Below are 70,831 nucleotides of genomic sequence, written 5' to 3'. Positions count from 1 at the left end.
TTAACTAATACTCTAATGAGAGTTAGTTGACATGTAGGTGTAACGTTTCTTATAGTCAACAGAATGTCTCAAAATAAAGTGTAACCATGTAAAAAAAATATATATATATAAAAAAAATTAAAAAAAATTATAATCAATCATATCCATCTGAATTAATTTAACTGGACATTTTGCTTATATTTGTAAAGTTAAAAAAAGAAACATTTGTTATGCAAACTGTCTTTCCTCAGATGTGTCTACTGATTGCTGATGTGTTTCCTATGATGGCTCATTCACTTCCTCATGTGCTTGTGTGTGTGGGTGAGTGTGTGTGTGGGGGGGGAGCTCTACCCTACGCAGAAAAATAAAAATAACCTTTAGATACATGTGAGTAGATTTAGCCCACATCCTCACGTTTTTCTATTCCTCTCCCAAATCTAGTGTGGAGAGGAGAAACAGAACCAATATGGGAAAGAGGAGCAAAGCCATTCAATTTGATGTTTTATTAACAAAGTTCGGGAGGAACACATTTAAATGATCTTCCCAATCTGTATGAGAGGAGGCCTATATATATATAACTAACTCAACTATGTTCCTCCACAGTTTTTTGTGCATCCCTCCACCACCACGACTTGTCACTCTCGGCTGGTTCCTATCCTATCCCAGCCATGTAAACGGAGTGAGTACTCTGAGTTCGGGCCACATTCCGAGCACGCCAAATACGCATACTCTTATATGATTATTTGTAAGTGTGAACTTGTGAAAAGAAGAAAGGGGATGGGCAAAATATGGACAAAGGTTCTGTTTTGGGGTTTTTTTTATAAAGGAAAGGGGATTTGGAAGGTGGCTGGCCCGTGCACATAAATCCATTCAGCCCACTGTCCATCAAAATGGCAGTGGCTGTAACACAGGGGCTGGCCTGCATGTTATCTCCCGACTCACCTGTGTCTGCATTGTGCTTCTTGTATCAATCTCTAGCCTTGGGCTATTCATGGCAGCGTCTGTACACAGGGAGAATCACAGTTCTCAGAATTGCACTGTTAATACAGTGGCTTCATGTGATAGGTGAAACCAGAGATGTATGAGGTTTCTGTTAGAGAGAGAGAGAGAGAGAGAGAGAGAGAGAGAGAGAGAGAGAGAGAGAGAGAGGAGAAAGTCCCTAAAACACCTGACATTAACATGCAGCACATCCTGATTTTGCAGAGTTAGACATGTTCCTGAGTCAACATATTTTGTTGATCGTTGAACAACATTCCTGTTCGAAAATGTATCCCTACCCCTAAACCTAACCCTACCCATAAGTTACCCCTAAAATCAGAGGGAAATGATAGGTGAATAACAGATCTGATTGGTTGATTTGAATGTTGTTCCAGGAGCAACATAGATGTTGATCCAGGAACATGTTGCACTTGATGAAATCAGGTTATGCTTAACATGCATTTCGTATCTGGATAGTATATAGTTATTCTTTAGCACGGTTGCATTCCAAGATACAATCTTACTTGCTCGGTTTCTCCCAAGGTTTTTTTTCTTCTTCTCCATTCTGTCACCTGATGGAGTTTTGGTTCCTTGCCATTTTCGCCTTTGTCGCCTTTGGCTTTTGGCTTGCTTAGGGACACTTAATATTCAACAATATTACTGATCTTCCTGCATTGGAACCATTATATGAGAACTGAACTGAGCTGGACGATGACATCACTGTTTTCTCCAGAGCAGCTAAATATATAAATGAACTAAATTAATAACTTTTTTACTACAAAAATAAACCATCACTGAATTTACTTAAGCTGGACTATATGACGTTATTTTCTTCTAGATCTGTAATCTTCAGAAATCTGTATTGTAAAAAGCACTATATAAATAAAGGTGACTTGACTTGCTCAACAAAATGTAAAACAATATCTAGGGGCTGTGTTGTATCACTAATAACTAATAAGAATATTAAAACATTGAAATAATATTCTAAATCATATTTAGAAAATGTTTTATTGAATATTAAAACCAATGACAGATAATAAAAAATATATATAATATGGAATATTAAAAACATTGACATATCATTCGAAATAATAATTTAATGAATTAAAAAAAATATTGAAGGATATTTCAAAATAACAATTTAATGAATTTTAAAAACACTGACAAATAATTCAAAATAATAATTTAGCTTTTTTTTTTTAAAGATGGATCATTAAAAAATAAATTAAAAAAAAAAAAATATATAAATATCTGGTATCCTAATATAAATAATAGGTTTCCCTATTCATTCCCATAAAGATACTACTATGTATTAGTGGGAAAAGGCCCCAGCAAAAATAGAGGGGGAAATTGAGAACTTGCAGATTCCAGTGGGATAATTAATTGGATATGTTTATTAAATCACGTGATCAGACTGCAAGACCTACATTTATGTTGTCCTTTTCACAATGGAAGATAAGAACAAAAAGGATAAAAACCTGCAAGAACCAACTTAGTAAGTCTAAAAAACCATGACAACACAGTCTGACAGATAATGATTATTAGTAGCACAACCTCATCTTACTGGTCGTGACATGCACAACAAAATGTATTTTCTTTAACTTATTTTGTGTAATAAGGTCAAAATCCATCCCTGACCACCTCTGAATGTACTTTCAGTGATTCGATCACGATGTGTTGTGATTTAGCTTTTAATGTTAAATCCGATTATGATCCAACCACCAAAAACCAGGTGTGAAGGGGGCCAAAGAGCAGCAGCATGCGAAAGACATGCATCTGTTCACAATACACAGACAGCTTGAGCAGTGTCGTAATTCAATTCACAGTATCTCTCCTCCATGCGGTAAACAAACCATTTTTCTTATTTGGAGATTGCAGTAAGACAGATGCTCCAGTGTCTCCATGCAAAAGGACATGAGGACCATTCTGTGACTTGTTAGTGGTCAGGAGAATGTGTGATAGGTGGTAGATAATAACATTTAAATAACAAATCCACCTTTTTTTTGCGATTTAAACTGCTGAGGAGGGGTCGGCCCTCGCGGAATGAGCGCGCAAATACGAATTAAACACTATTAGATGGTAAACAGTCGCCTCTAATGTAATATAGGACCTTCCGCTCAATGAATAGCTAGGTACTTACTGAGGCAGAAATGCCCGTGTAAATTTGATCTCACTCTGTTTAATGGCTAATTGGCATATTTGCTGGAATTTGCCCTCTGGAATTTCCCAGATACTGCTGATGCAGCCGTTGTGGGGAGGTTACACAAAAAGGGAAAGTAAAAGCAGAAGGGGTGATGTGATAAAGCGAAAGTGAAAGCCACGATCTGAGAGTAATGTTGAAATAATGAACTCATTCGAGGGATTCCCAGTGAATGTCATGGCACAAAAAAAGACCTTTTGGTTTTTACCACGTGCTAGTTAGTTTGCAAACACAGGTGGCGTATCATCACGACTATATGTGTGGGGACAGCAGGTGCTTTCCAGGGTCAATAATGCAGAACTAACAGTGGCCAAATGCTGGTACACTGAAAAACAACCTATGTTCCTCTGAAGGGAAGTAAAGGGAATGTTTGATGGATTAAAGTCCCATGTTTAGGGACTTTACTGTTGGTGTTGGGGAAAAATCCTGGCTTAAAGGGATAGTTTTCTATTTCAAGGGAAATTGTCTTTCTTATGTTGAATACAAAAGGAGATATGAAAGAAAGAATGATCATGCTGATCTTTACCACTCACAAAAGCATATAGTGACAACAGGCTGTTAAGCTCCAAAAAACAAAAGTTAAATAAAGATAGTTTAGAAAGCATGAATATCAAATTATGTAGTCATACTATAGTTTTGAGTAAGGACCACAACAAAATGTAAAAGAAAAAGCCATCATCATTTATTCACTCTCATGTCGTTTCAAACCTGTATGAGTTTCTTCTGTAGAACAAAACAATATTGAAGAATGTTTTTGTGCATACAATGTAAGTCAATGGGGTCCAAAACAACATTGGACCTAACTGGCTTTCATTGTATGAAAAAAAAAAAAAAAATTGGAATGAAATATAGGTCTTCTTTATATTCAAACTGATTGACTATGAAAATCAATAGTCAATCAGACTCTTTAACTAAAAGGATGTTTTAACTGCATCAAGACGTGGAGAGTGAGAAGCTGCACATAGGGCAGCATGCATTGCGGTTCTCTAAACTTTGTTTGCAGACCAGATAGTTTATTATTGTGACATGCCAGTCAGGCCTTATGCAAAACATCTAAGAAAACGTCCCCGAGCTGAGTGACCTTTTGGCCTATTGACCCTCCAGCACATTAAGACTCAAAGCTAAAGTCAAGATTATTTTCTTGCCTTCATCTTTGCCCGAGTTGAACATCTGTCTCTTAAAAAGCAATGCCATATGCTGCCATTGTCTCGGGAGATTCTTATCTCGTCTTACTGATCGATGACGACGGCCAGATTAAAGCAGCAGACATGTTTTGGATAATAGCAGTGTGCGTTTAATGAGCTAAAAGTCACCTCTAGTGTGGAAACTCACGAAAAATGAAAAAAATACTATATGGCAGCGGGTCTTTTGTAACACAGAAATTTTCACAGCCGGCAATACTGTTTAGTCAAAGCTTTCGGTTAATAGGAAGTGGAAAAAGGAATGTTTGTGTAAAGTTGCCGATGTGTGAAACTGTATTGAGTGAGTAATTTGTGATAAATCGATTTATTAAGCAATACAATATAACATCTCTCTTCTTCTGGCTCTCTCACTTTCACTCTCTCTCTCTCTCTCTCTCTCTCTCTCTCTCTCTCTCTCTCTCTCTCTCCCTACCCTCCCCTCATCCCAGCTTGTGATGCTCATCAGTTGCCTTCTGAATGGAGAACAATAGGGCCTTTTGAGGATATAAATCTCACTCTGTGTTCAGGCATGAAATCTGGGCAACCAAACAAAAAGGGCCATTGAGTGTTGCGAAGAAAAAAACAAGAAAGAGATAAGATGCCCCACGTTGAGTATAGCAGAAACCAGTCAACTGCCCCTAGGCCGTATCTTAGAGAGAGAGAGAGAGATATGCTATTAAGAATCAGAAATAGATAGAGTTTGGAGTGGGTCACGCACCTCCCCTTGATGTCCTCCCGCGTGCTCTCACTTCCATCAGGGGCGAAGTTTGCTCAGAAGACACCGGAGCAATAACATGTGCTGACTTCTCTTCCAGACAGCTGAGTTTAAAGTTTAAAAGTGCACTCCGTCTCAAAGTTCTCGCCTCTCACACCCTGAGGAGGCCGGTGTCTTCTGCTGAGTCATGGAGTCCTGCCGGTGGTCCTACACAAAATAACATAACCTATATAATTATCATGGCTGGAATCGATCACACGCTAGAGCTCACATGATCCTGAGAGCATGCTGTTGTTTAGCCGATGTCAATGCATGGCACACACAGACATGTTTATCTGACCATCTAGTGGCATCTCTTTTACAAATCCCAGATGCAGAGAAAAATTTTAAGCTCAATTATAAGCTCAGCTATGTGGACAGAATGGCATTATATTCATTATTTATTTGTGGTGATTCAGCTTCTTATCTAACAAAATTGTAAATATTTGGATGTTTTTATTTAGCTATTAACTTTCCTAAATAGTTTCAAGGTCCATCCTTCCTTGTGACTCCCAAGAGTGAGAGAGTGTTCAGATGTTTCTGTAGCATCTTGGAATGAAACTTTAGAAGCAAAAACTGTGTTAAAGTCTGATTCATTTCTAGGAATTAATTGATTCAAAACTCTGATAGAATGACAAATTGTCATCACTCAAGAATTGAACATCATCCTGTGCCACTGTTCATATATAGTATATTCTTTTAAATAAATCAAATGTTATGTACATTAAAAAGTGTGTGGTCAGTGAGTTTTTTATTTCAATCAAATTGATTAAAGGTGAGAGTTAAGGCATTGATAATGTTACAAAAGTTTTCTCTTCCAAATAAACTATGCTGTTCTTTTGAACTTTACTTTCTGTTCATCAAAGATAAAACTTTTTTTTTTGTTTTACTTCCCATAAAAATATTAAGCAGCACAACTTTTTGACATCAAATCAGCACCAAATCAGCAATGATTTCTGAAAGATCATGTAATGCTGAAGACTGGAGCAATGATGCTGACAATTCAGCTTTGCCAACAGGAATAAATTGTATTCTAAAAATAAAACAGAAAACAGTTATTTTAATTTATAATAATATTTCACAATATTACATGTTTTTACTGGATTTTTGACCCAATAAATGCAGCCTTAGTGAACATAAATCTTACACCCCAAACTTTTGTAAATTAACAGAGATTAAATTCAATTTTTATTTAAGAGATTAAAATTAATAAAGATTAATTGCTGTTCATTACTATGTATTGCTCTATAAATTAAAATAATTAAATAAAATGTTTCCCTGTGGGTTTCCTTTACTGAAAGACAATAAACATGCCTTAATTGTGATTTAGTTCTTACATGAAACATGAAACGAAAGATTGAGATATTGCCACTGAGATGGGCAGCAAATCAGCTCAGAAGCCTTTTAAAGGCACCAAGGGGGATCTGGAAAACTCAGAGGAATGTGAACTCTGCTCACTTGACCTAAAGGTCACAGTGGTAACCACTGAGCCTACCAGAAAACTCTGCTTTAGTTGGGAACAATTCTATGAGGCTTGAATGTGTCATTTATTCTTTCCTTGGCAGATTTCCCCCAGCTTTCACTGCACTGGACTCTGTAAAGTCAGCATCTAGTTTCAGTTAAGTCCATAATGCTGTAGGGCGATCAACCCCCACATTCACACCATCACCATCCTCCTCTCTCGCCCCCTGCTGTGGCCAAAACAGTCACAGAACTGAACAGTGACTGAGACTAGTTCTCACCTGCCCTGCCCGGTCTGATGTCCCTATCATTGGCATATCAGCACACCTATTGACATTCATGTGCGAGATGTTGCTCCTGCAGGAGCTATTTGTTGTCTGGCCATACAGCTCCACAGGGATTAAAACACCAAGCCAAAGAAGACTCTCTGCTGGATGGAAGGTGTGAACTGTAGGCCTCACTGTGGAGGACGCTGGCCATTTACTCTTCCCTCTAACTTTCGAAATGATCTGGCGACAATAAAGGCCTTTCAGCCATTGGAAAAGGGGAAAGCGAGAGTCTGACGCATGGATGATGAGGTGATGTGTCCTGACCCGTCATCAAGAAAATGAACCACATCACAAAAGCTCCGGGCACAAGAAAACTCCCCCTCCTCTCCATCACACCCATCCCCCAACTCTCTCCCTGGAGAAAAAGAGGAGACTGTTTCAATATATGAGCTTATTCATTACATTCTCTCGTCTGACACACACAAAACGTATTCTGCCCCGTTCCCCCTCCCTGAGGTTCTGAGAAAGTGGCGAGATGCATATGCGGTGAAACATTCTTCATGAGCGATTGCATGCCTTACATTCCTCCACAAACAGTTTAGACTTTATGTCATTTGACAAGGCCGAGGCGAAAAAAAATGAGGGCTACGTGAAGAAGGAAAAGGAGAAAAAAAAAAAGAAAAAAAAGGATAAAGATTTATGTTGTATATATTATATCTCAGGGAATCCTTGGTAGCACTTTGAAAAGATCTGATTATCAATATAAAACTGTGAGAACCAATAAAACAGTGTTTCTCAACTGACGGATTGCTGCCCAAATGGGTCACAGGTCTGTTCTCATGCTCAATGCACATAATAAAATGCAACTAACCATAAAATCGTATATAGATATCATAAAATAAATCGGCATATCAACTTTTCAAAGGGAGGAGATATTTCTTGCCATATCTGTTCGTAATGCCAAAGGTTAAGTCCAATCAAACTTTATGGTAGTTTGGTGCAGATTCATCTGTCACTTATTAATGTGGCTAATACTAAAACATAGTTTGGCCTTTGTTCCATGTTTACCAGGCTGGTAAATCACACTGTTGCTGTTGTTTATGCACACTTATGCCTATGTCATATTAATATATTTGTTTATTGTTATGCAAATAAATAAATATATAAATAAATGTCAATGTTTCAAGCAAAAATCATTTTTTTCATGCATTGATTTCTGATTCAACACTGAAATGTGTACAGTTTTTAATACTACCACATATAAATGTTGTGTTCATATTGACATTATACACATATTAGATTGTAAAATATGCAATATAGTAATCTAACTGTTGATTCATTTCTAGAGTACACACACATTTGCTATTTACCATGAACAGTTTAATGAAGCGTATAGGTTGTTTATCAGAGAAGTGGGTAAAAGTATGTATTTATATTAATCATTGAATGGTACTGTTGTTTTGAGAACAGTGAGTCGAATATATTGGACTACAGAGTACATTCACCACGGACATGTCATTAATGTTTTAGTTCTAGTGTGAGGGTGAATGGGTTCAATTAAACTGAAACCCCATTGCTCTCAGTAAGCAGAGAATTCAACAAGTCACCCTGTTGGTTCCCTCTTCTTTCCAGTTTGATGCCATTTTCTATTTCCATGGACATAAAGTGGAATCAAAGAGGTGGGACATGGAGGGTTCAATAAGTGGGCGGGGCCGTGTCTCAGATTGGTTCGAGTTCCCGAGGCACGCCCATGGGCGGGGCTTTTGGTTATCTTGAAGCGCTGTGGAACTAGAACTGGTAGTAGTAGGTCGCCTTCGACGCTCACGGGTGGAAGACAGTGGATCATCTCAAGTTTTCCTTATAAAGGAAAAAAAAAAAAAAACTTTCCTCGCGCCTTTGGATGCACGTTACGCCATTTGGTCTGGATTATTCTTCCACCTACCTGAAATTGAGTTCTTTTTAATTTACTTTAAAACAACATTAAGCATAATGGGATCCCAGGCATCAAAGGGAGGAGTGGCTGTGGAGGGGAAAGCCGCCGCTGCTGACCCGGCTGCCGTCAAGACTAACGGACAGGTAATTCATCTCCCCATCTGCGACACACCCACATCTGACCAACAAGTGCTTCGGCGAGAGTTGCAAAACCACCGTCAGCCATTTAAGTATCACTCTGAGTGTGACAAAAAAGACGGTGATTTGAATGGAAAAACAACGAAATAGAAGAAGTATAGCATTTATTCATTGTCTTATTTATCATTTCATGTCTCGTGGCAGTGGCAGGCGAGAGAACCGAACGGTTTCTTTCGAGAGAATCACATTAGGCTATTTAAACACGGTTTCCTTTCTTGAGCTGAAAGCGGATTTTTTTGTTTTTGTTTTGTTTTTACGTGTTCACGATTTATTTCTCCCGTTAAAGTCCGTTTCTAGCGCTTGGAGACGGTCGGTGTTGTTGCCATGCGATCTCCATTAATGCCAGTGTAGGAGGATGCTGCACGTATTCACTATGCATGGGTTAACAGCAGGGGGTTGCGAATGCGATCAATCTGGAAAATGTGCTTGTAATTGGTATTTGAGAATATAGTTTTGTTTTCCCAATTCTTTTTATTTAAGTATTTTATACATTATATTCGATACATTATTGTGTTAGTCTATCATTTGTCCTTTTTTTTTATTTCATTATAAAAAAATAAAAATAAATCATCTCGTGAGGTTATGTAGGGTTCTGCTTGGGTTTTTTTTTTTTTTTTCTATGAAGCGCGTGGAGTCTTAATTTGCAGACGCACGAGCTTTAAAGTCTAGACATTGAGACGAGAGTCCACACTTGGTCAAGCTTTTGAGGTTTTCTGTGACAAAACGTCTTTCTTATCAATGAGTGTACTTATATTTTACGGTACTTTTTTAAATCGATGTTTGTAGTTATTCTATCGTCGATGGATAAATGGTGAATGAAACTCAATGAAATTCTCCATCGTGCTTCGCTCGAGCTCAGTCTTTTGTTCCAAAGCTGCCGTCTCGTTTCGCATTGTGTGTGTTCGGTATGGCTCTATCGCCCTCGCTTGGTGGTGTGCGGTACTGCAAGGCGTCACCTCGAAGACATGCATTATTTACGTGACGGGTCACTGATGTGTCGTCGACGATTGAGGGAATGCCCTGCTACATATGTGTACATTGTAGACCCATAGTGAATATTCAAACATATTGGTTTCTGTTGCATAAATTTTTAATGTCAATTTTGTTTTTCCTTTTCTCAGGAGAACGGCCACGTTAAGACCAATGGCGATGTGTCTGCCAAGGCAGAGGGAGACGCCGCCGCCACCACTAATGGTTCTGCGGAGGCAGCCAAGGAATCTGAGCCTGGAGCCGGCGATGCCATCGAGCCCGCACCCGCCGCCGAGGGAGAGCCTGCCAAACCAGAGGGCGAGGCCACCAAGGAGACCCCCAAGAAGAAGAAGAAGAAGTTCTCCCTGAAGAACTCCTTCAAATTCAAGGGCATCTCGCTGAAGAAGACCAAGAAGAGCGCCGAGGTGAAGGAAGAGGCCGCTCCTGCTGCTGCTCCAGCCGCCGAAGAGAAGACAGAGGAGAACGGGGCGGCCGCTGAGGAGAAGAAGGAGGAGGAGGCCAAGGCCGAGGAGACACCCGCCCCCGCCGAGACCCCCAAGGCCGAGGAAACCGCAGCCAAGGCTGAGGAGCCTGCTGCCCCCAAGGAAGAGGCTGCTGCACCTGCTGCAGAGCCCACAAAACCAACAGAGGAGACCAGCTCAACACCTGCACCATCCGAACAGAAGGAGTGATTGTACTTCACAAAGGACTTTGTGAACTGTTTTTCCAAGAAAAAATATATATTTATATATATGTGTATATGTATACATATGTATATATACATGGATATATGTATATGTATATATACACATGTATGTGAAAAAAAGACTCCTTGTGCCACTTTCTTCAAGATTAATAACAAATGACAGACTAGATTCACTAGTTCACTTCCCTGATTATGGCTCAAAGATCTGGAATTCCGAGCGAAAGCCGAAACCTTTTGGAAGCAGGATGTCTGTGCAAGAGTGAGTTGAGGATGGAATCAAGGAAGAGCATCTTTCAAGCCCACCATCGAATAGATGCGACTATACTGATGAATTGTGCAAGATAAACATCACCACATATAATGACTGTTAAAAAAAAAGGAAATCGAAAAAGACTTGCCAACTTTCTACATTCCTATATTTTAACCCAAATTTAAGTATTTTGTGGTGTATAGAGAACCATTTTAAATATCCAGAAGGCTTTGTCTCGTTTGTTTGAAATCGCATTTTAATTTTCATCTTGGCTTTAAAAAAAAACAAAAAAACAAAATAAAAACACATTTGAGCTTGCTATGTTCACATTTGAAGTTTTAAAAGAAGCAGAGTTGTTATGTGTTAAATGTGAGCCTTGATCTGCTTTTTGGTCTCTGTAAATACATTTGACCAATTTTGTTCTTTATTTTGCTAATGTTTAAAGATGTTACTGGTTTTATTGTAAAGTTGATAATGGTAAATAAATGTTGGTTACCTACAGATGTTCACTTTGTGTTTGTCCTTCTTCACAGTGGCTATGTTTTTACAGAAATCACTCATGAGCCACTTAATACATTCAGACATGTAAAATTAATCCACTTTGGGAAAATAGAAAACCTCATACTTACCGTTCCACATAGATCCTCTACGACTAGCCAAAAACCTAATAAGTAATGTGGCCATGTTTAAATACAGTATATGTAAAATCAATTTACTTTACTTCAAATTAAAGTATCTTGATATAAGACTTGAGGTACCATTGTAAAAGCCTAATATCCCTAAAAAATTAGCAAATCTCACAGTTAAGTAAAATGATATAATTAAATAATCAAGTCATTTGTATTTCATTACATGCTTATGCTTCGCATTACATTCATGGTTCATTCAACCTCAAACGAATTAGCTTGACAAAAAATTCACAGTTTTCAATAATTAATGGTTAAACTTTTTTTCTAATTAGCCTGTGGAAGATTTGTGTGAGGATGATGATTGGCCGATTCATTTATAAAATAGACGTAAATTCATGGGATGGGATACTAAAACTGAAAAACATTGCTTGCTGTTCTATTTTTCTCTTTTACCGTCTTTGGATGAGTAACCATCACATTGTAATTAATATACATATTTATACATACATATCCGCATTATTTATTTATTTCCCCCGTCTGTCTCGTAATGGCAACAGATTTATCGCTGGGGATTAGGGAATCAAATTTAATCTTATGGCGCCATCGTGTGTCGAATTGCAGTATTGCAGTCACATTTGCAACAATCAACTAGTTTTAGTGACTTGTGGACTAATTGCAAATGTTTAGAAATATGTATTACACTTAGTGTTGGGTTTCTGAAAAAGTTCACACAAATGTTATATGTGTGTGTGTTAAAGCACCATCTCTTTGAATTGCGTTTTAATGCAAACGGAACAAATTTAAGCATTGGATTAAAACATTTAACACTCTCTCTTATTCCTTTTTGGCACTTTTTCTCTTTATCACCCTCTTCTATGTTAATAAGTAAATATGTTTATGGGCATATGCATCATCTGGCAGAATAGATGTGCTGCCTATGCTGCATGAATTATGACGAAAGAAGGGATTATGTGGTCTGATTGCAGAATCACACAGTATCACTTCCTAAGTAACCTTGGTGGAATGAGAGGATGGCAGTTTCAGATATACTGGTAGACAGTACGGGGTAGTAACTGATTATATAATCAGATTCCAAAATTTGATTATATTAGCCTTCATTTGAAAGGGACAGTTCACCCAAAAATGAAGATTCTGTCATCATTTACTCACCCTCAAGTTGTTCCAAACCTGTTTGAATTTCTTTCTTCAGCTGAACACAGAAGAAGATATTTAGAAGAATATGGTATAGCCAAACAGTTGATGTACCCCATTGACTTATGGGTGGAAAATACTATGGAAGTCAATGGGGCCCATCAAAAAATTTGGTTACCAAAATTCTCAGAATTTTCATTTTTGGATGAACTATCCCTTTAAATGCTCATAAGATTACAGTTACTTTGTTATTGATTACATGGTTGCATATTATTCACACAAATGTATTGGTTTTATTATATTAATTATCAGTGAGTCATTTAATCATCTTTTACTATGTCTTTGGAAGGCTTTTGTCTTTCAAACACATATGCACAAAATGATACAAAAACATAATTTAGGCATACTGTGTAATCATGCATGCCAACCCAACTGCATTAGTGTTGCAAAGGTAGATTGAGTTACACAAATTCATTTCTGGGATATCTTTTTAAACTGTTTACAGAAATATAACTGGTCTGATATGTTACCACAGATGGATGACATTTGTAATGTCAAAAATGGCCTGTTCATAATTCTAGAAACTACCCCATAAATGTAAAAATGTAGATCTTCATCTGCATCACTAGAGAAAATGCCCTTCATATTTTTGTATACCATGTAAATACATTTTCAATCCATGCTTTTGAATTTGGGGACAAAAGCACAATTCAATCAATTGTACCATGTAATGCAAGTTATAAACACTGCCGATGAATAGCTGTTAAACATTATGTCTTCATCATATCCACTAATTATTGATTCTGGAAGTCTTTGGGAAAATATTTCAAACCTGGAAGACTTTGGCTGTGTAATGTCACTGTTTTCCCCCCCTTGTGTTTATAATTATTTATTCATGTGATGCAAAATTCCCAAACTTTTTTGTAGGCCAAATATTTGTTTAGTAAGTAAAGTACTTACTACAATAAAGTACTGTTTAGTGCGCTTCATGTTGTTGATAACTAAGAATGTACCTTAAATGTATTCGTTTATGAGTTAATAACTATAGAAGAAAAAGCTGTGAATAAACCAATTAGAACTGATAGTCATAAATAAACTATTAAAATTATTCCGTGATTGTTATATTTTCAGTCTATAACTTGCAGATGTTTAAACAGCTGTAGAGTAAATGGAACTAGATAAAAAAGTTTGTTGACAAACTTTAAGTTGGCATGAAAAAGCCTTGCCAGAAAGTTTGAAGAAGTTTTAAAAGCTTGAAGTTTGAAGGTTTTTAGTTTTAATTAGTTTAAGTTTTAGTTTAGTAGTTTTAAAAGTTTGAAGTTTCAGTTTAGAAATATTAGATAGAATGGAAAATTTGTCTCGATGGATTATAAATAGCACATAGCTAATGGAGTCTAATGGACCTCTCCATCAAAATTTGAATTTAGTTTGGAGTTAGAATGAAAGAAAGAAAGCTTGAAGTTTAAAGTAGTTTAATATAGATAGATAGATAGATAGATAGATAGACAGACAGACAGACAGACAGACAGGTAGATAGATAGATAAGTTAGAAGAAAAAATTAGACAGTTGAAGTTTGTGTCTCAATCTGAACATTTCGCAATGAAAGTCTATGGGACTTTTCCAAGCCAACTTAACTAGTCTAGTCCTAAATACTTGATTAAGACAGCAAGTGAAATGATTGGCGGAGAAATTCAAGACTCACGCCCTCCGTGATGGAATTTGAACTGTGATTGGCTGAAAGCTACCCGAGACAAGTTGCTATTGAAGTTCCTCAGTGCGCAGAAAGCCCGGCAGGCGCAGGCTGTAATTGGAGGGTAAAATGGCGCTGAGTTCTCAAGGAACAAAGAAGAAAGTTTGCTATTATTATGACGGTAAGAATTGCATTTTTACGGGTGAAATATCGAGCTTTTATTCTCAGAGAAATGAAACCCGGTGCCTGCTCTGGATAAATTCTGCACAATGCTTAAGTTCCTTTGAGTGCTGCTTGCTTAATTGTTAGCCGGGTTTAGCCGCACGGTGCTCATGCTAGTGTTAGCCTAGCGTGCTATCTGCTCTTCATCCTGTTGTTCTTATTCACTGCAGCAAGTCTACAGAATGGAGCTTACACCAGCAAAATTCACACTTTCTTTGCAAGTGCGATATATTGCATACACTTTACCACGTGTATTCTTTATCTCCCGCAAATAGCGTCGATAAAATTAGCTTCACACTACGGGCCGTAAGAGTTCATATGAAATGAGCTCGTTGCTTTCATTGATGTCTTCACTGCTAGTAGTAGCATCACTCCAAGCGTGTGGGAATGATGCTCTCGTTTGTAACGGGAGCTGTTTTGTCTTTGTTTTTCCATGCTGTTTGCCGTTTTCTTCCCTTGTAGTCACGTATTGTGTTGTGGATTGTGATAATATTTATGATCAGGGTGAATCTTGCAGTTGGCTTTGTGTCTAGTTCAAGGCCTGTTTGAAACATTAAATTATTGCTGACTTTATAGAACAATCCGATATTTTTCAAAGAACATTTAAGTCTTCTATGAAACTAAGAGTATCAAGCAATATTCTGTTTATGATTTATATATATTTTTTTCTACAGGAGATGTTGGGAATTACTACTATGGCCAGGGTCATCCGATGAAACCCCACAGAATCCGGATGACCCATAACCTCCTGCTCAACTATGGGCTGTATAGGAAAATGGAAATTTATGTAAGGAAAATGCATCACTTTGTATATTTTAGGATTTTTTTCCCCCGGGTTTTTTGCTGAGCTAATTTCTTAATTTGTTTGCACATTTAGCGGCCTCATAAGGCCAATGCTGAAGAAATGACCAAGTACCACAGTGACGACTACATCAAGTTCCTTCGTTCCATCCGCCCAGACAACATGTCTGAGTACAGCAAACAGATGCAGAGATGTGAGTTGATGTTTTTTCTTTGCTCAAGCTGATCAGTTGTAAAGTCTTAAATGAAAAGACTGCTTTACTTTGGACTTTTCATGTATTGGATGAACAGTGAAGGTGTTTTATTCTCTTTGCAGTTAACGTAGGGGAGGATTGTCCAGTCTTTGACGGCTTATTTGAGTTCTGTCAGCTCTCAACAGGTGGATCTGTTGGTAAGTGTTTTTATTTTCTCTCTCACAGGGTCTGCTTAAGGTTTGCTTATGTTTGGCACAGTTAAATGTTGTTGTTTTTTCTTCTAATAATTCTCAGCTGGGGCTGTGAAACTCAACAAACAGCAGACAGACATTGCCATTAATTGGGCAGGAGGCCTTCATCATGCCAAGAAATCTGAGGCGTCTGGATTTTGCTATGTCAACGACATCGTATTGGCCATTCTGGAACTGCTCAAGTATGCTCTTTACTTAATTATTATTTATTTTTTTAAGTCTCTTATGATCACCACGGCTGTCTTTATGATCAAAAGTTCAGTAAAATCAGTAATGTTGGTATAATCTAATTCCTGTGATGGCAAAGTTCGATTACTTTAGTTGTCAGTGAGCACGTTTACATGCACACCAGTACTAGTATAAACTCCCAAAAATCAGCTTATTTGAATAACCTGTTGTCCGGGTTTACATGTAAACCAATAAGCCGACAATGCAAGTAAACCAAGTTTACAGCATTTTATTAATAAATTCGGTTATTATCCGGCAGTGACGTCATAACGTAATAATCTGCGTATCTTACTCTGAGTATTTCGTTTATTCGGTTGTGATTTTTAAAATTACATATTTCATAGAATTTAAGTTTGAGCTCTTGTACAAAGAATCGTTTTGTTTAATTACTTCAAACACATTTTGATATTAAGCAAAGCCTTCTGTAACCTTTCCAGGTACCATCAAAGAGTGCTTTACATTGACATTGACATTCATCATGGTGATGGAGTTGAGGAAGCCTTCTACACAACTGACCGTGTCATGACTGTGTCCTTCCACAAATATGGAGAGTATTTCCCTGGTACTGGAGACCTCAGAGTAAGTCCCTGCAAGTTGAATGACTTTTGATAAAGTGTGCATGTAACTAAATATCCTTATTTTCTTTTTGTAGGATATTGGTGCAGGGAAGGGAAAATACTACGCTGTAAATTACCCGCTCAGGGATGGTATCGATGATGAATCCTACGAAGCCATATTCAAACCTGTACGTTTGTAAACCTTTACATTCTATAAAAAGTCTCATTGCCAAAATGTGCTTGTCATCTTAAATTGCAGTGAAATGAATGAGTGTTTCTGAATGTCCTGCAGATCATGGCCAAAGTGATGGAGATGTACCAGCCCAGTGCTGTGGTGCTCCAGTGCGGCGCTGACTCTCTGTCTGGAGATAGGTTGGGCTGCTTTAACCTCACCATCAAAGGTATCAAACTCAATCAAACCCCCAGATAAATGTCTATGGGCAAGTTCACACTACAGGACTGTAAGACTAGCTGAATTAACTATACTTAACGAGTATCTGCGACCGCTACAAGCATTGATTTGGCTTGTGATCCTTGTGAGCTTGCCTTAAAGCTACTGATATTTGTGTCTAACCAAACCCCTTGTGGGTTTTTTCAGGTCATGCTAAGTGTGTGGAGTACATGAAGAGCTTTAACCTGCCATTGCTCATGCTGGGAGGTGGAGGCTACACCATCAGGAACGTGGCCCGCTGCTGGACCTATGAGACGGCTGTAGCGCTGGACAGCACTATTCCCAACGGTGACTTTCTCTGATTGTTGTTTTGTTAGATTGTCATGTTTTGTTCTTTCGATGGTGAACACCCTTTCACTTTTTTCGTTACATCAGAGCTCCCGTACAATGACTACTTTGAGTATTTCGGACCTGATTTCAAGCTTCACATCAGCCCCTCCAACATGACCAATCAGAATACAAATGACTATCTGGAAAAGATCAAGTGAGTGGAATGATTAGCTACACATGCTCCTTTCAATTCTCACTTATTTGTGTTGGACTTCTCAATGCATATTGTTTTAAAGCAGCTTTATAAAAAATGCTTGTTTCTACGTTACATTTTATTTGATCAAAGGTACAGTTCTAAGATGATACAAATCATGCAGTTTGCTGACGTCATGTATTAGTTGAGGCAGAAACAATTACTCTTTAAAGCAATTGGGTTTGTGCTTTTGTTTTGCTCATGTTGCAAAAAACAAACTGATTTGAGTCTGATATGCTAATTTAAACTTCTATAATTAAACATCCATTACATATCTGCAGGTTGTACATTGAGATGGTTTGATATTTTGTCTTTTTTTCTCTCTCTACAGACAGCGGTTGTTTGAGAATCTGCGGATGTTGCCTCACGCCCCAGGGGTTCAGATGCAGGCGATCCCGGAGGATGCTGTTCAGGAAGACAGTGGAGATGAGGAGGACGACCCTGACAAACGCATCTCCAGTGAGTGCCAGCTTTATTCCCCTGTTGCCGGTTCTTATATCACTGTTGAAAATTGTATAAGTTTAATAATTGTGTAAGCTTCATGATTTCAATTAGTTAGACATGCTTTTTGATTACTAACAATTTTACACCACGTATCTGTAACACGCCCGCTCCGCGACACTAGTAGTTTCGGGGGAGTCTTCCACCCCCCCCTGAAAAAAATCCTAGGGGAAACACTGTGGAAAGATGTGGAATTTACCATCTTGACTTGAGTGTTTCCATAAAGGCTGAGCACGAATGAATGCTTATTTTTCTTGTCTCCAGTCCGTGCCCATGACAAGCGGATAGCCTGCGATGAGGAGTTCTCAGATTCTGAGGACGAAGGACAGGGCGGCCGGAGAAATGCAGCCAATTACAAGAAGCCTAAACGAGTGAAGACCGAAGAAGAGAAGGATGGAGAAGAGAAGAAAGGTGAGCCAACAGGTACAGCTGGTTTCTTTTATTTCATATTAGCATGAACAAGTTAAACTTCTGAGATATTGCAATAATTAGCCCAAACTTACTTCAATGCATTTGCGTACTTTATATAAAAAAAAGCACTGCATTGTAGTTAAGAGAAATGAAATCAGTGTGAAATTGACACGCTGTCCTTCCCATTTGATACCAGATGTTAAAGAAGAGGAGAAAGCTTCAGAAGAAAAAATGGACACAAAGGGGTAAGTTCTCTCACAGTGTGGGTTTTGAAATATGGCCCCAGGTTTTCTAGTTTTAACAAAAAGGCTTTATTGTTTTTTTTCTTTTTGAATTATTATTACTTTTTTCAGCAAGGAGACATTAAATTGATAAAACATGATAGTAAAGACTTATGTTACAGAAGATGTATTTAAAACAAATGCTGTTCTATTGAAGGAATCTTACAAAAATATATTAAAATAGAAAAGCTTTTAAATTGTAATAATATTTTACAATATTACTGTTTTGCTTTTGACTATTGTTGGTCAAATAAATGTATCGCTGGTATACTATTGTATATATTGCAATTTATATTTGCTCTATAATATTTGCAAAGATAATTGCTTGCATTGTTTTTCTTAATTTCTTTTTGTTTGTTTTTTACAGGCCAAAAGAAGAATTAAAAACCGTCTGAGAAATGGACATTTGGTCCTCATGGATGCATGAACATAAATTGTCATACACCCTCATCTTCTCAAACGACAAACCCACATACACACACATTAGATGTTAGCTCTAGTCCTGAGCTAAGGACTGTAAATTATTTTGTAAGACTTGTTTTACTATTTGTAATCTAATGAAGCGGTATAAAAGTTTTTACATTTACAAGTGTGAAATGACAGATGTTTCTTTTTTTTTTTTTGTGCTTTGGAACCATGTTTGTTTGCCTCCCACCTTTAATCCTTATGTTACTGTTTACCAACAATAGCACCTCAAACAGGACCAGAGATAGCACATCTTTCTCTCCCATCATGGGAAGCTCTCCCCTTGAATTTCTTTTAAATCATGGATTGACACACTTATTGGCCGCTCTTATTTAGATTTCCCTGCAGATGCTGTTTGAGTACAGTGTCCTTTACCTCGTTTTTAAGCGCTAAATGTTTGTTTTTATTAAGGTGTCTGTCTTGGATGGCTCTGTATTGAACTTTCCCCCCTGTCTGGTGGGGCTTGGCAAAGACTTGCTGTATTGCTGTTAGATTCCAGATTCTTTTCTGTTGTGGTTACGCTAGCAGGTCAGTCACGGCTGACCAGAAATAGCCGTTTGGAGTTCCAGAGTTCAGTGGTTGTGAAATGTCCTTATTATAACAATGACTTTGATAAATAAAGAGAAATTCTCTGACATTTGTGGATTTCATTTATCTTCATAAACACAATATTCTGTGTTCACAGCTTGTTGAAAATCTGGTGGAGTTTTATACTGACTGCATCCAAACATTATCACTTTACACTGGTTGTTCATTGACATTGTTCATGAACCACTGCACTAATCAATGTTTTAACATTTCATCTGTAAATATATAAGGATTGATGGATATAAAATCAGAATTCAGAACACACTCTTTTTGCACAATTTCTTTATAGGTAAAAATGTCTTACATTTAATCAACATTTTGTGAAATTTTAAGCGTAGGTTGGAGAAACCATTCAGTCCTGTCAATCATTATTATTAGGGTTGCCAAATTATGGAAAGGAAAATTGGGGACAATCGTGGTTCAAAAATAAGGGACACTCAAAATATTTGTACTGTACCACTGTTTCATTTCAGTATCTGCAGTTAATGTGTATAAAAGGTTCTCAGACATGAACATATTTGGGTAATTCCATTTGAAATCAACCAAATTTCAGAAACTTACAGGGCTCATTTTTTATTTTGAAAAAAAAAATCCTGAAGAAACATAAATGAAGAAAGCCAAAATTTGAAATGTAATGAATGTATATTAACTGATTTGGAGTCAGACTACAGGGGGTAAACAATTACATTAGAACAGCGTTATTTTATTTTTACACCGAGATTGGTAGGTCTATGTGTAAAATCTTTTGACTTTAGATGCCAATGGTGACAGACAGTTAAAAAATGTGAAAAAGCACTAGTTTTTTTCCCCCCAAAATTTGCATGCCTGTAACTCATGTTAACGATATCATAATATTGGGACCCATATTGGGTCAAATTTTTAAGACCCAATATGGTTAATTTCCAAAGATATATGGATCTCATTGTAGCTCCATGAGTAAATTAGTACACTTTTTTTTCAATGGTTGCACATTTTCTGAAGAACAAATAATGTTGAAACTAGAAATGTATCTCGTTTTTTTTTTCTATTAACACAATTGAATATTCCTGTCTGAGTACAATACATATTGAGACGTTGAACCGAGGTCCTGATTGTGGTCCTTAATCATTCCTATACACACACACACACACACACACACACACACACACACACACACACACACACACACACACACACACACACACACACACACACACACACACACACACACACACTGATTGGCTTCAACACTCTGTCACCACTCCACCAATAAGCTGGTGTGTGGTGAGAGTACTGGTGAAATAAAGCTTCTGTCGCTGCACACTGGAGGTGGTTGAGGAGATTTATAATCAAAGAAAATGTAATCATTTATAAGAAACTTACAATAATTTTTTTTATAAAATATAAAGTTATATTAATATTAAATGTATATTCATATTGCATTTTGTTTCATAGAACATTCTCCTGACATAACCATCCTAGAGGCTCCTGCAAATCATTCATCACTCTGTCATCACTCAATCATTCTGCCACTTCTGAAACCGCTATGGCCTTAGAGCTTCCTGTCATGAACTCAGGCCACACATCTACTATCTGCTAACACACTGAACCAAAATCATTTACAGTTTTTCTGAATTGCTAAAACACCAAATTCTCAATAGCCTAAACCAATTTGTCGAATAAATCACTCTTTCTGTAGAACATTAAACAAGTTCAGGTAGTTAAAACACTGTTTGCACATTCTCACTCGCTAAAACACATTTCACACTGTGATGCACTTGTTTTTCAAAACTCTAAACACAGACAGGCAAAAGTTAAACAACTACAACTCTCATGTCGTCGTTTACAGCGACTCAAAATTGTTCACACATTTGTTATTTCTAATGATGTGACCAAACCAACTGTACATAATACAAGTCAGTTTAAAGTGCCAAAATTGATTCAAAATGTTACACTGAATGTTGATACCAACAATGGATGGGAACAATATAAGAGGGAGAGTGTGTGTATAAGAGGAGGTGAACAAGGAGGAAGAGGATGAGGACGAGAAAGAGCAAGCTGTGGAGAATGTTGTCAAGGCTGGATCTGCTTTAAGGTTTTTCCCTTTGCCTGCAGAGACGACATTGTCTGAGATGTGGAGAAACTCCTCCGGCCGGACCAACATGAAGACATTATACTGAAGCAGAATCAATCTCTCTCACTGACCTTGATTTTCCTATAAAACAACATCCTTACAGAGAAAATCCAAGAAAACATGAGATCATGCAGACAGAGATTGAGTATATGTTGCGCTATGGGCTGGCCGTGCCCAGTCAGAGTCCCTGGAGCTCCCCCTGTTTACTTTTTCCAAAACCTGACAACACCTTTCGCTTTTGCACTGATTATCGGAAGGTCAACAACGTAACAAAACCTGACTCTTTCCCCCTTCCAAGGATTGAAGATTGTGTAGATAGAGTTGGATTAGCAAAGTTTGTCACAAAACTAGATCTGCTAAAAGGATATTGGCAAGTGCCACTCAGCCAACGAGCTTCAGAGATTTCAGCGTTTATCACACCTGACAGCTTCCTACAATATCAGGTTCTAGCTTTTGGGATGCGAAACGCACCCCGCCACGTTCCAGCGTATGATGCATCAAGTACTGTCAGATGTAACTAACTGTGCGGTATATCTGGATGATATTGTGGTATATTCGGATAATTGGACAGATGATGTGAAAACACTCGAGAAAGTGTTCAAACGCCTAACTGCTGCTTCCTTGACTAAATCTTGCCAAATGTGAATTTGCAAAAGGAGTTGTTACATACTTGGGTAAACAAGTAGGTCAGGGAATGGTTAAACCTGTTGATGCTAAAATTGCAGCCATTCTTGAGTTCCCTGTAATAAACGAGAGTTGAGACACTTCCTAGGAATGAGTGGATACTATCGAGGTTTCTGTCCCAATTTCTCTGCCCTAGTCTCTCCTCTTACAGACCTCCTTAGTACAAACCGAAGATTCTTCTGGAGCAATGACTGTCAACTTGCCTTTGATGCTGCCAAAGATCTCCTTTGTCATGCTCCTGTTCTGTCAGCTCCAAACTTCAAAATGCCTTTCAGTCTGCAAGTGGATGCAAGTGCTAAAGGAGCGGGTGCAGTTTTGCTACAAGAGGACGAGTGTCATATTGAACATCGTGTCTCCTACTTTTCTAAGAAGTTCTCCAAGACCCAGCAAAACTATAGTGTAATCGAAAAGGAAGCTTTGTCACTGTTGCTGGCTCTTCAGCATTTTGATGTATACTTGGGAAGTAGCTCTAATCCTATTATTGTGTACACTGATCATAACCCTTTGGTATTCCTTTCCCGTATGTCAGGTTCCAACAAGCGATTGTTACGGTGGTCTCTCACTGTCCAAGAGTGTGATCTGGACATTCAACATAAGAAGGGTACTGAAAATGTTATTGCCGATGCTCTCTCTAGAGTTTAAAGGGATGCCGTCTTCTTTGAACACTGTGCCATTTATAAATAGGGAAAATGGTAAGGGTGTACATATTTGATTACAAACCCTAGTTTGTATTCTTGGTGGTGGAGGTGTTACGTCCTGGGGACGTATTATTGTAAGAAGTGTTTTTGATATGCGTTAATATGCAAAACTGGTGTGTTGCAATTCATCTTTTGTGTGTGTCAAAACAGCATTACAGCTTGGTTATCAGATAGTGACTTTTTATTTATTTTTTCTTTCTAACTTTGTTTCGGTATTAAAAGGTATTGGATTTATATTATATATTTATTTTACCGCTTGTGGAAACCAGTAGGGAGATTGAGTCACCTTTTTCTTTTGTAATAGGTTAATCCCTGTTTTTGGTTAGTCAGGGAGTGGAGGGAAGCATTTGTTGTTTATTTATTTTCTTTTACCTCTGTAGGTCATTTAGTTCTCCTTCCAAATAGTAAGTTTCCTCTTTTGTTTGTTGTTTTGGTGACCTTCTCCTGAAGACTGAAACTTCTTCACAATAAACCTTTTTATGCTTGCATCAAGTTTTGGCTCACATTTCTGGGGCAGGGGACCGACGAGATCCCTCCACATTTATGTTTCGATTTAATTTATTCCTGTTACGCTCTCCCAATCCTAGACGGGGAGAACTTGTAACAAGAGTTTTTACTGTAACCTTTTTGGCTTTTGCAGTTGGGTCACTGTATTTTCACAGTATGCAAGTGCTGAATATACAGACATTCAATACTATACAATATTCAGTACAATACTACACTTGCAGTGCATTCAATATACAATTTATTCACCTTACTACTGTAAATTGTCATTACTTTTTTACATAATTGCAAAATTTGTTTACTTTGTTACAATATACTTTTTTTCTGTAACTCAATTTTTTGATGTAGTGTATAACGAATGATCTGTAGTGTTTATAATTTTGACTCGCCGTGTGTATAATCTGAAAGCATTGTTTGATTTTGAGCACAGATAAAATGGTTTTGAGGCAATTGTTTGATTTAGCCAGAAGAGTCAGAAGTTCTCTGCATGTGGTTTAACGTTTTGAGAAAGTGAGTCATAGTTTCAAGAAATGTGTTTCAGCAATTCAGAAAAACTGTAAAACTATTAAATACTGGTGATGTTTTTCTCTTGAGATCAACACCCCTTAGTTGCGAAAGGTTTCAAAACATTAAGTCTCAATTTCTTAAATCAAATGATTTGGCCAGTTTAACATACACCCCTAACCCTGTTAATGTGTGTAATAAACAATAGTACAATTAACCCAAATTAATGCAGGCGAAAACAATTTTGTTGTTAGTTCATGATACCCAACATATTTTACTGCTAACGTTGTATTAGTTAAACCAAACATGCCAATATCAGCATGTTTCTACAGTGATGCAGTAACAAAACAGGCCACTTTATATCTCAAACCCAGTTTATTCAGAATGCTAAATTCTTTAAATACACATTGCATCATATGCTTTAAATGCAATATTTGTATGAAGGTGGCCGTATAAAACTCCATGTTTGGCCTGGAGTAGTCGATCAGGTGTTACCGGTGTGTCCAAATGGTGGTCTGTCTTGGATGTTGGGAATGCTGGTGGTCACTGGTTATTACGCCTCAAGCTCAAAATCAAAATAGTGTGGATCGAAGTAATGAATTCTGACGTAACCATCCTCTCCTCCACTGCTATAACTGTGGGTGGAAGAAGGCAGTGAAATATTTAACATGTAGAATAAAAGAATTAAGGATAACATGGCAAAACACTATGACAGCAGCTCAGAAAAACGGTTCTTTGGTCAACTTTACAATAAAGTTTCATTTGTTAACATTAGTTGACATGAGGTATCATTAACTAGGAGCAATATTTTTTTACAACATTTAGTTAATTTTAGTGCTGGGCAGCGATTAATCGCATCCAAAATAAAAGTATGTGTTTACATAATATATGTGTGTACTGTGTATAATTATTTTGTATATATAAATACACACATATGCATGTATATATTTAAGATTTTATTTTTTATTTTATGTATAAAATATTTATATATAATATAAATTATATGTTATAAATTATATATTATATAAATTAAATCTTATTTTGGATGCGATTAATTGTTGCCCTTACCATTAAAGTTTTTTTAATCAAAAGTTGTTTGTTAATGCACTGTGAATCAACAGGAACAAATTCTATTTTTATTAACTAACATTAACAAAGATTAATAAATGCTGTAAAAATACATTGCTCCTAGTTAATGTTAACCTCATCCTCAACTAACGTTAACAAACGGAACTTTATTGTAAAGTGTTCTCAAAACTTTGAAGTGCCCCTATTATGCCATTTTAAAGATTTCTAATTTTGTTTACTTGCACCCAAGGTAAAAAAAAAACTAAAAAACACACGCTTTTCTCATAATATACTTTTCAGCATAAAAACAAAAAAAACAGTTTGATAAAGGATTCGGTATCTTTTAACCCCTCCTTTCTGAGAGCCTACTCTACTCTGATTGGTCAGACGGCCCAGTGTGTAGTGATTGGTCTACCAATAACAGCGTGTTGAAATAAAACACCCATTAGCATATCTGAATTTCAGCCCCAGAGGCTTCCTAAACTCAGGCTTTACCGTGTCAATTCCAACCCGGGTCCTCATCCTTTGGAAGTGCATGCAAAGTGGATTTTTTCTCGCAGCGCAGAAAACAGCGTCTTCACGACATGTCTACAGTCTCTGCCGGGCCTCAGCTACAACTACAGTGTTTGAGGGTGGGTCAAATTAAACGTTGTTCACGGACAGCCAACGAAGACCACATACATTATGCAAATCTTTAACAAACCTACGCAGGTTTGTGCAGGAAGTGAGTCTGGAATTACTGACGACTTGTTTCAGGCAGTTCAGAATTGGTTCTTTCTTTTGGGAGACAATAACTCCATTTGTTTGATGTTGAAACTTTGCAGACCCTTTACATTCACAAACAGCTATATAAATCACTACATGAAAGGTAATATCTCAAAACGCATGATGGGGGCACTTTAAATGCACACATGGAAAAGTTGAGTACGAACCTTTTCCCATCTGGGTGGAATGCCACACAGTTGATGGGGCCGAAGTGTCCCTTCACACGCCCAAACTCCTCTTCATAAGCCGCATGGAAAAACCTAGAAGAGGGTGGCAGTACTGGATAAGGATTTTTTTTAAACCATTACACTTTCATGATTGTACTTTTTTTTTTTTTTTTACCAACCCTGGAAATCACATTCAAATTAAAACACTAACCTGGCCTCGAATTTGCCGATCCTAGTGGAGGTGGTTGTGACTTCCATGGCCTCCTGACCACCTCCCATCACCACCTGAGCAACACACAACATCACTGCTATTAACAACGTCAAAAACATTTACACGAATAACACGCAGGTTCAGTGCGAGGGAAAATACAGTACGTTTCAGAGACTTACGTGATCCATGATGGGCGAGATGGCTGAGGAGTTAACAGGTCGCTCTGTTTTGAAGGTTTTGATGTGATCGAGGGTTGCGGAGTCAAACAACTGAACAATGAAGGAAGCGGCATGTGAGTCAAACTAACCAGGATTCATTTCAGCCAGAGTTTATGATTCAGTTTCCAACACAAACCTTAGCAGTACAGTCTTTGGAGGCAGTGATGACCATCGTGAGATCCACAGATGACTGGATGTCATTGATTTGTTTGGTGTGTTCCTTTGCCTTCTTCAGAACCTCTCCTGACTAAAGAATCACATACATTAGAGTCGACAACTATCATCTCTTCATGGGCATTATGATGAATGTGACGGAATATACACGTTCACAGAGTATACATATGTTCAAAAGTCTGAGGTTGGTCATTTTTTAACAATAGACACAAACCTTAGCACTGAACTGGTTAATTTCTCCATTTTCATGGCCAGCAATCACAAACTCTCCCAGCGGACCCCATACAGCACTGGTGATCTTTGATTCACTGCAGGGCACAGACATATATGGCTGGTTGTCCTCTGTGGGAGAGAAACAAAATATCAAGACCTGTGACAGGAAGCATCACCAGCACTGCTTTAATCACCAGCGGTCGAAATGCTAACCGATTTGCTGAGGGTCTCGGAGGTCGAAATAGTTGAGAAAGCATTGGTAGCCCATCTGCTTGTCTGTGGAAAACATTATGATGTTCCCACTGAAGTCGAAGCCACACGTCCTCACCGCCGAGCTGGTCTCCAGCAGAGCCAGCTGCTTTCCTGAAGGAGCCAACACGCAAACATCATTCAAGACACTGCTTGTTAACATAGCATGAAAAGCAAAAATCGTAATTTTGCGTCATCTGAGGCTTTTTTGGCCAGAGGCTAGAGACTACAGCCAGTAGTAGGAGCTAGTTCTGCATGTTTTCAACCCGCCCATAGGGGGTGGGATCTCACGATAAAACGGCGTCTTTTCAGTTTCGAGTCAACTAGTAGCCTAGTTGTATAATTTCTTCCGATACTGCCCTCTGTAACCGGTAGGCGTGGCCTGTGAGTGACCTCGTAGGGCAGCGAAGCAAGTGCATACTGGGAGTTGTTGTCTTTCATCCACATGAGCCAAAAATACACTTTCTGGCTTTTCTCAGTCTAGAAGGCACCAACTTCTAAAATAATTTCACATTTCTACAACATAAATTACCCAATTTAAATACACATTAATCTTTCCAGTGGTGAAATATCCCTTTAGTTTTCTTGGCATGGTTTGTGAAAAGAAGCTCAACTTACAACACTGGACAAATACAGTAAAGACATGATGTTAAATTTCATACGAAAAAATTTAATAAAAAACACCTTTGATGAACATTTCAATTTCTGAATTAAAATATTTTTTAATATTCTCTGTGGGGGCTTAAAATTGAATGTGTAGTTGGTGACTTTAAAAAAGGCAGAAATTATGAACATTTTTAATTGGTTAATAATAATCATTTGTAAGTGTGATTGGATTTTAACATATAAAACAATATGCAGGTAGTCTGACGAGATTGTAAAATAAATGTGAAAAAAACGAACATTAAAATGCTGAATTTTAAAATATTAATAATATATTAATTATATAGTGTCCAGGATAAAAATAAATTAAAAAAATGTGGGTGGAAAAAACATCAAAACCCTGAAATTATTCACATATTTAAAAATAAAATGAATAATAATAAACTGACATTTTGTTTTAAAATATTAATATTTCAAAAAAAAATAAAAGTATAGGTGGTTTGACTGTCTGATGATCGAAAAAAAAATGGAGTATTTTATATTGTAATAAACTGCCAACCTGTTTCGCAGTCCCAGAGCCTGCAGCTGTTATCAGCAGATCCAGTCAAGACGTTCTTCGTGTCCCCTTTGAAACACGTTAAGAAACATTTTTCCAAAAACAAATGACAAGTAGTAAAGAATGTTGCAGGTGAAATATTCAAATACATCCAAACGTCTCAGGATAACAATATATAATGAAATTAGTCTAGCATTTCTTCAACACAGAAGATCTTTTAGGAAGGATACAGTCAACATCCACACACCAGACGGCACCAGTGTGTCCATTATAAGTGCCGAGCCGTTCTCCATTGACAGAGTACCAAACATTTGCAATCTAAAACGAAAATGTATGAGTAAAAACAATAACAAAAATGCATTGGAAAAAATTGTGATGTTGTGGTTGTAGTTTATCACTTACCGGATCCTTGGCCACTGAGAACAAGAGATCTCCCTCTCTGTTGTATTTGATCTGAGTGATGGACCTCTCATGGCCCTGCAGAAGAATGGGTTTCTAAGGGAAATATAAAGCATGAGTGTTTAGTGTTCATGATGTAATACATGACAGTCGAGTAACTTTAGTTACACACGATTGCATGCCTTGCAGTAAGTGTTCTTGCTCTTCCACATAATGTCTAAATACAGCTAAAGCTACAGTAACAATACAGCCATCAGCTTCACTTTACAATCATATTAAGAATATTTGGCCAAATGAAAAGCTTAGCATCTGTTAGCTAATGAAGAATCAACGGTCAACAGACTTCCAGTGCGTCTACATTACATTTAATAGCTCAAGTAATAAGTAGACCTACGCTTACCATTATCGCCGGGTTCGTGTGGCCAGAATATGATCGAAATAACACTTCAATCTGCCGTAGAAAAACACAGTACGCGGTACGCGTGCTCAACTGCGCCCGGTTAAAAACGGAAGAGACGGACTTCACTTCCGGTACAGACGAAAATAAGTCCCTATTGAACAGTAAACCATTCTAACGGTCCGGTAACATCATCATATAAGAATAGAAAATGATAAATTTGTTAGCGCTGGTTTCATAATAACACATAACGTTAGATGATAATAAACGGTCAATTTAAAAGATGTTTCGTTTTTTTCTATTATTATTTTTCGGGAACATTAACTGAAACTGGTCAAAAACAGATACTAATAAATGACAATAATTGTCATTAAAGATGACACAGACAATAAATTAATACATAATACAAATTATTTTTTTTTACTTAATGTTAAATACTTTAAATTAGAACTATTTAAGTTCAAATTTTTTATTTCAGTCAAACAGGCTGATGTTATCATCCCGTGTGACATATCAGTTTATCAACAATGAATACAAAAATCACATTTAAATTTTCTTAGTATTTTAATTTGCAAATAAATGTATACAGGGTGTGAGAAAACAACAACAACAACAGATCTTTGGTACCTTCTATAATGGGAATGTCAAATTGAAAGAATGACTGGCAAATGAATGACCAGCAAATACAGTAAAATGATGATTTTCACACACATACCGGTTGACAATTTTTGAAACAGAAAACCTAAACCGGTTCAGTAACCTTGACTGGAATGAAATATGGAAGAGTTTAGGCTCAACACTACACCAGCACTTTTGTACTCCACTCAGAATAGTACTGAAAGGGCACAAAAACTATATGATGTAAATGCACTGAACACACACACACACACAAAATGAAATCAAAAACCCAAGAGTGCTGAAATTTACTGGCATCTCAGAACTAAGTCACTTTGTGTCAAACATACATTCATTACTCAGCATGTCAGTGCTTTGCTCACATGCTAAACACAGAGATGACATGGACAGAGCTAGAATTGCATAGTGTTCTTGAATCTACTTGTTTAACCTGATGAAACTGGGCAGGGGATTCAAATGTTTTTGTTTATAATATGTTAAACACATTAAGCCACTAATGCAAACAGCAATGTGATCAGAATCTGAAACAACTTAATATGAAAACCATCCAAACTGAAATCACACACTGAATTAAATCCCTCAGTGGTCATGACATCATTTAAGTGCACATACCTAACTAGAAGTTAACGGAATGGGTTAAAGGAATTAATCTACAATGCTGGATACATTATCTGAAAGAAACTAGTGGCGTTTAAAGATGGTGTAAACTTAAGTTAAGAATAAATGTGATAAATTCAAGTGTGCAAAAGCATAAAGAAATCTGGGTTCAGATTAGATGAACCTTAAAGTCAAAACAATGTCAGTCTTAACTGTACGTCTACATTTCTGAACTCTGAAAAGTGATGAATAATAAATCATACATTCTTTGTTTGGTGCAGAAAAAAAAAAAAAAAAAAAAAAGAGTGGTTGGGAAGTGGACAAGCAGATTTTACCTAATACAACAACTTAAGGCGAGAAATTAAATAAAAACACCCAAAGAAAAAAACGTGTCACATTACAACTGCTGTTTCATGGCAAATAACTTTCCCTCAATTACAGCAATCCATCTGTTAAGATTCTTTCCGGGGTTTTTTTAAATTTTTTTTAGCCAAACTGAAAAGAGACAAGCATTTAGTGGACAAACACTAAGCATTCCAAGACAGCAGCAACATCCATGCCCCTCTAAATGCAAATATGGAATTTTCTCGGGAATAAAGTGGGATAAAGCAAGCCACATAAAAACTAAAGAGTATAAACGCAGCATAGGAATCATGTTGAAGGCACAATCTTCCCTGACACAATGAAAACCCCCAAAAGCAGACGAGTCAGCAGTTCTATCGCAGACGCAGAAAACTAAAGACGCCGACTGCTGATGGAGGGTTGGGGGTCTGGTAGAGCTGGGAAGGATTGTGTGTGTGTCCTGGCCCTCCAGAGAGAGCTAGACTCAATCCTGGGTTGAGCACACCTCTCTGTGACTCTCGGCCTCCAGATCTGGCCCGCAGTGGCACGCCGGGCTACACGCCGTTTGTGGAGTCTCTGGGCTGTTCTGATGGACAGGGCTGCCCTCTTCTGAGTCTATCGCTTCTGGCGGTGACCCCGTCTCTGTTTCTGGCCGATTCTCAATGCCTGTGGAAACACCCTGAACCTTCTTACTCAGCTCATTCCGCTCTATCTGTAGCGCACGACAGAGCTTTTCCAGTCGCTGCACCTTCACCTGCAGGCTTTCAAACTCCTTGTCTCGTAGTGTTTTCTACAGTGGACAACAGAGAGAAAACATCAAACTAGAATGTACAGCTTTTAAACAATTACTCATGTAACAAAGTTTATACTTTTTGCAGTAAAGGCCCTGATGTACTTCAAGTGAAATTTTAGAATGAGCTCGTGTAACGGGGAAATAAGGCCAAAACTAAATGTGTTTGGAGTTTGTTTCAGGAGGAAAATTCAGTTTGAGAAAGCGAAATTTCCAGGAAAGTTTGCTCTGGCTGGTAAACCCCTTTGAACTATCATTGGTCCGTGGTGATTATATAATAGGTAGGTGTGACTCTGTGACTCTGCTTTCTTTGACGAGGAAGTCTTTGGTTAATTTCTTCTGTTCAGTCCGTCAAGGTCAGATGTCCGCCATTAAAAACAAACACACTGGAGAATTGCTTTATAGTAGAAATGGAAGCTGTAATTCTGATAGCAAGTGAAACTGACACCTTTTTCATGTTTAATAATGTAAAGCTGCTTGCTTTAAAGCAATATATTGTATAAAGTGCTATATAAATAAACGTGATGTGACTTGACTGGAGTGCTGAATTGCAGATCTGGTGGAAACATATAAACATCGCTATGATCATACTTTGTTGCCACTGAGAGGACAGCGTGCAGCACATTTACATATTCATCTAAACGTCGCTCTCAGCAGTGCGGGTGGCAGAGATGTTCGCTGAGAATATACTACTGAAAAGCAATTTCAAATTTCTTTTTATCCCCAAGTGGAGAACGAAAAAGAACGTAACCGTGAGTATATCAGGGCCTTAACTGTCAAGACAGAGAACAGAACTGGCAAAGATCTGAGTACAACAATCACCTCCTCTGCCATCTCCAGCAGAGCTTTGTTACTGCTCTCCCATCGGGATCTGTACATGGTTGTTTCCTTCTCCAGCTTCTTAATCTTCTTGGTCATCTGCAGCATGATACAAAAACAGATTAAAGCACCTTTCACACAAACACAGCCTTTAGAAATTTATATTTTGTTTTGAGAAATGTGTGACAACGCCCAAGACGACCTACATTCTATGCATTAATACAGGCCTTGCAGACTATTCCAATGTGCTACTTTTCCATTGTTTTTCCATGTAAACAAGCGCTAGATGGACGTGTATAAAATCAGTTAAACTTTTTTAAAAACGTGTCGAGACCTTGCAGTATTTTTCCCCATTCCCCATTTTTCAAAGCAAAAACGCGTTAACAGTGTCTTTGTAGGAGTGTGAAGTCCACAACATCCACTAATCACTACTAAACAGTCATTTACCTTTTCCATCTCTTGTTTGAAAGTTGTGAACACCTCATTGCTTTTGGAAAGTGTGTTTTGAAACTCTTCAAACTTCTCGGTGTACAATGAGAGCTTAAAAAGACAAAATAAAAACATTTTAGCATGGGATGTCAAAACACACATGAAACAGTAACAAAATGTTCTGAGTGGCGCATAACCATGTAAATAACCACAATGCAACAGAGTTCTGGGTAGTTGCTAGATCCCTCCCTATAATCTATATGATTTTCTGCTAAATGGTGTATATACTACCATTCAAACGTTTAGATTTGAGTCTCTTTTGCTCACCAAGGCATTTAACTCGCATAACTGTTTTCTACTTTAATGCATTTTAAAATGTAATTTATTCCTGTGAATTTTCAGTATCCATTATTCCAGTCTTCAGTGCCTTCAGAAATCATTTTAAAGGGGTGGTTGATTGTGATTTCACTTTTTTCATTTTAAATAGCGTGTAATGTTGCTGTTGGTGCATGAACATTATCTGCAAAGTTGCTGCGCTGAAAGTTCAACGTAAGCAGAGATATCGTCTTTTAAAAATCAGGAAGTTTAATGCCTACAAAAACGACTCGAATGGGACTACAACGAGATACTTCCCGGGTTTTATACGTAGCTAACCCATGCAAAAAAGGGGGCATGGCCATATTTCTGCGGCTTTGTCGAAGAGGAAGAGTTAGTGGAGAGCTGTAGCCATGCCGTCGAAAGTGTGTTATTTTCACCCAGCTGCCAGGTCTTCTGTGTTCGGGCTTCATATGGACGCTGTAGTTCGTCAACAATGGCTAAAATTTATGTTTGATTATGTTCCTGAAAATGTCAATCGTAATAGCTCTCTGTGCTGCGCATTTTACGGAAGACAGCTTCCAGAATCTCCACGAATTCAATGCCGGATTCAACAAGAAACTCTTACTAAAACATGAAGCAGTTCCAACTTTACAACCAGAGACAACAGTTGTTGGGCCACAACCTGTAAGTAAGACTTAATCATTTTAAATGTATTTGCATGTATAATTTCAGACGTAATGTTTTAGTTTTATCAAGGACGTAAACAAATGCCAGCGCTGGCTTTAGTAGCCACTTACACGTACAAACGCGTACAAACATTTTGAACCTGAATTTGTAATTATGTACTAATTTTGTAAATGTATTTTCCATGTATATTTTATGACGATCGATTTGATCAGGAACGTAAACCAATGCCAACGCTGTTTGTTTATAGCCAGTTAGTTCGATGCTATTTTGTGTGTATAAGACAAACGTGTATAAAGTTACAAAAAATTATATAGCCTAATCGCAACAGCAAACTTCAGCTGCTGAAGTTAAAACAATAACTTTAAAAAACTGTATTACTCAGTCATTTATTCAGTTATATTAAATGTTTAATCAGGAGAAAACCGTATCTCAAAAGCTAACAAGCAGCAGTAGCATTTTCAAGTAACAGCATATCGGAATTCATATATAATAATAGTAGATTAGAATAGAATAATAATAATAATAAAAAATTTACCATTCAGAAACGTTTTGTAAGAGCCGTGTTTGCGGAGGTTGCTTGACTCTCTTCATTGCCGCTTTCTGGGTCTGATCTGGCTCAAACTGATACGGCAGTATTGACACCATTATTTACATTTGACCGGAGCACATGCAACTTTCGCCCGTAAAGGTAATGGGCGTGAAGTTTCCGGACAACATGCACTACGCAGTTTAGCCAATTACAACACACCGGCCCAACTAACCAATCTGAGCCCATTGCCTGTTTCCGAGGGAGTGGTTTCATAGAATCAGGAAGTCAACCAGTCGTTCAAATGACAGAGGAGAAAGCAGCTTACAATAAAGGTGAAATTTATGAAAAATAAGACTTAAAAAAAACAAAAAACCCCGAAGACATGTTATATTGCACCCCACAAACACAATCATGCAAAGAAAAAAAGCAGTAAACCACCCCTTTAATATGCAGATTTTTGTGGAAACTGATACTTTTGTCAGGATTCTTGACCAGAAAGCTCAAAAGAACAGCATTTATTTGAAATAGAAATCTTTTGTAACATTTTAAATGTCTTTTCTGTCACATATGATCAATTTAATGCATCCCTGAATAGAAGTATACATTTCTTTCCAAAAAAACACTAATAACTCTGTTTGTCCTATAAGTGTGAGTTAGGTCAGATCTGTCTTATGTTCCTCACCTGCTGTTTCAGATGAACCTCCTGCTGTTTCATGAGCTCATACATCCTCTGAGACTCAGCTGCCTCTTTCAGGAGCTGGAAAAGAAAGAAATGAGACCATAAGAATCTTAATTAGTGACTGGCAACCCTGTCCAGAGGGAATTACCCCACCGGTGCACATATAAAGGCAGTTTCACAGTAAATTTACGGTACATTCATCCCAACAAAAATAGAGAATAAGTTTGTTTCTGTAACTTCAGCTGACCACATGTTTGAAGTACTGGGGAAAGGATGTAGAAACTCACAAAGTCTTTCTCCTTCTGATGACGGCCCTCTGAGTCCTTGAGCAGTGCCTGTGCCTGGTTAAGCTTTGCATCTACCAGCTGCTGTTGCAGATCTTTGTGCTTGAACACCTTGTCAATATGCTGAGAGAGAAAACTATGTCCTTAAGGACAGAGGCTCCAAAACACAACTCAAGTAAAACATAAAAACGTATGAATGTCACTGTAATAAATAAATCAACTTTGAATTGTACAGAATCACAAATAATGAGTTTAATATAATGGCATCATAAACAGTATTAAACTGTATTGTTTAACAAACACAAGCACAGATGTTTTCCCATTTATCTTCAGTTAAAAGGCATTACAAATGTATTTTCCCTTCTCTTCACTTTTCCTCCTTTATTTCCAAATCTCTCACCTCCTCTCTGAGCTCGTACTGCTCAATAAGTTTCTTTAGTTTGTCAGCCAGCTCCATGTTCTCCTGTCTTAGGTTTGCATTACGCTCGTTGTGCTGCTCCATCTGTGCTTGGATGTCATTCAGTGTCACCTGGAAATGTGAGGTCACTTCCTTCCTTTTCTCCTCCTCCAATCGGGCACGTTGCACACCATCCTCCTGCCAAGAAAAGCAAACATTAATCCACTAATCTTATTAAAGAAAGTACAATGCAACAAGCTTCTGGTTAAGTGAAAAGTTGAGTTGGAGCACTGAATAAACAATACTTTGAGAAGGGAAACTGGTGAGGCAGGACACTTCTGAACTAGGGCTGGGACAACGCGTCGAGGTCATCGATGACGTCGACGCAAAAAATACGTAGACGCAAAATATGCGCATCGATTCGTCGACCTGTTTTTATTTCTCTAAAAAACGTTTGCAAAACGTTTACCTTATGTGCGCTGAATATACGCGATGGCCGGATCAACATTCTGTCCAACGTTATATAACCAATCCAGGGGTTTTTCTGCATTGATCTTTTTTTTGGCGGCTGTCAAAGCCTTATTTGATCGGTGAGTGATGTAGAATAGAATGACTGCTGGGGCGCGTACGAGAGAGAGCCCCGGCCGCGCGCGCGCACTCTTCAAACAACACGAGCGCTGCTTGCTCTCTCTCTCCCTCGTGCATATTAATCAAAATCATTAAACACGATAGAAAAAGGGCGAAACACCAAAGTTTCACGCGCGCTCGCGCACTCACAGTCTTCAAACTACACGAGCGCTGTCTTGCTCTCTCTCTCTCCCTCGTGCATATTAACCAAAATCATTAGACACGATAGAAAAAGGGCGGAACACCAAAGTTTCACGTGGAGCATTCGGAGATTTTTTTTTTCTCCATGACAGGCTGCTGGCTCCCACTGTTAATTTTTATTTATTTTTTGTTGGAAAAGCACTCTCTGTATTAGCTTAAAGCCCTCAAGTTTACATTGGTTACTGTATTCTTTCAGTTGCTCTAAACAAGTATTTTGGGTGACCTTTTTTATTTTTTTATTGAATGTTAGTCATCAAGTTGTTGTTATTTTCATCTGAAAGAACTTTTTTTCAGTAAGCTAGGCCCTATGTGTTCAGTAAGCTTGTTTCAGTAAGCTATGTGTTTTCAAGGCTTCAAGGTTTTATTGAATGCTATCTCTGACTAAGAATGCATTACTTTGCACTTGTAGCCTATAGTCTTTTATTTTGTCATTTTAAGAGCAATAAACATATATTGCAATGTTAAGGAATTCATGTTTTTTCATTCAGATATGTAAATCAACATGTATAAATTGTTAGTAGTCAATTAATGGGGAGATAATCGATAATCGAATCGAATCGGTCCGAAAAAAATAATCGTTAGATTAATCGATGCATCGAAAAAATAATCGCTAGATTAATCGTTTCAAAAATAATCGTTTATCCCAGCCCTATTCTGAACACCACTGAATTTAGATTTTGCATGTGGCAGGCACCACATACATGATGATTACAACATACCCTCTCTGCATAAATGACAGATATCTTGTTATTTGCATTCATATGAGAGTTAGCGTACCTTAAGTGTGCGGTTGTGTCTCTGCAGTTCTCGACAGAGACTCTCCAGCTTGCTGCGTGCCAGGATGGCCTTGCTGTGCTCATTTCTTAAGTGGTCCTTCTCCTGGATTAGCTGCGTCTGCTTCTTCTGCAGGGCTCGCATCTGTTTCTGAGCGTTACGGTGCTCCTCTAGCTAAAAGAAACAGCAGGACAGGAGTATTATTATAAGTTGTCTAAATTAGGGTTGTCATGACACCAGAACATCAGTAGTCGATAGCATATGCATTGGGTAATTACAGTGGTAATAGCACTGAGATTTGAAACATCTTTACAAATGTATCATTAAAGAAAGCTCTTAATGTGGTAACGTGGGCTGAAAATGCCCTTCATTTCCTAGTATTGCATTCATGTCAACAAGCTGAAGCTCAGTCAGCTGAAATGGCAACACACGGTCTGCCAAATAAATTATTTATCTGTGAACATCATTATTTTTCATAAATTCACTCGTGATCTTTAATCGAAATAACTTCCTCTCCCTCTTGCAGCGACATCTCTTCTCTTCTCTGAAAATGTGTTCACTGGTGTGAGGACAGGACATCCTGTCACTAGCTGCGTTTACATGGACACTTATAATCGGATTGACGGCTCAATCGGACTAAAAAACCTTCATGTAAACACCTTAATCGATCCGATTGAGCTTGATCCGAATGAAATTTCGATCGGATTGAAAGGGGTGGTTTATCCCTTTTGTAATCCGATCGAGAGAACATGTAAACACTTGATCGGATTGAAAACCGAAACTGAAAGGACTGCGCATGTGCAATGACGTTAACTAGCGTAATGACGTATGACGCGCGGAACGAGCTGTTCTTTAATAAAGTGTCATATTAATAAGTTTCCCGTCATTCTAAAATTCTAATTTCACTCGCGCGTCTGTGAAGTGAAGCAGGACAACGTCCCACCAGTCCTTGTTTTGGATTCTCATCAACAGACGACTGTGGCTTTGGCCGTGGGGAGGGGCATTTTTACTGCGTGATCAATAAGCAGCACGGCAAAACTGTTAATATGCTCTAAATTATGACCAGAGACGAATTAATATTACGTCTGCTTTTTAAAACAAATAAAGAACCAATAGAGGAGAATATTTATGCGCGAAAAGCGGTAAACTCTGTATATTCGTGTAATGTGCGCATGTCAAAACATCAGATCCGATTTGAAACTTGTGACATATAAACGCGCACATCAACCCGATTACTTTATTTATCATTCATGTAAACACCTTGTTCGGATTCATCAATCGGATTGATTTCATTCCGATTGTGTCCAAGTAAACGTAGCTACTCATGAGATCACAGCAATAGAAAACCACAACGATCTAACAACGGACAAAATCAAGCCCTGGCCAACAATTTTTCTTGTTCGAGAAGCCATTTCACTCTAATTGCGATTGAAGAGCTAAAAATAACACGTATGTCTGTTACGAAATGGATGTTTGAGCCTCGTTTATTAAAAAAAATTTATTTCCCTCAGAAGCTTCGAATATTCGCTGTTGATTACTACCGAAGCTCAAAAAATGGTATTCGGATCACCAGCAACTCTTCTATCACTACATGAAACTACTTTCAAATAACTTAAAATGTTTTTTTTTGTGTTGTTTATTTTTATCTCCATGTATAATGTTAGTAAAGGCTTTTTGCAACCAAAAATTTAATTTTTTTCTTGACTATTTTCTACCCTCTCTCTTTTCTCTGTATACAACAAATGCTCTGAGATGTTGACATTTCTTGATCATCATCATCATCAATTCTTACCAGCTCAGCATACTTCTTACAGAGACCACCCAGCTTCTCCTCTGGAGTACTCAGTGTGTTGAGAGTCTGCATTAGAAGGGTTATCTCTTTGCCTACAATGCAAAAGCAGAGAATAGAATTTAGGTTAAGAATAGTTCTGGGTATTGACACATATTTTACATCTTGATTGGATTTTGATTCATAAGCTCTTGATTCGAATCTGATCTCAGAAATATTTCAGGTATATGTCAGGAAAAATAAATAAATTCTAAATGAAGTAAACTATATAGGGAAACATCTCACTTGTTACACTACAACCATTTTAATGAATAAAATCAAGTCCAAAAAAAAAAAAATCATTTATTTTTAAATGCATTAATGAGCACTCAAATTAAAAAGTTAACATTTACATTTGTAATTCAAACTTTCTATTCGTGATATAATAATGTTTCTCCTTCAATTCATTGTTGAAATTTTTTCACAGCAAAGACTATAAAATTGACCTTAGGATTCAAGAACCGAATTTGGATATTAAAATTAATATAGAAATCGGTTATTCGATATTTTCAACTCAGAAGATCAAGTCAAACTGTAATAACAGATTAACAACACTAAAGCATAAACTCCATTATGAATGGAGATATGCAAGTGCTACTGGTGAAAGACACCATTGAAGAACACATTCTGACTGCCCAACTGCATTCAGATCAAGTGTGTGGGTTCACTTTGAATTGTACAGAATCACAAAGAATGAGCTTGAATTGTGCTTTTGTTAGTGAGGCCATATTACTGCAGTAAAGTAAAAGACACTACAGTGACACGTGGATTTTAGAAAGGACAAATACAAAAGAATGCACGTCTCACCATATTTATTATACAGCCCAAAATCCAGAAAAGTTTTGTCAAATGTAATAACATCAAGAATCTGTGATTTGTTCATTCTCCTTAACGTTTATTTAACTGACAAAGAAAAAATGTCCAATGATTTCTCTGGCCAAATTTAATTTAGATTTTGAAGGCTGCAGCGCATTCCAAAAGGCAAAATAAAAGTGAAAAGACTATAGACTATAAACACTATCGTGTTTGGGTATAAAAGGAGCATCCACCAAAGACTTGGCTCAACACTTTGTGCCAAATTTCATGAGAGAGAGAATTGTCATGCAAATATCACATTTCTCAATGCAAGATTGCAAAGTATTGTCTTTCACCAAATATAACCATAATATTGTAAAAAGATTCAGCGAATCCAGAGAAATCTCAGTTCATGTAGGGCAAGGCAGGAGACCTTTAGTTGAATGTGCCTGACTTTTGAGCCCTCAGACGGCATTGGGTGAGAAACCATGATATTACTGTGTTAAATAGAGCCACATGGGCTCGGGAGTACTTTGGAAAACCATTGTCACTTAACACAGTCTGCCTCTGCATCAAGAAATGCAACTTGCTTCTGTTATGCAAGGAGAAAGCTACACATCTGTTCAATGCAAGAAATGGCACTGAGTTCTCAGGGCCCGAGCTCATCTCAGATGTTCTAAAAGACAGTGGAAATGTGAGCTGTGGCCAGACAAATCCATGTTTCAGCTTGATTTTGGGAAAAACTGACTTTGAGTTCTCAGTCCCAAAGACATCAGTGACAGGTGCAAAAGCAAACATCTGTCATATGGGTGACTTGCATATGTGTGAAGTTACCAGTGATGTGGAGGCGTATATTGGGATTGTACAGAGACACAGTACTGTGCAAAAATCTTAGGCATGTTAGTATTTTCACACACCCCCAAAAAAGGGTTTTAAGCCAATTATTTATATATTTTGCTGTAGTGTCAGTAGGAAATATCAGTTTACAGTTCTAAACATTCCTTTTGCCATTAATTGTAATAATCCAGTGAGATTTTTGAATGCACAAGGAGTCTAACAACAGCCGGTATGCTCCACACGGAAATCTGATCTCACCATCATTGATGCCATATGGGATCACATGAAGTCTTCAGTATCACATGATCCTTCAGAAATTATTGTAATATGCTGCTTTGCTGATCATGAAACATTTCTTACCATTTTCAATGAAAACTGGGATACTTTTTTTCTTACTTTTTATTATAAGTAAAAAGTACTTTTTTTAATATACTTATATATACAGTATATTTAAAAATTATACCTTTGTGTCTGTCTTTACTATCACTTTTGATCAAAACACGTTAGATAATGTAAAGAGCATTAACAGCAAGCCAACAGTTGGTGTCGGACTCGTTACACACTTAAGCAAACGCACTGACTCACCCAGTCCTTTCACTTTCTTCTTGTCTTGCAGCTTCTTCTGGTCCTTCTCCACACATCCATTGCCATTCAGTTTGGCCTCCACCTGTTTGCCGTCCTCTCTCTCAGACAGCCCGTTCACTTCCACGCCGTCAGGCTGGCCATTGGTCACTGCCACATCATCGCTGCCACCATGCTCATGACAATAGGTGCTGAGGATGTCCTCTAGCTGTCTGCACAGTTCCTCAGCCATGTCACAGGAAGCAGAAATAGCACCGGCTTCTGCCACTAAACACAAAAAAACATGAGAGAAGACACACGGCAATGGAAATGACTTTTCCACAATGAAGATGTGAATATACTAAGGTTTTGGGTTAGTTTAGAACACAAAAGAAAGAAAAAAATCAACTTGTCAGCTCCCTTACCGCCTTCATCAGTCTGAGCATTGTTGGTCGGTGTGCCGTCCGACTGCGTTTCGATTTCTTTAGGGCTATTGGTCATCTCAGATGCTGCGGTGCTCTCCTCCGTATCATCTGCACTGCTATCAGCAACTGAATCCTCCATCTCTCTTCTCTGCATTGCTGATCTGTGTACAAATATTAAAAAAACACCACAGTACACAGGTAAACGACTACAATACGACACACTTCACTGTATAACTGCTTGAACAGTTACAGTTACAATTCAGTTGCACAATTAAAACGAATCTGATGTGTAAGAGACTGACAAAACAAACGAGGATGACACTTGTTGACTACGTAACTCACTACATAACATTAAAACGCGCTAATCACTACAATCCGATTTGAGATCACATTTAGGACAGTCAATCGTTAAATGTTTCTTGTAAACTTCAGTCAACAACAATCAACAGACGTGCCTAAAAAGAACAAGTGTTACGTTTATCTGACGGTTTATAACTGTAAATAAGCATACAAGTATAATTGAGAGCTGTAGCTGTGTAACATCTCGCTCGACTAGTTTAGCAGTCATGGCTAACAAAACGCACAGTTAAATATCCGCTAACTAACTTGACGCGCTCTACAATTTTACAAAACAGACACACCGACCGTATCTGTGCTGTCAGATAACTGTGTTTAAAATAATACCAGTGTCTCAGTTTGGTCCAAGAATCCCCTTCTGATGTTTGTCACCACTCTTTACCCTTCCCACTGCTGCTTCTAACTGACACAGGAAATGCCAGGGAAACACTCGAAGATGATTGGTCGAACTGTGGCAAACTTCCGGTGTATTATTAGGTGTATTATTATTGTTTTTATTATTATTGTAGTGTACTCTGGCAGTGGTTTATTAATTATTTATTTTCGTTTTATTAGCTTCGAATGAATATTCCAAATTTAATTTAAAATGTAATATTTCCCGCTAGTGATGGGAGCAGCGTCACCCTTTTAGGCCATTTGAATCAATTGAACCAAATGATTCGCAAAATGATTCACTGTTTCGAATTCGACGCGCTCGAAACACCACAAACTGGTGGAACCTGCCGGTCAAAACTGGTCAAAAGTCAAGTGCAACGAAAACTCAACAAAGAACAAAACATTTACTGGCGAAAACACAATAAACAAAATATTCTATAGAGGTTAGAATACATTAAAAGAAGTATATTGCTCTCTTCACTTGTAAGTTGCTTTGGAAAAAAGCGTCTGCTAAATGATTGAATGTAAATGTAAGTTTTAAACCTTTTTTTATTAAAATATATAAACATTCCTTGAACAGCAGTATTTTGAAATGTTTCGAAACCAGGCTAACAACGCTCCGTTTGCTGAAATCACGTGACGTGGCGAGTTCAATGCAAGCTCCGAACCACTGAATCGACACAGGTGATTCATAAATGTTTCGAAGCTTCATGTTTCGCATTCGCAAACATCAGCGTCGTCGCCATATTGGACCGGGCAACTCAGTCTCTCTTTGCAAAAAAAATGCCTGATTCATGTGTTGCTTGGGGCTGTAAAAACCGTCGCACAGCCCAGACAAAATCCCGGGGAATTACCTTTCACAAGTAAGATTGAATAATTGTTTATGGTTGTATTTGGTCATTATAACGTTATGTTGACAGAGCCAGACTAAGCTAGCAAAAACAAGCTAGCTATGAATGCTGATACTGTATAACAAATTTTAAAGGTTTTATCATAGTTTATGCTTTCTTAAAAAGGCTCGGGTTGATTTGTGGATTAAAACATAATCAGCTCGACTCATCACGACCTTTACAACTCCATCTCACTGTTTCGAGCAGCGCCACCAAACAACCAAGCTGTGTGCAAGAATCTTTTGCTAAAATAAATTACAGAAAACGAGAACGAAGCAACGTAAAACTCCGTGCACTTAACTGATATGACTCCGACGTTTCAGTTTAAAAAATAAAAAAATAAGAATGAATAATAAGAATAAAAAAACATGAAAGGGCAAATTAATGTGGTTTCTCTATTCTCTTAACTTTCTCTTTATCATTTAAACTAAAAAACAATAACAAACTAGAATAAACTTTTCTTTTTCTTTTTTACATTACAATTATCAGTTAGCAGAGTTCTCTGTTTATGAGAACAAATGTTTCTATAATTTAAAAGCCAGGCCATTCAGGTGCACTGATTTTATTTCAATTATTTGTTTAATGTTTGTAGATTCCAACGTAAAAAAATATATAAATGGTCTACTGTGACCGTGATTTATTACATTTTCTTTCAGAAGACACCTTTCAACCAGCCATAAGGCTTCATGTGACCTTAGGACGACAAAACAAGGCTTTCGTCCGCTGCCCGTCAGTTATTTTTACCAGATGTACCACTGTGATAGACAGTGATATTAAATTAAGTTGAAGTTGATGTCTCAAAAAGTTCCTGAGAGATTGTGTTTAGTCGCTATACCAAAAGTAGCCATTGCAACCTTCAATGGTAACTTCAATAAAAAAAAAAATGCTTTCTCCTGTCATAAATGAATACATTTCTGTGACAATATCACGCAATCACAAATCAGTGGCTAAATATGGAACCTTGGGTCTACAACCTTTCCAACAATATGTCTTCAGAACAATTTTCACAGGATGAATTTAGAGTATTTAAACTTTTGAATGATACCTAATTTAGGATTATTACTAATAAATATTCATGGCTTGAAAAAGGATGGAAATTTGACAGACCTGTTCTTCTAGTTTATAGATTTTTTGGCCTAGGGCTAACTATGACTCGCTGCCAACGTCGAGATGTTTAATAAATATTCCAAACATGCTGAATACCCAATCATTACTTTCCGGACCTTTGGTATAAAGAAATCAGAAATGAACTGGACCTTGGAACATTAATGGACTACTCTTGGTTTAAATCATAAAAATCGATTTATTGTCATAATCATAATGCCATAATCATCTATATTGGTTGGTTTTTGTTCTAAACTGACTTTTATTACAAGCTCCTCTTTTCATCTGAGTGACTGACATAGTATTATTGTGAATCTGACTGTTGTTATCTGGCTATCTAACTTATCTCACACTTTGAAGGTTTCCTAAACCTAAAGCGTTGAGGAAGCAGTGGGAAATTGCCCTAAGATGGGAAGGTTTTTCCGCCAGCGATTCTTCTGTGCTTTGCAGTGAGCACTTCAGGGAGCAGGACTTGGACAAGACGGGTCAGATCGTAAGGATCAGAGATGGAGCTAAACCATCTGTCTTCAATTTCCCAGCTCATCTACAAAGAGTAGGTCTACCTCTAGATTAAAGGATATGATAGCTAGTTATTAGGCTTTTATATATATGTATATGTATATATATATTAAAAAAAAATTCCTTCCATTTTAGCCAGTGTCATCGAGGACAACAAAAACCTCAAGGAGGGCTGAAGAGAGCCTGTCAGTGGACTGTTCTCTGAAGGTCCTAGAGACTAGACCTCCACCTAATGTTGTGAGTTTTGTACTAATTTTGTGCCAAACTGCTATGACTGAGCGATGTGGCACAAACATTCATGTAAAAATGTCCATCCTTTCTTCTAGGACCACTCCTATGCATTGCCAGCAGATCCAACTGGTCTAAAGGCCAGACTCAGTGAAGCCTTGGCTAGAGTGGAGAGTCTGGAGAGGGACATGAGGAACGTGAAGAAACGAGAACAAAGGGCAAAGGGCATAGTGCTTTCTCTTCTAGAGGATCTGAGTGGAAAGAACGTCATTAATGAAGAGCTGGAACACAAGCTCAATTTCTACTCGGGCAAAATGAAAATTCAATAAAATGTTGAACTTTATGTATATCTCATGTTCGCACTTTCCATGTCTACTAATTCCTGGTTATTATTTCAAAGGGAATTTAAGGATTCGTCTGTGCCCACTGAATTTCAAATCTTCTCATTTGACCTCCTGCCAAAAAGGGCCATGAGTGCAAAACAAACTGTCCACTGGTCCAAAAGCATTCAGCTAAGAGAATCTTTCCTTTTTGACCCACCACATGCACATATATTGCAAAGTTTTTTATAAATGTAATTTGACAAAATTCTGATTCGTTTAACAAAGGCAGATGTTAGGCTTGGCCTCAACATGATGTTAGATATGTTTATATGTAAAGTATACGTGGCATTGATGTCTGTGGTTCCAGTGCAGTGATTTGGTAGGAAAACAACTGCCAAATCATGGTTTTTTTTTGTTTTTTTTTATGTGTGTATTCATTTCTCAAATGCAGTTTATTTGTGACAATTTGTAAGCTATGTCTTGTGCATTGCATGCATTTCACTTTTGTTTTTCAAATTATTTGTGAATAGAAGTATGAATAAATACCTATTCTACTAAATATTACAATATTCTGGTCTAATTAATGTTATAACATTCATGTATATATATATATATATAAAGGGTTTAAACAATGTTTTTCATACTTGTTTGATGAACCACTAACAGTTACAGTACCAATAACTTGGGACGTTCAATAGCCCTTTCTACTAACTCTGAAAAACACAGAAGATGTGTTTGGATATTGTGCTTATAATTTTTTTGAGAAATATTTCAGCAAATGCATCTTGGAAGTAATGGTACCTTGTTTTTTATTTTTATTTTTTTATTAAACATGTTTCTTCTTGAAAAGCTGATTAACTGTCTTAATCACTCCTTTACTGACTTTACAGAAGCAAGTTTACAAACCAGGTGTTTTATCGTTTTATTTGTATCTGGACAAAAAGAAGAAAAAAAAAACTCAAACATTTGTTCAGAATTGTTCATGTATATGTTCGTGTGACATGTTCAGTTTGTGTGTTCGTCACTCATTCATATCGTCGGTAAAGTCAGTCACAGTACGGGCAATTGTAGGCAGAGGAGAAAAAAAAAAAAAGATTTAAATATAAATACATTTAAAAGGAAAGAAATTACCAAACCAGGATACAATCTCCACCTGGGCGAGTCTTAATATCGTGTATGAAAAGTACTTAAACATGTAGCATTGTAAACACAGGTGAGTCAGCATTACTACACAACCATATGCATCAGCTCCAGGTTTGGAAGAGACAAAAAGTCTCAAAATGTCAACATCTACAAGATCTAGGACGGAAGACCATAAAGACCCAATTTCACTTATTTGTGGCCTTTTGTAAATATTTTATTGTTTTCTGCACTTCTCAGAAGTTATTTTAAGGAGTAAAGAGCAGCGCTCAACTTTAAATTGTGCCAATATAACAATATAATTGTTAAAGCTCTGGTTTAAGTGTAATTCACAGAGAGACAGATCATGAGACACCCAGATTTGTTTTGTTTTTGAAATCTTTTGGCTTCTGAAAGCAATGTCCTTAAATGAGAACAGAATGTCTGCGAAAGAGACCTGAACTGATTTGGATTTGCTGTATTTGTGCTACAGTAAGTTACAGAGGGAAGTCAGACTCAGAACAACATAGTTGGGTCTACATGGTCAGCTAGTGCGCTTATAAACAAGAAAAGAGCTACACATATACACACAAAAATACTCGATGAGGGCAACAAAACAAAATTACAATTCTCCTTCGATAATTAGTATCTTCACTTCCTTTATGCCAATAGAACTACGCCCAAAATGAACACAAAGCTAAGCAAACAGTACACACTGAGAACATTGCATTGGCCTTGGTTAAAAGAATTAGTTATCGAGCACAATAAATTATGCATTTTTCTCTTTATACCTTTGAGTTTACCAATTTGGTGTACAAGTAGGAGACCATCACATCTCTAATGAAACTGTGGCAGACAATGTAACCCCTAATTTGTAAGATAAGAAAATAGAGCAGCAATATTTGCACAAAATGTGCACATTCAAGTAAATAAAAAAAGAAAGAAAAAAAATCAAAGACAGATTGATAAGCATTCAGCCTCTTGTCTTTGTTGGTCTGATTGGCACTTTTGTGAATAGGAGTGCATTTCCGTTAAGAGATAATTTCTTTGCTTTTTTTATGTGATCAAAGTATGAATCCAGCCAGTGGTCTTGTAGACCATTAGATATATTTTATAAGCATAGTTTATTATTTTTTATATGATCTGTCTTATTTTGTGAAAAAAAATCTGGACTGCAGCATCTTCACTCCAAGATGGACCTGTAAATGTCCACAGAACTAGATCTGAACCAATATAAAGAAAAACCCTGTTTGAAATTCACCTTGATACTGCTGTTAAAGTAAATCAGATTGTGAAGAGGTATTTTCAAAAAGGTAAATGCAAGTGTCTCAAATTCAAAAAGGTTCTTGAACCAGAATTAGTATGGAAACCTTCTTTCGGTTATCGGTTCTGATCGGGAATCGCATCAGACATTGACATTTACAGAAGGAAATAACTTCTAGATATTAGTCAACCAAAACATATCCGTACCAAACACAGGATGCTGCTCCAGTAAGAACAGATGCTGATATGAACTGTGCATCACTTCCCTTCCCTCCCTACATCATCCGTCAGTCAACGTCTATGTTTTCATAGATACAAGCCCGTACTAAATCAAATGACCCCTAGCATTCACTCAGAGAAGCGCTCTTCTGTCAGTGTATTATGGAGGTAGAGGAAAATGCTTCCATTGATGACATGAATGTTTACTCACAGTTTTAAAGTAAACCACGGCTAGTTTCGTACAGGGCGGGATGTTAATATTCAAACTTTTCATGTCTTCTGCCTGAAATCCACAGCAGTCTAACATCAAACTGGTGTTTTAGTGCATCAACCAAAAAAAGTGCCAAATGGTAAAATAAGAAAAGATGTTTGGAGATTACGGAAGTCATTTTCCCCTCGGTTTTATGCTAATCTGTATGTGTACATGTTTAAGAAGTGTATGCTGGTCTTGTATGCATGTGTGCAAAGTGTGTGCAAATAGAACAATATCTATATATATATTTTTGCCCATATATTTCATTATTATTCATTATATAAATAAGTATCCCTTGCCATATCTACATCACCTGCAAAAATAGAAACAGAACCCAGAACAACTCTAGCTAATGAGTGTGAGCTAATTGTTGAATGAAGATCTGGCAAGGGATACAAAATGGTTGTTGGTACCAACAGAACACCATGCAAAACCCCAACATGCACATACCGAGGGCTGCACGAAACAAACACCTTGAAGTTATCAGAACCACCCAGTATTATTTACTATGCTCCAATTAATAACGAGAAAAGAGCAGAATTAAGACTCCATCATGTGCATTACCCCGGCCCTCAGATGTGTGCTGATTTACCCCAGATCACATTTCATAGTTAAAGCCTTTTGATCAAAAGAAGAGTTATTCATAACACTGCACACCACGAATACCCTACAACTAGATATTTCACCTCTGACTGGTAAAAAAAAGAAAAAAGAAAAATGGGCATTATCTTTACTAAATTGGCTCTTTGGGCCGCACTTCACCAGTCATTGTTTTTTAACAGTAATGACTTATATTAGGATACTCCTTTACTAAAATGCCTGGATTACTTTAACACCACCCACCACCACGTCAAACAGACTCTACATAAACTCCTGTCGTTTCCACACCCAGCATGGTCTGAAATGATCAAGTCAATGGAATACTAATACTAAGAAATTGAAACGGCTCCTGAAAGCCTTTGAAGAGTGCTTAAATTGTCATGAAACGCATCTGCAGATATTATGGTGTTTTGCCTAAAGCATGGTCATATTAAATATAACCAGGCTTTTTTAATTACCAGAATGAGTAATGAACAGAAGAAAGAAATTCTACAACGCAACACTTGATAATTCAAACCAGGATCAAAAAGATAAGGATGAAGATCAGGATTTTCATTAGACGAGTAAACGATTCTCTCATCTTTCAGTGAAAGGGGAAAACTGAAGCATACCTTGCCTTAAAAAAAAAAAGGAAAAAAAGGACACAGCGCCACGATTTCTACCTGAGGGGGATGATTATTTAGCTGCATCATTGAGGGGGACAAAAATGAAATAAACTAAAATCCAGCTCTCTCTTGGGTGTGACAGGGCAGTGGATTGGTTCCCCTGCTTAAAACACACCTCAGTGTCTAAATAAATCAGTCTGGGTGATGGGTCGCAGGTCGAAATTTGGTTCACTCAGATGTCAATCGCTGCGCTCTGAGTGTTTCCGACACATGTTTCGGTAGGGGTATGGGGTGCGGGGAGGGGTGTAAAGGTCAGGGTGGCGGCCGGGAAGGGTCTGGAGGCTGGTTATAGCTGGAAGCCCTCCATGGGAGCCTCCTGCTGGGGAAAAAGGAACTGCTGCTGGTTCTCATCCACCTGTGGTGCCAGACTGGCATCCTCTTCCTCTACTCCAAAGTAGTGCTCGATGAGGTCAAAGGCTTTCTGGTAGATCTCCTGATTTTCATGACTCTGTAGGAACTCGATTTTGTCCAACCCTGGTAGAGAGAGATATACAGTTTATATTTCACAATTTTACAGTTTTACTGTATTATTTATCAAATACATGTAGCCTTGGTGAGCATAAGAGATTTCTTTCAAAATGTCTGTCTATCTATCGATATCCATCTGTGTCCATCTATCTATTTATAGGTCTATAACTACATTATATCCATCCATCCATCCATCCATCGGCCTGTTTACATCTGGTCACTTCATGCAGTTTTACAAATTGGATAGCTAAGTGTTCAATTTACACTTGGCCACATAAATGTGTCTCCGCAAAACAAATATAAATCTGATCTTCAATTGCAAAGCTACAGTATATGCAAATTTAACAAGTTCACATCAATGAAAGCAACAGATATGAGCTGCATTTTATTTATTTATTTATTTACTCATAATCAAAGACCGCAATAGGAGTAAGAGCCACATCAGCACTGGTGAGATAATTTAGTCTCACTACTTTTAATGAAGATGATTGTGTGTCGAGTGCCTTGCGGCAATTTGTGCGTTGCTGAAGAGATACTCAGCTACTCATCTGTGATGCGTGTTGCAGGAGCAGTGTCATTTCTGGTTATGACATGTCATATAGGCAATAAGACATTCTCACACTTTTATTTGTTTTTACCATTTTGGGAGGAGTAAAATTTACGTATATGACTCAAACAACCAGTTGAATTTAAACTTGTCCAGTTTCGTTAGGACTGCATCTCTCAAACCACCTCCTAAAGTTGTTTCAGAGGGCATTTATACACCTGGTCCTTTACACACTTGGTCTCGAATAGCTATCTGATCAGAAAAAAACATGAAGTGACCAGGTGTAAACAGGCCCTATACGTCTATATCGATCTGTCTATCTATCTCTGCCTATCTATATCTATCGATACAAACTCTGCGTTGCTATTTTTCAACAAATTTCTTATATTTCTCTGAAAATACATGCAATTATGCAATAATGTTGATGTAAATGGCGGTTTGGTGAAGTAATGTTACCGTAGGCTTCCTCTATGAGACTGCCATAAGGGTTGATGCCGCTGCCGTTCTGTTTGGCCTCCTGTTCGCCCAGTCTGAGAATGTTCTCCAGACCATTCAGAGCCACCAGCACTATCTTGGAGTCCATCACAGTCAACAGATCACAGAGAGGTTTAATGCAGCCCAAATTCACCAGATACCTAGAGAAAAGATAAGAGAATGAATGAGCAGCTGCATGTTTCTCACCATAGGTTTATTTTCTAAATCAATAGGAAATAACAGTAAAATCTAAATAAGTTCCTGCTTGGAACACAGTCCTAAAAAAAAAATTATCCAACTGATTTATTTTTGGCACATAATATGCATTCTCCCTCTGCTGCTTTGTGTAATTAGTGAAATTAATCAATTTGTAAAACTAGACATGCCCCAGTACGACTGGGACAACATTTGTTCTTCCGTACTTATTTTCTCATAAAAACTAAACATCATAATTTAATTTCCCTTAGTACAAATAACTGAAGATGACATTACAAAAAGGGAATTTATGTTTGGCAAGCCGTTCCCATCAAATCACTGCGTGAAACAGCTTGCATTTCAGATTTAGACACACAATGATGCCACGAGCACTGCAACTGAGATGAAAATGCTTCAAACACAGACATTTGCCTACACTGGATGTGAGTGTTGCATCGTGTCGAAAGCAAATAGAACCCGTTATAATCACTGACACGGTCTACAATGGATACAGTATACAGATATTCTGACATACTCCACCCGCTTGTGTCTGTCGACAACAAAAATAAATAGCTCTGACAGCAGCTGCACCACTAACCGTAAGTAAAAGATTTCATAATGCTTTGTCTGTAAATGGTTTTATAAGGATAAATGTTTTTAAAACACTATAGTGAGAGGGCATTTATACATATTCTGTTTTCCTATGCAATGACATTAGCCAATCATAACAGTGGCCGTTTACTGACAAGCCTTAAAGGAGCGGTCCTTAAAAACTGATTATTTCAGACATAGGGTCAAGAATGAGGGTTGAAATTAAATAATAATGTTTCTGTATGTATGCATGTATGTATGTATATATATATATATATATAAAGTACAGGACTTCTCATTGGTCCACAGGCAGTTTCTGCCCTGCACCCATCTTGAGACTAATCAACTAATAAGTTTAAGCCATGAAAATTCCTGAAGGACCATTTGGATGCCGCAGAAGTGGCTAAAACAAAGAATCCATACATTACCATGTCTGGAAACCTTAAAACAAATTAAGCCGTTAATGTTCAAATTAATGCATGCATGACAGTTCAATCTTTTCCCAATCTTGTTTGGACTTCTGTATCTGTATACTTCTAACTGTGTTTTATGCAAATGCGTTCCACAGGGGAAATAAGGATGGGCCACACTGTGTGTGCCCCTCTGATGCCAGCAGTCAATCACAGCACTAGAATGAAGAAGCAGCAAATTGCAATCTCCTCATCATCGTAAAAAGATAAATGTACCCTTTCAACAGAAACTCCTTAAGCAGAGACATTAACACATACAGATTCCAGTCTGCAAAGATGAGACAAACGGATCAACAAATTCTGATTCTCCAGACCGTTACAGGGAAGGCAGCATCAGAACAAGTTCTGAGTCTCCAGCATGCAAAGGTGAGACAGAAACAGATCAACAGGTTCTGAGTCTGGTGCCCTGTAATCTGAGAAGGAATCATCTGACACTCTCGCGCTCACCTTAGGAGACGCAAGTCATAACACCACACTTATTTAACTCTGAAGTTTAAAACAAGACTCATACATTATAAATACGATTAAATAATAGTTGTTTGTGCTACACTTATACTAAAGGAAGCACTCTAAGTCATATTTAATGAAGCACTGTACTGGCTGTGGAAAAAATGCCGTAAGTGCATGTCTGCTAAAACTGAAACCATTTGTTGTAAGTGTGCATAGTAATAAACACTTTAAGCACACGGCTACTTCCAGACTATGTGATCTCACCAGACATCATGAAAACCACACTGCAATTCAATCTGGATAAACGCATCGCAAATACTCCCTAGTGATTCTCTAAGATTAGCGCTTACGCTGTGCCATGTTAATGGCCATCGGAGAAGGCCCAACTTGGCCAGATGAAGATTGTGGGAGCACTTTAAATGGGCTCCCATTCTAAACTTAAAGAATCCTGAGAATTTATTTCTGAGGTCAGCTCTAACTCCATTATCTCTTGATGAGCGTGGAGCATGATCCTCGTCAACCTGTCATGTGACTTGACTGTCTCGAAAAGCAAGACATACTGGTAATCAACAAACGTGCGCAGTGTGGCTAATTTTGATCAAGAATTGCCCACTTATACAAAAAGAGAATATCTGACAGACAAGGAAAGAGGGTAAATATGATATAAAAGTCACCAATTACAGGCTGGCAACTGGGTCAATGACAAATAAGAGAGAATCAACAATAAAGAAAAGTAATAAATAAATAAATACTATAAAACACATCAAATTTAGTGTACTCTGTGTTCACATTGGTTTCATACAGTTTTAAAACATTTACACAATCTTAGAAAAAAGGTTCACTGGGGTTTAATATAGAATGCTAGGGCTTAAGACTAAATTCTCAATAATTATTTATGCCATGTCTTAAATGACTGCACATTACTTTCATGTTTAACAGGTTATTTCAATTATTCTAATGATAAAGTACATTTATGAGCTATTTACAAAATTTAAACTAAATAAAAAATGTATTAATTCAAACTAAATAACCCTTAAAGGGACAATGTGTAGCTTTTTAGGTATTCATAAATATGTCCTCAATGGTGTACAAATACCTCTGCCAATGATCTGACTTATCCTCGTAAACGAAGAATTTATTATCTTTATATACATGGGACGGGTAGGTCCACGGAGGCTTCCATGTAGTTCCGCCATCTTGAAAAACTATAATAGCAGAGAGGGACAAAAAGTATAGGCCAACGCGTTTTCGTTCAGAGCCAGCGTCACGTGACTGAAACCAGCAGAAGCGGAGGAGCAGAGCAGTGAGAGGCACTTGTCACTGCCCCGGCAAGTTTAAAAGGCAATACAGTACAGTATGGTTATTTATAATGGAGGACCATACTATACATATGCAGAGTCACAGGATAAGGAGTCCTCGTCGTCGAAAAAGTCCAAAATAGACCGTAAAAGGAAACGTGACCGGAGATTACAGAAAACAAAGGTTAGTGTCGGGATAGCTAATTCAGGAGAAAGCTTTCAAAAGAGTTGAAGTTGCCTGCTTTCTTCTCGACAGGTATAACTTTATTATATAATTAGACAGTAGAACATTTATAGTTAAAAGTTAAACAGACGAATAGGAGCTATTGAGTAAAGTAGAGAAGGCCCTAAAAACAAGCTTGTAACATTCGTTTGTTTGTTTTGTCAAGTTGCAGTTTGTTTGAAATAAACCAGTTCACCCGAAGGAAAACTCGATGAAGTGCTATTATAAGACATCCTGTCATAGCTTTTTGGTACATAACGGCTACCGTAGTTGCAACACGCATTTGAAAAAGCGAGGTGCTGGAGAGCACTATTTGTTTGAATGCAAAATATAATTTCACCGCTAGATGGGAGAAAATCCTACACAATGTCCCTTTAAAAGGGTTCTATATGAAGTGGCTGACAGAACACTTTGAGCCTCTATATAGAACCTTTTCTTCGAAGAGAGTGTAACATATTTAAACTGAATGATTAAAATGTCATGTGGTGTAAGTATCAATATTTTTTTTTTAACATTTTTCTTAGTGAATATATGCGAGTGTACACCTCAATTTTATATATACACACATACACACATATTTTTGTAATTGTTTGGGAAGTTGCACCACATGACATTTTATAACCTGAACTACCGTATTTTCCGCACTATAAGGCGCACTTAAAAGCCTTTGATTTTTTCAAAAAACGACAGTGCGCCTTATAATCCGGAGCGCCTTATATATGGATCTGGCGCCTTATATTAATGTCTGTAAAACAACCGCTGACTTAAACCTTTTGTTTATACTTTCGCCTGGCACCGGAGCGCGAGCCTCCACTGACTGCGTGCGCACCTCCCCAAACAGACGAGGCATTTATACTTGACGCAACTGTTTTGTTTTAGACTGAACACCAGACCATACAACTGATTTAGACGCGCAAACTGGGTGCCGGTGTGATGAGATGTACTAATATCCGTCTGCTCGGGCAGATTCGGCTCAAAGTCGTGCATCTTCGGATGCGGAGGCGCGCGCGCTGTCACAATGACGTAATTTTGCCGCTCGCGCGCCTCCGCATCCGAAGATGCACGACTTTGAGCCGAATCTGCCCGAGCAGACGGATATTAGTTTTGTATTACCTTCGCGCTCATGCGGACGCGTCGAGTATAAACAAGGTTTTACAGCTCAGCCACTTGTTTTTTCATATTTTTTTGCAAGTGGTAGATCTTGGTTTACATTTGGACTTTGGATGTGATCTTAGGCTTGAAAAGGTTGGTGACCACTGCATAACGCAAACCCAGTCAAACGTTTGACTGCAGTATCTTCTATTCTATGCGCCTTATAATCCGGTGCGCCCTATATATGAAAACAGTTCTAAAATAGGCCATTCATTGAAGGTGCGCCTTATAATCCGGTGCGCCTTATAGTGCGGAAAATACGGTAACTCTACCTTGTCATAAAAAGGTCAAATTATCTGATATTTAAATAGACTTATTGACTTTGACACAGTCATAAGGGTTTGTAGTGGTCCTCTCTGATATCACTTCCTATCTGATCTGAATGTTTTGGCATGTCGACCGGCAAAAACTAACACAGTGATGGCAAATGGTATGGCCATCTTGGCGACAAGTTTGTCAGATGCCTAAATGCTTAAGACGTGCCATTTGAAAGCGGAAACTCAGAGCTCACCTGATCTGCTCAGGTGTGCCACCTGACGTGGCATTAGTGATCGCCCACGCCGCCTCCTTCCTGGTGCGGAATTCTGCCTTCTGAAGGATTTCTATCAAGACCGGAAAGATGTTTGCATCTATTACAGCCTGTAGACGAAGATGAGAAAAAGAACAGAGGATTAAAGTCATCCTTAAAGAGATATTTCACCGCTGGAAAGATGAATGTGTATTTAAATTGGGTCATTTATGTAGTAGAAATGTGAAATTATTTTAGAAGTTGGTGCCTTCTAGACTGAGAAAAGTCTGAAAATTTATTTTTGGCTCATGTGGATGAAAGACAACTCCTCCCAGTATGCACTTGCTTCGCTGCCCTAAGAGGACACTCCCAAGCCACTCCTACCAGAGGGCAGTATCGGAAGAAATGATACAACTAGGCTACTAGTTGACTCGAAACTGAAAAGACACCGTTTTATCGTGAGATCCCACCCCCTATGGGCGGGTTGAAAACATGTGGAACTAGCTCCTACTATTGGCTGTAGCCTCTGGCCAAAAAAGCCTCCGATGACGCAAAAATCGTCATTTTGCGTCATCGGAGGCTTTTTTGGCCAGAGTTTTTTTTTTTCAGACACAATACAGAAATCTCTCGTCTCAGGGGGACATGAGGGAGGGAAGCACGGTCATTCGAAAATACTACCGGGTTTCTACTGATACAAAGCTTAATGCTAATTGGTGAAGTATCCCTTTAAATCTAAAAATAAATCCCAAGTCGACACTACAAACAAGTTCACTCCTTTGAAGGTTTGAGGGTGCAGCCGTAACCCTGTCGCACGTGATAAACAAGCTGAGCCCTCAGCTTGTAGAGATGTGGAGTATGGGTCAGGGTGTACCTGAATCTGTGCTCGGTTTCCCGCTGTGATGTTGGAGATGGTCCAGCACGCCTCCTTCCTGATGGATTCCTTGGCGCTACTGAGCAGGTGCAGGAGGCAGGGGAGAGCGGAGCAGTTCAACACCACCTAGGGCAGAGAAAAAGAGAAGATGAGGAAACCATCCATCTCCAGTCTGAAACTAGAGATAATCATACATGATGATGAACAAACATCTGTTCACACGCAAACACACCTGCGTCTGAATGTCATCTCCTGTAACGATGTTTCCAACAGCCCTCAGAGAAGGAGAAGCCACCTTGTAATCTGTGTGCCTGCAAGAAAAGAGGAAATAGGTAATTTAGCAAACAGCTTAAACCAGTGATTCTCAACTTTCTTGACTTGGCCCATACAACATATTGGAAGGCCCCCCTGATTATATATTATAGATATTTACAGTATTTCTGAGGTTTTCAAACTTTTTTTGTATTAACAAAAGTATTGATAAATGAATGAACCACATTTATGATTTTAGCAGTTTCAAGATCTTTGTTTTTTCAAAGAAATAAGAAATATGGTTTCAGTTCACATCATGATTTTATCTTTTTTTATTATAAACAAAGTATTAATTTAAAGCTGCAGTCCATAACTTTTTTGGGTTAAAAATTAGAAAGCTGTAACTACTTTTTTTATCCTGCGTCTCTTTAAAAGTTTCCACTGGTTTATGTAAAGCTCAAATAAATAAAAAATAAAATCTGCCAATAAACATTCTGCAATTGTAATACTGAGCTTTAAAAAAAGTGAAATCAAAACATATTCTGCTTAGTTTGCTTTCATAAGCTTTAGGACTGGCAATATAGCATTTATGATGCTTTTTTTCCTCTCGTTTATTTCCCCCTCAAGCTTGACTGGTACTGGTTGTGAAAAAATATTAGCATAATATAAGCATAAACAATTTTCTACTTTTTTCTAGATTATGTTTTGTAATAATATCCTGTTATTTTACAATCAAATAAAGTGGATTTATTCAAGTCCTCACTCGACATCCTTCATTATGTCCTGTTGAATATTCAGTTTCACTATGAAATATGTTCTTATAAAACTTACAAGTGTAGTAGTTTCATGTTGACTTTAAATATGACCCAGAAATGTCAATGTAGTCATAACAGCTGACTCACATGAGCAGCTCCACCAGCCGCCTACAGACCCCTGAATCGATAACTGCCTGGATCTTCTCATTGGGCCCATCAGAGAGATAGGAGAGGGCCCAACAGGCATCAGCCAGCAGGTCTGAATCACTGCTGAACAAAAGACGGGACAGCACAGGCAGGCATGGAGACACCTACAAGAGCAAAAGAGAGCTTTCAATATGAAATCTACAGATTAAGAGAAAACATGTCATTTAGCCTCTGAAATTATGAAAAAAAAATCCTAAATAATTCTGAAGAATCCTTCAGAAATTCTAATATAATGATTTGCAGCTCAAGAAATATTTCTGATTATTATCAATGTTGAAACAATATTTTTGTGGAAACCAATCCTTTTTTCAGGTTTCTTTGATGAATAGAAATATAAATCTTTACTGCCACTTTTACTGTTACTTTACTGTCACTTTTGATAAACCCTCACTCAAAAAAATTGATAAATTAGTTTCTTAAAAAAAAAAAAAAATGCTCCCCAAACATTTGAACTGTAGTGTATAAACAAACATCTAATAAATGTATAAATGAAATCAAAATGCCATGTTGCATTCGCGTCAGTTTAGTAAGGTGTTTTGGGTAGTTGCCAGGACACTGTTCTGGGTTACTTCCTGGCTCTAGGACATATTAAAGAAACTATAGAAACAATGGTATTGTCATTTTCTTTTAGTTTCGCCTTGGTGCTCAATTTGCTGGTATTTCTGACACCTCTATCAGCCTGTAAAGTGTCCTGTATCTTCTTAAACATGAGGAAAATAAGAGTGTTGTCAAGGGTCAGAGAAGCAGTACAGACCTTCTCAAAGTCTGGGGGTGGACTTTTGCCTCTGCAGAGGTTGGACAAGGCCCACACAGCATTCCTGGTCATTGTGAGACGAGTTGATTTGGTCAGCAGCCTGGGGAAAATAAGTATCATCGAGAAAACAATCAATCCTCATATTCAGCACAAAAATGTTTTTTTTCTTCTGCAGAGGATGTTAATTACATTCACTGTTTTGTCAGATAAACACTAGTATTGTGATCTCATGTTAGCACTCACATTAGTAGAGGTGGAAGGATATTACAGTTTAGCACGTAATCTCTGCACACAGCGCTGTCTCCCGCAATGTTCCCCAAAGCCCAAACAGCCTGTGACACAAAGATTCATCAATATACCCACATGGGATTCATACTCATTTAGCACAAACAAAACAAGGTGACTTATCCATTGCAACTTTATAACTCGTACCTGCTCCTGTACGTCTTCAAACTCTGAGTTGAGAAGCTCGATAAAGACAGGTACGGCACCAGCCTCTATCACAAACTTCGTTTGCAGAGATGTTCCAGATGCGATGTTGGTCAGTGCCCAAGCAGCCTCAAACTGAGAGAAAAAAAGAAAACACACACATATTCAAGGACCTGACTTTAGAATTTAAAATGACAAAACAAATTAATTTATATTTCATTCAATCTCACCTGTAATGTACAATTTGTACTTTTCTGAAGGAACTCAACAAATCTATTCACAACTCCCTGTGTGCTTATCACCTCGTCGATAGGTGGGTTTGGTTCTGAAAAACACAAAGATGGATTTATTAAAACTCTGGCACGCATTTAAGCAACTCCAGACATGTGATTGTGTAAGATACCTTTGGAAAGTAGTTTTCTGAACCTCTGTGTTGTGACCAGCTGTAGTTCAGGATCTTCTGAGAAGAGCATTTCAACCATGTCTCTTGTAATTACTCCATCCTAAAAAACACATAGGACAAACTCGGTCTAGATCAATGACCGTAATTTGTTTTCAGTCCAGGTTTGCACCTCTGAGAAGTCCAAATCAATAGTGCTTATTGAATTAAGGGGTCATAATGCACTACTAACAACAATCCCAGAGTTACCTCACCCTTTCAGTGATATAATGGGAGAAAGCAAACTGGGTTTGAACTCACTGGGGCTGTGGTGGAGGAGACGTAGGAATCCATGAGTGGACTGTCAAACATTCCCCCTTCTTCACCAAGCAGCTCCACATTTCTCCTCTTAAACAGCTGCCAAGAGAAATAGAGAGAATCAATGGTGCAAATTGCATCAATTGATGTGAGAGTTAAAGTTAACGTGAGACAACATTCATAACCCATTTAAATTCTGTAACGTGATAGTCAATGAGGGAAAAAAAACATGTAGGATGGGACTAGGGCTGCAACAACTAATTGGAAAAATCGATAATAATCGATCACCTGTTGCTCTCGTTTCTGTTTCCTCAGCTGAATGCCTTCCTCCTCTCTTCTTCGACGCATCTCATCCAGGTTGAGTGCTTTGTTCTTATAGCGGTTCATCCTGAAGTTATCCTTCGCAGGACTTCCTGAAGGCTCTGCAGGGCAAGATGAGTCAGAAACAGGTTACAGACAACTCCAAAGACACAACAGACAATTACATGACATTAGAAATCAAATTTGCCTTGATCTTTTGACATACAAGAGTCTTCGCACCATTAAAACATCCTGCATGCTCCAAAAACTGCTCGTTTGGATATTTTGGGATCTGTGACGTCACACAAGCAAATGCATTTGCATATGCCTGCCCCCAGAGCAAGACATTGACAATTAGTTTTATTTATACATCATCGCACAACTGGCATTCATTTGCTTGACGGCTGACAATTGCCTACACTGGATGTGAGTGTTGCACCAAAATCAAATAGAATCCATTATACTCACTGAGGCGATCTACACTAGATAGAGAATACAGATGCCCGCTCACTTTACGCGTCCCGAAAAAAGGCTTTGACGCGTCCCGTTTTAAAACCGCTCATTTGAGTCTCTGTACAGACTTCAGGATACTAGCACCAGGAACAATTGAATTGTTTATTTTTAATGGCATCCTGGATCGCATCAGAGGGTTATATGTTGTTCAGAGAATTTGACTGCAGATTGTTTTGCAAACAGGACACGGTGTAATGGAGAGTTGACAAAGAAACTTTTGTTGAAAGATGAAGCAGCAAACACTATTGGATCTGACAGCAGCAACTTCACAAATCTTAAGCAAATTATGTCATAATGCCTTGTGTAAACGACGGTTTAATAAGGATAATGTTTTCAAAACTCTTATGTGCAATAGCAAGTGGGCGTGGATACTGTTTTCTATGCAATGACGTAAGCCAATCCTAGGAGCCGCCCCTTAAAAATTTATTATTTCAGACAAAGGGTCAGAATGAGGGTTGAAAAGAATTGTTTTTCCACATATTTATTTGTGCAAAACCATTTAGTTAACAGTCTGCTTCAAACAAAGATAGACCATTATAACCAACCTCCCTTTCACTTCATACTATCAAAGACATTAGATTTACAAAGACAATGCACTTATATTATTATGAATGGGAGAAAGTGTGATATGATATTCCACATAATATGATGGAATAAGTCCCGCCTTCTAAATAAAAGAGCCAATGGCTTATTGGTAAAGTCATTGCGTCACTGCAGCTGCCTTTAGAAGCTCCGATTGCCAGCTTGCCATAGAAACAGTCAGTGTCCTGACTGAGATGCGGGCTTAGGACTGCACATGTGCATTGGCTGGTCCAGTCCGAAACGTACGCTTTTTTTAATGCTATTGTGTATAAGAAACAACATTTATGGGACAGTGGCATCAGAGATAGAGATAGTGGCTGATTTGAAATATGTAATTTAAAGGGATAGTTCACTTTGAAATTAATTTTTGGTATGTTTTAGCTTACCTCAAAGGCATCCAAGATGTAGGTGTCTTTTTTTCCGGAGTAGTTTCAATTTTGATATTTTTAGGTCAAACCGTTCTTGTCTGTCAGTCATATTATGCAGGTCTATGGTCACTGTCTCAAAACAGCATGCACAAAGTCCAAATTAAACAATTCCCCATCGTCCAAATTAAACAATTCCCCGTCGTAAGTACACATTGATGGCTTAAGACACGAAACGAGCGGTTTGTGTGAGAAAACGAACAGTATTTATATAGTTTTTGTCCTCTTGTAAACACACACACCCAAATGATCAGAGGACGCGGGTGCTTCGGTCTGCGCAAGCGCCGGAAAGCGCCGGAAAAGGTCAGAGGGCGCGGGCGCTTCGATCTGCGCAAGCGCCGGAAATAATCTCTCGCGCGTGTACGTCACTCATTGTTTACACAGAACAGAGATTGTAGGTAAGACGGCTAATCGAAATGGTTCTAATTTGCGCTTATCCAGGATGTTTAAACCGACGTAAAAGAAAACAATTTCGTATGCTCGCGCAAACTCATCCGGGAGTGGTGAGTTTTCACGAATTCCCAATTTATAATCCTTCCCTCTTGAAGTTATGGTTGATCGCTCTTCGGCTGGATATCAACACACCCATAAACGTACTAAAGTTGAGGAGGGTCTGCAGCGATAATTTTTCCCCTGATGATTTTATAAACCAAGGAGAGGATCGCATAGTACTGACATCATCAGCTGTGCCTATGGTGTTTTCTCATCCAACGGAGGTATGTGAACAACGTCTTTGTATGTGTCCTTTGTATTTGTAAAGCTGGCATTACATGAAATGAGCAATAAAATGTATTTCTGCATCATATATTTGGTAAGAATGGTTTTACATGAGAGAGTTATAAGATATGTTATAAGAAGAGAAGATATGTGTAGCCTATACTAAGCAGCTGCTAGTCAAACCAATGTGAAACTATGTGTACTACTCATAAGGGTGCAGTCAATGATACTACTACTACTACTAGCCTAATAATAATAATAATAGTAATAGACAGTGTGGATTCACGAGAGATAATTTCCGGCGCTTGCGCAGATCGAAGCGCCCGCGCCCTCTGACGCTTTCCGGCGCTTGCGCAGACCGAAGCACCCGCGTCCTCTGATCATTTGGGTGTGTGTGTTTACAAGAGGACAAAAACTATATAAATACTGTTCGTTTTCTCACACAAACCGCTCGTTTCGTGTCTTAAGCCATCAATGTGTACTTACGATGGGGAATTGTTTAATTTGGACGATGGGGAATTGTTTAATTTGGACTTTGTGCATGCTGTTTTGAGACAGTGACCATAGACCTGCATTATATGACTGACAGACAAGAACGGTTTGACCTAAAAATATCAAAATTGAAACTACTCCGAAAAAAAAGACACCTACATCTTGGATGCCTTTGAGGTAAGCTAAAACATACCAAAAATTAATTTCAAAGTGAACTATTCCTTTAAATATATGGAAAGCAGTTTTTGAGATTTTAGGATTCCCCTATTCAAATTGATAGTGGTCTTGGATGCCCGAAATAGCTGCCCGGAGGCGTTGCTAATATGACCGGCGCCGAGTGAAAAGACTTTACTTGAAAGGGACTTTGAAACTATCCATCCAGTAATCTGCAAGATTAGCAGCATTAGCGCTTTCCAAATCTCAGTGCCCCACCTATTAAACAAAAGCAGTATAAACCATTGGTAAAACAGAAAATGGTTTATTTGTTTTTGGCTTCTTCCGGATTTAGTTTCTGACTTGAACGTGACATCACAGCTCAGATATAGGAGCTTCCCAAGACCACCTGAAGGAAGTGTAGCTGAAATTAGTCTCAGCCTCAGACACTTCTGATGCATATGGCACACTTCTCTGGAAACACTTCAGGAGTTTTGAAGTCGCGATCTGATTGGTTGAATTCAGATGGTCGCGATCTGAATGTGTGTCGTGTTCTTTAACGGTCTGCCTGGAAACAAATGCCGTGGCGCCAAAACCCCTCGTGGAAGAAGAAAGTTGTAATTACAACCATGACAATGAGCACTTACCAGGATCAACTAAACGCTGGATTTTCAAAAGTATGTTAAGTTCGCAGCTCCATTGTTGCAGTAAACTTGCGCAACATTCTTGAATGAATAATTTATTAGATGCACGCCGGTCTGTTATTGTAGGGACATCGACATTATATTGTCACGCCCCTAAACATGACGCGGGAAACAAAACGGACTGTGATTGGTTGCGTTACATGTCACTCAAACGTCATCTTGGCCAAGAAAAACTGCGATAAAGTCCAAACCTTCTGCCGTCAGTCTGAACCTCTGGCTACGCGAGACTAAGCTGAAATTGATAAACCTTTTAATTAGAAGCGGTTGTCCACATAATTTTGGCTATGCAGTATATTTTTTATATATATATATGAGCTTGCATTGGGGCCAGTAATATTTTTTTTAAAGAAATGAATAATTTTATTCAGAAAAAGTCAATTAAATGGATCAAAAAGTAAACACATTTATAATGTTACAGAAGATTTCCAAATCAAATAAATGCTGTTCTTTCCACAAAAATATTAACACTGATAAAAGTTATAAATATTTCTTGAGCACCAAACCAGCATGATATCATAATAAATTAATTACATTTATAAATATATTAAAGTAGAAAACGGTTATTTTAAACTGTAGTAATATCTCACAATACTGTTTTTACGATCAAATAATTGCAGCCTTTTAGATTAAAAAAGTACAGACCTCGAACTTTTGAATGATGTATAAAATAAACTTCTTGTACCAGTCAAATGAGAATAAAGAGCTTGATTTGAACTCTTCAGCCCCAATTTGCAGATGGCCAAGTACTTATCCGTCAATAAGTTGCTAGTGAGGAAAGTATGAGCGCAAGACCTGCACAAACTGTCTGCTGTGGACAAAGATGATATGCATGCATTTGGGCATTTTGACGGGAAAAACAAAACAGCTATGACAATTTCAATTAGTGTGCCATCTGCAAGAGCGCACATGTCGTCAATAATGAGACTAAAATGGATGTGGAAGTGCTTAGCTTATTAAACTCTTCCTTTCAAAATATAACAATGACTGCTGGAGAAATTGTTCAGCAGTCTCAGCAGCTATCTCCAGCTTCATTACTCACTTTGGTCTGTTTGTGCTGAGCACAACAGACTTGAACAGAGCCACCCGGAGTCAGTGAGCAAAACCACTTTTATTGAGGGTGTCTAAACACTGTTTGCATGAGCAAGCAGCTAAAGCAGCCTGTCTCAGCATTTGTGTGGCACTGAGAGCAGAGGAGGCTACGAATGATGACTGGCTAATGCTCCCGAATGCACATCAGGGCGCTAACAAACAAAGTGCCTGAGGGTACAGTTGCTGATCTTGGATTCACTCCCATCCTTTCTGTAAGATCTTATTGTACAGTGTCTCAAAGGAGGAAAATATCCAAAAATCAGCATTGGCACCACATGAAGACCTCCATAACCTTCAGTCAGAAAATCTGCAGTTCTGGAAGAGAGTATCAGCTTGACTGCTGCTGTTAGAAATGAGTCTCCCTGATGGGTAAGGCCTTCTTCACAACAATGGAAGGATGCATTTCAATCGAGCTCCTCAGGAGCAATATATGCCATGGCTTAAAGAGAATAGTTCACCCAAAAATGACATTCATCATCATTCTGTTGTTCCAAACCCATATGAGAATAAGAACTTTTGAATAATCTACATGACCATTAAAAAGTTAAGGGCTGGTAAGATTTTTTAAAGTTTTTAAAAGTAGTATCTTACTCGTATCAAGGTTGAATTCAAAAAAAGAAGAAAAAAAAAGCATATTCTGAAATATCAATATAAAAATTTGATTTTATTTGATTCATATATAAATCTTTATATTTCTATTTTAATATGTTTTAATGTATTAAATATATTTCTGTGATGGCAAAGCTGAATTTTCAGCAATATTATTTCAGTCTTCAACATGGCATCTTTCACAAATCATTCTAATACTGATTTGGTGTTCAAGAAACATTTCTTATAATTATCAATGTTGAAAACAGTTGTGCTCAATGTGCTGCTTTATTTTTGTGGAAACCCAAATTTGATTCTTTGAATAGAAAAGTCATTCTTTGAAATAGTAAAGACATTGGTTCACTTTTTATCAATTAATTTGATGTGGGTTTACAGAATAAAAGTAGCCTATTAATTTCATTCATTCATAAAAAAAAATCAATAAAAAAAATCATACTAATCCCACATTTTTTAACAGTAGTGTAGCTGGTTGCTTTCCCCCCCCCCCCCCCCATATCTAACTAAAATAAATGGGCTGTAAGTACTTCAGCTTTCAAGAGAACACAAAATCATAACCAGATGATTGAGTCATGAGCAAAACTTAAGAACCTGATCAGTCAGATTAGCAAATGAATCATTCAGGACAGATCACTGAAAAGAACAAAAGACTGTTTTGTTCATAAATCAGACTAATAAATCACTAATTCTCTCATTAACATAACGAGAGCAGTGGCAAATGTCAAAATTTGAATAACTCATTGTTTGTCTGTTACTCAAAAAAGGCTAACACGCAGCTTCAAAACACTTGGAATATAGCGTCCGAATGATATGGACCACTTTTAATTTTTTTGACAGCCCCAGTCCCTATTCACTTTCATTATATTGGGTAAAGTGGCCAGGATATTCTTCTGTCCCATGGAGGAAAACGATCATGTGGGTCTGGAACAACATGAGAATGAGGGAGGGTGTTATTTTTTTTTGATGAACTATTCCTTTAAGAAGAGAACGAACATCATAATGACTAACAAATTTAGACGGGATGACAGGCAGGCTGTGCCTCAACCCGACTCAAGCGCTCCATGACATAGTTGCCCATCACATGGGCCTCACAAATAGCAGTGTGGGCTGGGCCCCTGTCGCAGAACTATTTTAAAGGAGTGTGTTTGCTACGGCTTAAAATGCAGCACTAGGGACAGACAGCAGGTCTACGGGCTCAGGACATAGACTGTCCAAAGGTTAAAAGGATAGTTCACCCAAAAATAAGAATTCTGTCATTAATTACTCACCCTCACATCGTTCAAAACCCATAAGACTTTCGTTAATCTTCAGAACACAAAAGAAAATCTTTTTGATGAAATCTGAGAGCTTTCTGTACTGTCCATTAGCAGCTACGCATATTAAACTTTGACGCTTCAAAAAGTTCATAAAGAGATTGTAAAACGAATCAATATGAATTGAGTAAAATTTTCTGAAGAGACACGATCGCATTATATGATGAACATACTGAATTTAGGCTTTTATTCACATGTAGAAGAATTCAAGGTTACATGGGTCAAAAAGCTGAACCACTGGCCAAACTTGTTGAGCCGATTTGTTTTAATGATAGTTTAATAGGATGTTTTCAGTATCAAATTTGCACCATGGAAAGCAATGAGAAACCCAATTTGAAGAAATATCTGCAAAAGTGCAGCCTAAACCTGCTGGCTTCAGCATATCAAATTGCAAACTGAAATGCCAGTGTGTGTGAAAACCTTTACATTTCCATGGAAAAACTGACAAATATCACATTAATTTCCAATGTGATGATTCTTTGAAATAGTAGCCTATGAGACCCGACAAAGCAAGTCAGCAGCAGTCAGGTAGTTTCTGACATCCTATCTGAATCATTCCTGTCCCAACCTCTTCCTCCCTTCAAACAACCCATTCAACAGTATTCTCTAAAGCTGGGGTCCAAATAATATTTAACAGACATGCATCATGAGTGATGTTTTATCGTCCTGACAACCTAGCCAAGGGGTTACAACAAGAAACAGCCGATTTACTTCCATTCGGTGAAGTAAACTATGAATAAACACCTGATAAACAGATTTAAGGGTTGGTCACATGTTACAGTCGACTGGTGAACTCGCTGACATTGTAGATCAGTTGTTTAGTCTGTTTAACCCCGTCAGCTGTCTACCTACCTAGAGAGCGTTTATAGACATCATTTTTATGTGAACCATGACAGTTCACTGGGTTATTCTTCAACGTATAATGTTGGAGATGATTTGACAAACATGAGACGATTTCACAACATCTGACTAAGCATGACCAAGCGTTTACACCGGCAAAGATTCAAAATTGCCTCCCACTTCAGTCAACCCTGAATAAATCTCACAAGTGCCAATTTGAAAAGCGTTTAAGCTTCATATATTTGCTTTCGGATTCACTGATAAACCTATAGGTCGAGTACAGCAATGTGCTAAGCTAACTGGCCGTTTACACTCATGCTTTAACTGACATGGTGTAGCTTCTCTCGGATTTTCAGCAACAAATTTGCTCCCAAAAAACCGCAAACAGAACTAACTCGTTAAAAAACAGTATAGTTTGAATACTTACCCATCGTACTTTCTTTACTGATATACGCCTTGATGATTGGTAATATCAACGCTGTAATCTTAACACTCTCCTTGTCTTCCAGAATTTGCTTCTCACAAACAATATGTCGGTGATCTACGGAGAGCCGAAGGAGACAAACCTAATGACAGCGTTTTCAATTTGTGTCCTACGAAACGCCAAGCAAAATGCGAGAATAGTCTGTCAAAAAATATACTTAGACATATATTAAATAAATATTGTATTTATTGAATATATAATGTTTTTATTATAGAATTTATTTCTTATTGATTTACAACACAATTACAGGTTATGAAGATAATCTATGATCAATTGTCTAATATCTGACTATAATCAAGAACTAGTTTGCTATAGGCTATGAGCTTGCCAATACACAATACACAAACACTGTCAAAAAATATGGTGAAGCAAATATTGTTTTATTTATTTGTGCATATTCACACAAACAATGCCAAGACATATAGTATGTTCAGTTCTACTAAAGAAAATGTTAACATAACACGGGTGCATAAGGAAGCCTATGATCATAAGAATAATAAAAAATAACATAGGCTACTTGTCAGTATGATATTCAATAATATTATTTTACATTTTTACATTTATACAACAATTTGTTTCAGGACTGTTTTGTGAACAAAATCATCTCATTTTATGTAAATAGAACTTCCCCATTTAATAATAATTAGGCCTGTGAATAATTATCATGGCCATTGAAATGTAATTATATCACTTCCAACCAACTACAAAACTGCATTTATGTAAACAAAATCTGTAATAAATCTATATGTCATTTATATTAAAAACTATATTGAAGCATTTCACATGTTTTGATTTAACTTGAAACATATTTTATTTGATTAATAACGAAGAATTCATTCAAGTTTCACACCATTTTCCAAACAAGGAAGTATCAAATAAAATGATATTATTTCTCATATTTTGTCGCTAAATTAATTTTATAAATGTAAACAAACAAAATTTGTGGATAATGCAGTATTTCTATAGACTATATTAGAATTTATATTAGTCTTTCTTTATTTCTCATTCCTTTTTTCTTTCTTACCTGATTCAGACCCCAAACATTGATCTTGTCTTGAATGTGAACTCACAGTGGATTGTCTTTGCGGCCTTGTGACTCCATTAATGCACTCAGCTCGGCACAAATTGAATGTGACGCAATAACAGAGTGTGTCGCACCTGCACTCAATTCTCTGCGAGCAGGTAGCGATAAATTATAGTCCAACTCCTGTGGTTAGGCCCCTGATGACATTGCGTTCAATGAACACTTGGGGGCAACATTGGATTAACTCAGTGAGGGCCCCAAAGGGGACTCACCATGCAGAGAGATTTGTATAATGTTCCCGAGACACTGTGGATTTACATTTGTGTGGTGTGAAATAATGAAAGATATAAGGTCTTCACATCTGCAACCTCATATTTGCTGATGTAAGTTTTCCTGCAGTGGCTTACAGTTTTCCACCAATTCCTAATTTAAGGACCATCAAACCTGATCTTGTGTAGCTAGGCAGTTTAAACGAATGGGGAAATAAAACAGGGCCATTCGTCAGTGCCAGGTTTCAAAAGGTGAGTCGTGACCCCAAGTAGAAAGAAATTCCTATATCTGGCATAAGCAATATGTTTCAGTAAAGCTGCAATAATGGCCACACAGTCCTTATTGTTTACTCACACAAAAAGGAGTATTACTATATTTCCTGGACCCCACATTTGCCAGAAAGACATTTACATGTTGAATTTTTTAAATCTTGTATTCTGAGCAAATTTGCATTTCTTCCCTATAGGTGAATATAATAGTGTATTCTCACAGCCATAAAGGCAGACAAAGTAAGGAAGGAAGGCTTTAAGAATATTTATAGAAATATGAATTGTTCTCCTGCATATTTATTTAAGCCTTTCAGTGCTCTCGTACATCTAATCCATAACCAGTGCTGTATGCACGTATTTACACTTGATAGTACTACTGTGGCTTTGAGCATTATAGAGCCAACTAATAATTAAGATTAAATAAAGATTAAGTTCCCTTTAGACTTCATTTAATTATACTGTGCCGGCTGTTCTCGTTTTCTATTGTATTTGCATGTTTGCTGATGAAAAGTAACCTTGTATACCACGCAGTTTGCTTGTTAATTTTGGCTAATCAAGCCTTCAATGTATCATTTGCAAAATAACAAGATAACCATCGAAAGCACTTCGGAAGGAACGTCAGTGAATGCGGTTTCTAATTTGCTGATTCAATTATACAGCATATGCTAATGACCAGCCTCTAAGGTACTCTAGAATGAGAGTTGACTGCTTGTCACACAGACGTCTATCTTTGGATCCCATGCAAGCAGGGCTTTGTGTTTCCCTAATAAAGAGAGATCCAGATAGCAGAAGAGGGAGGTGCAGCTACTGAACAGAGGTGTGTGGGCACAGAGAAAGTGATATGTCTTTATTAATAAACCATAAAATTAAATTCACATCGTTCCTCACTCCCCC

General features: G+C 37.8%; 6 protein-coding genes across 8 annotated transcripts; 3 read left to right on the top strand and 3 right to left on the bottom strand.

Annotated features, from left to right (window-relative positions):
• Positions 1 to 8,613: 8,613 nt before the first annotated feature.
• On the top strand, positions 8,614 to 11,378 carry marcksl1b (MARCKS-like 1b). Its single transcript, XM_082185514.1, has 2 exons — positions 8,614 to 8,898; positions 10,074 to 11,378. Exons 1-2 carry the CDS (start codon positions 8,812 to 8,814, stop codon positions 10,611 to 10,613), a joined length of 627 nt encoding a protein of 208 aa, XP_082041640.1. The 5' UTR covers positions 8,614 to 8,811; the 3' UTR covers positions 10,614 to 11,378.
• Positions 11,379 to 14,413: 3,035 nt separating this feature from the next.
• On the top strand, positions 14,414 to 19,869 carry hdac1 (histone deacetylase 1). 2 transcript variants are annotated; one of them, XM_082185282.1, is made up of 14 exons: positions 14,414 to 14,530; positions 15,246 to 15,358; positions 15,449 to 15,566; positions 15,689 to 15,763; positions 15,861 to 15,999; positions 16,483 to 16,624; positions 16,698 to 16,790; positions 16,895 to 17,003; positions 17,201 to 17,341; positions 17,429 to 17,537; positions 17,908 to 18,035; positions 18,342 to 18,488; positions 18,685 to 18,733; positions 19,137 to 19,869. In XM_082185282.1, exons 1-14 carry the CDS (start codon positions 14,479 to 14,481, stop codon positions 19,162 to 19,164), a joined length of 1,443 nt encoding a protein of 480 aa, XP_082041408.1. In that variant the 5' UTR covers positions 14,414 to 14,478; the 3' UTR covers positions 19,165 to 19,869. The 2 variants fall into 2 exon arrangements, with proteins under 2 accessions (XP_082041408.1, XP_082041407.1); XM_082185281.1 differs by having other exon boundaries at positions 18,342 to 18,500.
• A 4,812-nt stretch (positions 19,870 to 24,681) lies between these two features.
• eif3i (eukaryotic translation initiation factor 3, subunit I) lies at positions 24,682 to 29,503 on the bottom strand. Its single transcript, XM_082185248.1, has 11 exons — positions 29,349 to 29,503; positions 28,952 to 29,044; positions 28,780 to 28,867; positions 28,553 to 28,618; positions 27,355 to 27,504; positions 27,143 to 27,270; positions 26,891 to 27,001; positions 26,716 to 26,805; positions 26,537 to 26,610; positions 26,326 to 26,418; positions 24,682 to 24,960 (listed from the first exon to the last, which is right to left on the bottom strand). Exons 1-11 carry the CDS (start codon positions 29,349 to 29,351, stop codon positions 24,879 to 24,881), a joined length of 978 nt encoding a protein of 325 aa, XP_082041374.1. The 5' UTR covers positions 29,352 to 29,503; the 3' UTR covers positions 24,682 to 24,878.
• A 387-nt stretch (positions 29,504 to 29,890) lies between these two features.
• Positions 29,891 to 42,698, bottom strand: txlna (taxilin alpha). 2 transcript variants are annotated; one of them, XM_082185214.1, is made up of 11 exons: positions 42,585 to 42,698; positions 41,901 to 42,061; positions 41,500 to 41,763; positions 39,247 to 39,338; positions 37,458 to 37,628; positions 35,856 to 36,050; positions 35,459 to 35,578; positions 35,175 to 35,249; positions 32,977 to 33,069; positions 32,533 to 32,628; positions 29,891 to 31,710 (listed from the first exon to the last, which is right to left on the bottom strand). In XM_082185214.1, the coding sequence occupies exons 2-11, from the start codon at positions 42,052 to 42,054 to the stop codon at positions 31,405 to 31,407; spliced, it is 1,566 nt and encodes a 521-aa protein (XP_082041340.1). In that variant the 5' UTR covers positions 42,055 to 42,061; positions 42,585 to 42,698; the 3' UTR covers positions 29,891 to 31,404. The 2 variants fall into 2 exon arrangements, with proteins under 2 accessions (XP_082041340.1, XP_082041341.1); XM_082185215.1 differs by having other exon boundaries at positions 41,904 to 42,061.
• A 639-nt stretch (positions 42,699 to 43,337) lies between these two features.
• Positions 43,338 to 47,766, top strand: LOC309510513 (THAP domain-containing protein 6). The gene is made up of 4 exons (XM_082185329.1): positions 43,338 to 43,495; positions 44,987 to 45,179; positions 45,281 to 45,382; positions 45,472 to 47,766. Exons 1-4 carry the CDS (start codon positions 43,416 to 43,418, stop codon positions 45,700 to 45,702), a joined length of 606 nt encoding a protein of 201 aa, XP_082041455.1. The 5' UTR covers positions 43,338 to 43,415; the 3' UTR covers positions 45,703 to 47,766.
• On the bottom strand, positions 46,606 to 68,433 carry kpna6 (karyopherin alpha 6 (importin alpha 7)). Its single transcript, XM_082185297.1, has 14 exons — positions 68,318 to 68,433; positions 60,445 to 60,578; positions 60,160 to 60,255; positions 59,863 to 59,962; positions 59,690 to 59,784; positions 59,463 to 59,594; positions 59,274 to 59,362; positions 59,031 to 59,130; positions 58,217 to 58,380; positions 57,295 to 57,373; positions 57,063 to 57,188; positions 56,195 to 56,322; positions 51,287 to 51,465; positions 46,606 to 50,289 (listed from the first exon to the last, which is right to left on the bottom strand). The coding sequence occupies exons 1-14, from the start codon at positions 68,319 to 68,321 to the stop codon at positions 50,102 to 50,104; spliced, it is 1,614 nt and encodes a 537-aa protein (XP_082041423.1). The 5' UTR covers positions 68,322 to 68,433; the 3' UTR covers positions 46,606 to 50,101.
• Between the last annotated feature and the right edge of the window lie 2,398 nt (positions 68,434 to 70,831).

Source organism: Leuciscus leuciscus (assembly GCF_965113295.1).
Source record: "Leuciscus leuciscus genome assembly, chromosome: 12".
Taxonomy (NCBI): Eukaryota; Metazoa; Chordata; class Actinopteri; order Cypriniformes; family Leuciscidae; genus Leuciscus; species Leuciscus leuciscus.
This window is presented reverse-complemented; position numbering and strand designations above follow the sequence as displayed.

Excerpts from the sequence above, each read along its gene's own strand:
- marcksl1b (XM_082185514.1), top strand. The coding sequence starts at position 8,812 with ATGGGATCCCAGGCATCAAAGGGAGGAGTGGCTGTGGAGGGGAAAGCC. Across the intron at positions 8,899-10,073 it reads CCGTCAAGACTAACGGACAG|GAGAACGGCCACGTTAAGAC; the intron begins GTAATTCATCTC and ends TCCTTTTCTCAG.
- hdac1 (XM_082185281.1), top strand. The coding sequence starts at position 14,479 with ATGGCGCTGAGTTCTCAAGGAACAAAGAAGAAAGTTTGCTATTATTAT. Across the intron at positions 14,531-15,245 it reads AGTTTGCTATTATTATGACG|GAGATGTTGGGAATTACTAC; the intron begins GTAAGAATTGCA and ends TTTTTTCTACAG. Across the intron at positions 16,000-16,482 it reads GCCATTCTGGAACTGCTCAA|GTACCATCAAAGAGTGCTTT; the intron begins GTATGCTCTTTA and ends TAACCTTTCCAG.
- eif3i (XM_082185248.1), bottom strand. Across the intron at positions 28,868-28,951 it reads TCTCAGTGGCCAAGGATCCG|ATTGCAAATGTTTGGTACTC; the intron begins GTAAGTGATAAA and ends TTTTCGTTTTAG. Across the intron at positions 27,505-28,552 it reads GCTCTGGGACTGCGAAACAG|GAAAGCAGCTGGCTCTGCTG; the intron begins GTTGGCAGTTTA and ends TGGCTCCTTCAG.
- txlna (XM_082185214.1), bottom strand. The coding sequence starts at position 42,054 with ATGCAGAGAAGAGAGATGGAGGATTCAGTTGCTGATAGCAGTGCAGAT. Across the intron at positions 37,629-39,246 it reads GTAAGAAGTATGCTGAGCTG|CTAGAGGAGCACCGTAACGC; the intron begins GTAAGAATTGAT and ends TGTTTCTTTTAG. Across the intron at positions 36,051-37,457 it reads GACACAACCGCACACTTAAG|GAGGATGGTGTGCAACGTGC; the intron begins GTACGCTAACTC and ends TTTTCTTGGCAG.
- LOC309510513 (XM_082185329.1), top strand. The coding sequence starts at position 43,416 with ATGCCTGATTCATGTGTTGCTTGGGGCTGTAAAAACCGTCGCACAGCC. Across the intron at positions 43,496-44,986 it reads CGGGGAATTACCTTTCACAA|GTTTCCTAAACCTAAAGCGT; the intron begins GTAAGATTGAAT and ends CACACTTTGAAG. Across the intron at positions 45,180-45,280 it reads TCCCAGCTCATCTACAAAGA|CCAGTGTCATCGAGGACAAC; the intron begins GTAGGTCTACCT and ends CTTCCATTTTAG.
- kpna6 (XM_082185297.1), bottom strand. Across the intron at positions 59,595-59,689 it reads GTACAAATTGTACATTACAG|TTTGAGGCTGCTTGGGCACT; the intron begins GTGAGATTGAAT and ends TTTTTCTCTCAG. Across the intron at positions 51,466-56,194 it reads GGCACACCTGAGCAGATCAG|GTATCTGGTGAATTTGGGCT; the intron begins GTGAGCTCTGAG and ends TCTTTTCTCTAG.